The sequence below is a fragment of the Myotis daubentonii genome, chromosome 3 (assembly GCF_963259705.1).
Source record: "Myotis daubentonii chromosome 3, mMyoDau2.1, whole genome shotgun sequence".
In the NCBI taxonomy this organism is placed as follows: domain Eukaryota; kingdom Metazoa; phylum Chordata; class Mammalia; order Chiroptera; family Vespertilionidae; genus Myotis; species Myotis daubentonii.
In genome coordinates, this window is record NC_081842.1 from 205,821,646 (window position 1) to 205,893,734 (window position 72,089).

Here is a 72,089-nt window from a genome sequence, read left to right on the forward strand (position 1 = left end):
CTTGATTTCTCTCACATTCTGAGCTGCTCCCAACGATGTGTGGAGGGGAGCCAGCAAGACAGAGGGGAGGGGCGGTGTTCCGACCCGGCAACGGCACGGCGCGGCACGATTTTCTACCCTGAATTCCCCACACCAGCCAAAATCATCCCCAATCGGGTCTAACCGGAGTCTCAAAGAGGACCCAAAGCAGCGGTTCTCAACCTGTGGGTCGCAACCCCTTTGGGGGTCAAACGACCCTTTCACAGGGGTCACCTAAGACCATCGGAAAACACATATGTGATTACGTATTGTTTTTGTGATTAATCACTATGCTTTAACTATGTTCAATTTGTAACAATGAAAATACATCCTGCATATCAGATATTTACATGACGATTCATAACAGTAGCAACATTACAGTTATGAAGTAGCCACGAAAATAATGTTATGGTTGGGGGTCACCACAACATGAGGAACTGTATTAAAGGGTCGCGGCATTAGGAAGGTTGAGAACCACTGACCTAAAGGGAGGCCGGACCGCGTGGCGGTGGGCGTGTCTGGTGCGAGCGGCGGCGGTGGCGGTGGCGGCGCCGCTAGCGGGGATTCAGGACGCTGCAGCCCCGGCGAAGGGGCGGGAGGGCCGCGACGGAGCGGGCCGCGGGGACGGAGGGGGCGGGGTTCCGGAGATGGCCACGAGGCGAGAGGCCTAGGTTTTTGACCTCCGGTCAGCGGCAGGCCGGCTGGCAGGAGCCTCGGCCCTCAGGGCCTGGTGCCCCGCCGACTCGCCTCTAGCCCGGGCTTCACCACAGACCCCTTTGTGTTTCTGCCCCCGCCCCGGAGGCGCCACAGCCGGCGGCGCTGAGTTACCTCATTGGCTCAGCCGAGGGCTCTATCGATTGGCTCCCGAGCGGTCCAGCGGGATACTCCTCTTCCTGCTCCCATTGGTCGCCGGAGCTGCTTCTCAGGCCATTGAACGAGGTGATTGCCCGGCAACTCGGAGTCCCTGGAAGCAGTTCCGGGAAACCCCGCGTGCTGCCGGGATCGCATCTCTGTCCATGACGGGGGGAGGGGGTGGCGCGCGCGCCATTTCTAGTCGTTTTCAAAGCGCCTCGCGCTGATTCTCACGGGCCTGGCCGCCGGCCCCTGCTCTTCCCGGGTGAGTCTCGCCCAGGCCCGTGGGGGGAGGGGCCGGGAGCCCCGATTCGACCCGACCCGGGCTCGGCACCCGGTCCCCAGTTTTCGTTTTCGCACCGAGGCCCCGGGGTGGGGGTGGGGATGGGGATGGGTAGGGGGCGGCTTCTGTTTCGTCCCGCCGCACAGCTGAGGGCCTAGCCCCGCGAGGCGCGTCCTCGCCCTCCCTCATTCTCCCTCGGCCCCTCCGACCTCCGGCCCGCGGTCCGGCCCGCCGGTCGCCCTCCCGCGGCTTGTCGCGGTCGGCCGTGTTTTTCCCGCCTCCGCCCGCCGCTCCACGCGGCCGGGCCGCCTGGCCGGCGGCCTAAGGCGCTCGCAGCCCCGTCACCTCTCCCTGCCGGAGCCGCCCCGCTCCCTCACCAGCCGCCCTCGCCACGAGTGGGATGTGTTGATGGTCCGGACGGGCGTGAGGGGGTGGGGTGGGCAGAGGGCGGGATGCAAACCCCGGGCTATTTGAGCCGAGAAAAAACTTTCGTGGGAGTGGACGCCGAAGGCCGACGTGTGTAGGGAACCTCTTCCCCCTCCCCATGCTGCATGCGAGTCGAGATTTGAAGGAAAAAATGACTACTAGGGGCCGTGAAACAGGCGTCAAGCGGCGCCTGAAATATGTAATTCTAAGAATGTTTTAGGCGCCCTTCATAGGCATGGGGGTTCTCTCTCTGAGCATATTGCCAACATTTAAAACTTACAGCCACTGGGTTCTGGAAAGATCCGGTCCTCTCGCGCTGCCTGTTTGAGGTTCTGCCGTCTTCCAGAGTCTGAATGTATGTCTCATGAGTCAGTCGCAGGATCAGGGCTTGAGACTCTTAAACCCTGAGATAACCGTTAGTTTTCCTCTCGTTGGTTCTTTCACGACCCGTCTCTTCATGTGAAGAATTTGCACAGAGATGTTTAGCAAAAGCCAGGGAGGGGCTAGTGCTGACTTCCCAAATCTCCCAGCAGCCCTTTTAAATCTTAATGAAATTTTTGCTTTTTGCAAAAACGCTGAGATCAAATGACTACAGTTACATTAGTATATTTGCTGCATCAGAATTTGGCTGTGTGGCATTGTGTTGAATTGACATTAAGAGTTTTAGGTGTGGTCTCCTGTGACCTAAAAAAGTCTTTTTTTTTTTTTTTTTTTTTAATGAGCACATGGTATTTGGTTTGAAGAGAAAGGTGTTTCCGTGATCTGAAAGGTTTTATTTTCTAGAATCTACTTTACATTTTTTGGTTGAAGTTTACAATTTTTTATTGTCGGAAATTTCAACCATTTCTGGATCAACTTGCAGTGAGCCTTTGCAATAAAATAGTAGCCATAAATATTTCTGTCTTGTCCTTAATATGCAGCTTGTCTTTTTGCTTTACATATACTTTTAAAAACATGCCACCTTAACAGATGTTCATTGAACTTTTCTGTTAAAAATTTGCTTGCTTTCTGTGACTAATAGTATTTCCAGATGCAATACTGTAAGGGTCTTGTGATGCTGATGAGAACGTTTGAGTTCTGATCTTATTTTGGTCGTATTTGGGGGTCGGGGAGCATGGGAAAATAGAACTATATATTCACAAAGAGACTTTGGACTTTAGGATGCATCTTCATGGAAATAGGTTGTTACTAATCAGTAAACGTATTCATCTTACGCTGTAAGTCATTTTGTGCGGTCAAAAGTGTGCCAGTTTTGAGTGTTAACAAAAACATTTAAAAAAGTGTGCCAGTTCATCAGAATTTGAGGCTTGCCTTGAGAAACATTTATCAACCCAGAGTTTAACCACCAAGTCTGTGCCTGTATAAACATTAGTGGGCTCTCAAGTCTTAATAATGATCTGTAATCATAAGAAGTCATGATATTATCTCATTTCATTGTAACCCTTTCTTACTATCTATTACCTCCTTCCTCTCAATCTTCCTCCCTTTTTCTTTAACTTCAACTAAGTATTAGTGGACTTTGAAATGAAAAAGTTGCTTTAAGTCAGAAAACGGGCACCCGGTGCATTTGCATAGTCTTTGATAAGCAATCTGGAAGTGTGATTATCTTAGGAGTTTTAGTGCTTTTAGGAAAATTGTATTTTCTTTATAGATGACTAGGTATCTTGAGTTTCATCAGTAAAAGTAGGTTTTTTTTTCTTGAGATCCACCTTCATGCCCTTTATTTCAGTATTTGTTGCAATTTCTATATTCTGATGCTTATTATCTTCATCACATTGTAATTTCACCACAGACAAACTTTAATTTTCTGTCTTGAGGCAGTATAGAGGCTGGCTTTGTATGGTTTTATGATTTAATCTCTCTGTTTAGGGAGTTGGTTCATTTCAACATTACATACAGGTTGAATATGCAAAATGATTTGGGTAGGTTAATCTGAGACAGCTGACCTAAGTTTATCCTAGTGAAGTAATGTTTTTTGAAATTATTTGGAAGAAATTAGTTGTCCATTCTTTATTATGTTTTTGCAGCTTTATTTTACTGATGTGAAAAATTCAATATGTACTCATGATTTTTTTAATATGAAGCAACCTCAATTACAGCTCACTTTTATTTTATGTGGACTTAAACAATCTTTTAGCTTTTAAACTTGGTCATTTTTTCTTTTAAATCTGTGAATGGGAATAGCAAATTAATTTTAGAACAAAAAATAATGTCAAGTTGTGTGTTTTTTTGTTTTGTTTTATGTGAGGCGGAGAAACCAAACTACCAGTGTGTTGAATCAGAGACAGCAGGGCATTTATTTCATACTATCTTGGATTTGAGGTAGAGCTAGGAAAATTTGAATGTTCTTAAACCTTGCTAAAGTGGTGTGTGGGTGTTCATTATGTTTTTAAACCAAACTTTAAAAAACGGTATAAGAATTGAGTGCTGAGGGGCTTTTTAGGATTTTCTGGTGATTTGTTGATATACTCGTCAGGACACAACAGCTGCTTTTGTTAATCAGCGATTCTACCTAAGTAAATGTAAGCCTTTATTTAACTTAGTGTACATGAAGTTCCTTAAAGATCTAATGCTTCCATGTACATTTTCTATGGTTTTACAGGATTGTTATTGCAAATTTAGGTCAGATACATCACAAAAGGCATAAAATATTATTTTGATAGAGGTTATTAGCAGCATGTATACAAATTAGTTTAGATAAATCATGCATTGTCCTACAAACTAGTTATTTTTGGCTTAATGTAATATAGCTCCTGAATTTTTTCCAGCAGCATAATAAAATGGCTAATCAGGTGAATGGTAATGCGGTACAGTTAAAAGAAGAGGAAGAACCAATGGATACTTCCAGTGTAACTCACACAGAACACTACAAGACACTGATAGAGGCAGGCCTCCCACAGAAGGTGGCAGAAAGACTTGATGAAATATTTCAGACAGGTATAATATGCATTTCTTGTTTCTGACTGGTTATGAAAGTGAGGGCAACCACTTTGAATTTTATAGATTTTGTTAAGGTTAAATAATACTTATTGTTTCTGATCTATGTAGAGCTGAATGTTTGTTACTTTCCCTTCATTGAGGGCATATTGGGTTTGACTTTGATATTCTTATCTCATTATTTTGAAGCCTTCTTAGTGTTGAATATGCAGTCTTAGTTGTTTCAGAACAGTGCATCAATTTGTCTTAGATTTACCACCAAGTAAAATGTATGTTTCAGCATATCAAATTTTACTTTTTCCCTTAACTTAAATCAGTCATCATTTTGCTTTTACTTTTCTACTTTTAGCTTCTTAAAGCGATTGTTAAATCAGCTTAGGTCTGATTAGGTGGCATAATAAGAGGATTGGTTAGACTGTATTGTCTGAAATGATAATAAATGTCAGATTCCTTGAGAGTTTGTGCTTGTCTAGTTTCTATTAAATAGAAACACACATCTCTCAGTAATATGGAAGTGTTTGGTTTGTAACAGCTGCTTTTTTAAATCTAGAAGTCCCCTGGTTAAGTACTTAAGCAAATTTGAACATCTTAATATGGTTGGTTGTAAGTGGTTTGAAGTTCTAAAGAGGGAGAGAAATATTTACCCTTAGAGAGTGTTGGTCAAAATAAACGTATCTTCCCCCTTTGAGGCCATGGATGGAAACTTCCTTCCTCAGTGTTTTGTGTGCCTATCCAGATTTTGGGAGAGAGAATTGAATTGTCTCAATAATGTGTCTTAAGTACCATAGTAACTTGTAGTGGTGTGGGTTTTTTTTTCCTTAAAATTTATTTTAAATATGAAAAGCTAAGGATAATTTCAGACATTAAAATGACATCTAAAAATTATTCCTGAGTGATGGTCCCATTTGAAAATCAGTCCTCAGGAACTTTCTGTGACGTTCTGCCATAGAGAATTGGCAGTGGTCTGCTTAGAGATGCTCTCTTGGCAGAGTGCTTTGTTATTGATGAAAGGCTGATTGTTTTAAGTGTAGGGTTGGATTGATAGAATGGATTGCTGGGTGTCCTGAGGTGTGGCTCTGGGTGGTGATATGGAATATTTAAGTAAGGAAACTCCAATTATTTAGAGTTGCTCATTTTGAGCTTTTAAAATAAATCCTGGCAACATTTTTTAAAGGTACCTTTGCAAGTGGCATTACATTTATTTAAAATATATTTGCTGTATGGAATAAAGTTCTTTTTGGTTTTACCAAATGGAGTCACTTCTGATGTTAGTTCATATGGACTTAGGGTTTTAATCTGCCAAATATTTCTATTTTACATAGGATCAATTATGAAATATATTCCTTATACATATATGGAGAGGAAATATAACACTTAACAGGCTTAAGTGATTATATTTGAAACTTAGTGGATGTTCTGTGTGCAGTTAAATATACTACATATACAGAATGCAGTGTATATTTTCTGTATAGTTTACTTGTAAGTCCTTAATGCCATTTGAAAAAGATTGTCATTGTTGACAGTGTTGTGAATGCCACAGCATCTTTTAAATCTCAGCTTGACACTTCAGAAGAAAAAAAAAATGCCTTAAAATGCGACTTTCAGATTTGACTGATCAAGCTGCACTTGAATTCGTAGAAGAGTTTAAAATTATGCCTTTCCACATTCTGACTGCAGCAAAGTAGATGCTTAGATAAACGAATGTGTTTCATGTTATCTTTGGTGCTGAGGAGGAAAAGCCTTTGATACTTTTTGGAGAGCGGAATAAATTATTTAGTAAAAGTGGTTCTTTCTTATCCCCCTCCCCTCACCCCCCACCTCTTGTGTGGTTAGCAACAACTACAACAGTCCATATAAGTTGAAGATTGATCCTTGGGAAATACAGTATGTTGTTACCACTCTTAACATAAACCAGAATTTGTTATATTAATGCTTAATCTGTGTGTGTGTACATCAGATTTAACTTCCAAGACTTAAACCTCTGACCAGTGGGAAATGGGGTTAAGATTTTTATGTTTTTTATGGGATATATTTACACCCCTATATGCAAAGCTAAGGATAATTTCAGATGATTAAAATTCATGTTTGTAGTTACTGACATTTTATCTTTTATTTTCATATTTGAACTCTTGACCTTTCTATATAGTATTTGTATAGCTGCCCGTATGCATATAGTTAAATGAAAATGTAGTGTGTTAGTGATAGTATTGAATAGAACTGTTCTTGATTAAACATAGATAGCACAGATTAGAGTATCCCTTTTGTTGCAATAATGTTACCCCCTTTCAATTTGATTTATAGGATTGGTAGCTTATGTGGATCTTGATGAAAGAGCAATTGATGCTCTCAGGGAATTTAATGAAGAAGGAGCTCTGTCTGTACTACAACAGTTCAAGGAAAGCGACTTATCCCATGTTCAGGTAAGGCTATTACTCAGAAACGTCTTTGAATAACTAATGACCTGAAGTTATTTTACTATTACGTTTTTCCTGTGGAGTAGTAGTATTTTTTTGTTTGTGATTACCTTTGCTTTTTTCAATTTATTTATTTATTTATTTATTTATTTATTTATTTTAAATTGATTTCAGAGAAGAAGGGAGAGAGAGATAGAAACATCAGTGATGAGAGAGAATCATTTGATTGATTGGTTGCCGTCTGCACACTCCACAGTGGGGATGGAGCCTACAAACCGGACATGTCCCCTGACCCAGAATCAAACCGTGACCTCCTGGTTCATAGGTGATACTCCATCACTAAGCCATGCCAGTTAGGCTGCCTTTGCTTCTTTTAAAAAATCAGTTTAAGGGAGGAAAAATCTGTTTATGGTAAAGAGTTTTCAGAAACAGTATAAAGTAAAAAAATGTCCCTCCTCTCCTTTATTTGTAGTAAGTTACTTTAAAAACTTAAAATCAAAGTTTGCTAATTGTTACTGGTTTTTTATTGTTTACATTGCTCAGATTTTAAACATTTTGGATCATTTGATCCTGTTTTATTTTCTTCAAGGGAAGTAATGAAGGTGGGAGAAATAGTTTTCGAACATGTGGCAAAGATAGTCCAGATGCATTTAAATATCAACAAATGAAAGACTGTCTTGCTGTTTTCTGCACCATTCGCTGGCACATAATAACCACTCAGCAAATACTTATTGAGTGAATAAATGAGTAAATATTTTGTTTAAATTCTGGTCTTCTGAAATTAAATTTCATATGTATTTGACCCTTCAACGATTCCTGGTAATTCTTTTTCATTGAATTACTTGCCTGTTCTAGAACAAAAGTGCATTTTTATGTGGAGTTATGAAGACCTACAGGCAAAGGGAGAAACAAGGAAGCAAGGTGCAAGAGTCTACAAAGGGACCTGATGAAGCAAAGATCAAGGTAAAACTTGACTTGGTAATGAAATCAAATTAATGATGAGATTGAATACTTAAAAATATATATATATTCTACACTAATAAAAGAGAAAGATGCAAATTGACTGTCACTTCACAATGCCCACCAGCCAATCAGGAGTGAGCATGCAAATTAACCCGGCAAAGATGGTGGGTTAATTTGCATACACAGGCACTGAGCGGCTGACGGCGGGGCAGCTGCTTGCCGGCACACCGGCACCAAGTGGCCTGCATCCTGGGAACAGGTGTCCTCGGGAGCCAGGTTGCTCTGAGCCTGTAGGCCTGGAGCAACTGGGGTCCCAGAATGCCTCCAGCCACTCTGGGCCTACATGTGCAGGCGCTGAGCAGCCGGGGGCGTGGCAGGAACATCCCGGGGACTCAGGCACTTTGAGCCGGCGTGTGCGCGCAAGCAGCTGGGGGTGGGGTGGGAATGTCCTCCGCAGCGAGCAAGCAGACAACAGACTGCGGGGGAGCAGACAGCAGGGCCCTGCTTGCCCCTGGCCCCAGTGGCGAAGGGCAAGCAGGGCCCCCACAGAGAGCAGACACCAGGGCCTGCGGTGGCATCAAGCAGGCAGGTCTGCAGAGATCAGAGAACCACAGGGAGCAGGCCTAAGCTCTCAGTAGGACATCCCCTGAGGGCTCCCACATTGGAAAGGGTACAGGTCAGGTTGAGGGATCCACTCCTCCCCCTCTGTCCTCCCCACCCCCCATGCATGAATTTCATGCACCGGGCCCCTAGTATATATATTTTTATTGATTTCAGAGAGGGAGAGGGAGATAGAAACATCAGTGACGAGAGAGAATCATCCATCAGCTGCCTCTTGCTCACCCCCTATTGGGGATCGAGCTTGCAACCCAGGCATGTGCTTTGACTGGGAATCAAACCGTGACCTCCTGGTTCATAGGTCAGTGCTCAACCGCTGAGCCATGCTGGTTGACGTTACTGTTCCAGTTTTTAAAAATATTAGTGTTTAGAAATGAAATAACTTAGGGAAAATTACATAAGAATTTTGGAGGCGAAGATTAATCGTATGTTTGGTGAAGAACTCTGATTCAAGACTCTCCCTCATTCCTTGTTCTTTGGGCTATGAGTGATATATATTTATTGATGTTTCCTATAACAGTTTTTTGGATTGATCCAGTCATGTTTCTGGTTCATTTTATTTCCAAGCACTTTGTTTCTTTTAAAAAATATATATTTTTATTGATTTCAGAGAGGAAGGGAGAAGGAGAAAGAGATAAAAACACCATTGATGAGAGAGAATCACCGGTTGGCTGCCTCCTGCACGCCCCCTACTGGGGATCGAGACCGCAACCTGAGCATGTACGGTTGACCAGAATTGAACCCAGGACCCTTCAGTCAGCAGGCCGATGCTCTATCCACTGAGCCAAATCAGCTAGAGCCACTTTGTTTCTTTTCTCTTGGTAAAAGTGTTTTTATAACTGCTTTTCTCATTTTTGAGTTTTATTTACCTCAGTTTACTTATAAACTGGGAATAGTAATCATGCCTACCTCACAGAGTTGTAAGAATTAAAGGAATTAAGATATTGAAACTGCTTAGAATAATACCTGGAATGTAGCAAAAACATATAACTATGAGTCTTTTTTTTTAAAATATATTTTATTGATTTTTTACAGAGAGGAAGGGAGAGAGACAGAGAGTCAGAAACATCGATGAGAGAGAAACATCGATCAGCTGCCTCCTGCACATCCCCCACTGGGGAAGCGCCCGCAACCCAGGTACATGCCCCTGACCGGAATCGAACCCGGGACCCTTCAGTCCGCAGGCCGCCGCTCTATCCACTGAGCCAAACCAGCTCCAGCCATTTTTTTTTATATATATATATTTTATTGATTCTTCACAGAGAGGAAGAGAGAGGGATAAAGAGCTAGAAACATCGATGAGAGAGAAACATCGATCAGCCGCCTCCTGCACACTCCCCACTGGGGATGCGCCCGCAACCAAGACACATGCCCTTGACCGGAATCGAACCCGGGACCCTTGAGTCCGCAGGCCGACACTCCATCCACCGAGCCAAACTGGTCAGGGCTATGAGTCATTTTTTAAAAATATATTTTTATTGATTTCAGAGAGGAAGGGAGAGGGAGAGAGAGAGAGAAACATCGATGAGCGAGAATCATTGAACGATTGCCTCTTGCACGCCCTCTAATGGGAATCAAGCCCGAAACCTGGGCATGTGCCCTTGACCGGAATTGAACCCGGAACTTTTAGTCTGCAGGCCAACGCTCTATCCACTGAGCCAAACTTGCTATGGCTGTGTTATTACTATTATTTTATTTTTTAAATATTTTATTGATTTTTTACAGAGAGGAAAGGAGAGGGATAGAGAGTTAGAAACATCGATGAGAAATATTGATCAACTGCCTTCTGCACACCCCCAACTGGGGATGTGCCTGCAACCAAGGTACATGCCCTTGACTGGATTCGAACCTGGGACCTTTCAGTCCACAGGCCGACGCTCTATCCACTGAGCCAAACCAGTTAGGGCTATTACTATTATTTTATATACTAGTAGATGAACTGCTATGAAAGGTAAATATAGGGCATTTAGTGAAAGACCAGTGAACCTTAAACAAATGGATGTTGTTTAGTTATTTAATGTTAAAGTTGTTTATACAGTTTTAGGTAGGTAGGAAATATAAATTGTAGTTTCTGCCATATAATTAGCTTACCTAAGTGCTCCTTTGTACCTCTTTTCCCTCATCTGTAAAAGGGCATAACCCCATTTTTCTTTTTAAAAAAATATATTTTTATTAGTTGCAGAGAAGAAGGGAGGGGGGGGGGAGAGAGAGAGAGAGAGAGAGAATATCAATGATGAGAGAGAATCATTGATTGGCTGCCTCCTGCACACCCCTACGGGGGATTGAACTGGCATCCTTGGCATGAGTCCCAACCTGAATTTGAATCAGCACTTCTTGGTAGCTCAGCCAACTGAGCCACACCAGCCAAGCTTAATATTTTAAAAATAATTATGTGAAAACTAGAGGCCCAGTGCCTGGATTTGTGCAGTGGGGTCCCTCGGCCTGGCCTGCGGGGATCGGACCAAAATCTCCTGGTGCATGGATTCATCCAAGGCGTGTCCTGCCTGTCTCACCCAGTACCTATTCGCCAGACCACAGCAGCAAGCTAACCTACTAGTTGGAGCGTCTGACCCCTGGTGGTCAGTGCACATCATAGCTACTGGTCGGGTGGTTGCTTAGGCTTTTATATATATAGATTTGATGTAATAATTGTTTTTTTAAAACTTACTACTGTTCATTGAATAAACCTATATTATTTCCCTAAAGCTATTTGCTCTTGATAAGTTGTATGTTTTATATATATAACATGTGTATATTACATTATGCAAGTACCATCATGTGTAAATATGTAATATGCATATTATGCATGTATTATGTAATATATTTCATGTATTTCTATGTTTAAAAGTAGAGCAGCTCTATTTGAGTCAAAGGTAAAAGAATGGAAGGTCTAAGGAAACTGGTATCCTAGGGTTTTTCCAAAGATATTTTTGAAAACCACTGAACTTGTTGATGTCTAATATCTCTTATTGCCCTGACATTGTATAATTTTAAAACCATGAAGTGTAAAACTCCCCTTTCTAGATAGATTGCATTTCTTTTTTTCTCATTGTGTCTTGGTTCTGTAGGCCTTTCATATAAGCACAACCTTTAGGGCACGGACATTATTTTCTTTTTTTATGATTTCCCTTAAATACCTAATATAATGTTGTGAGAAAGGTTGGGAATTAGGAAACATGAGGTTTCCTTTGTTTTTTGAAACCTGAGTATATTCATTTGGTAATTGCCAAATATTTTGAATCTATGCTCTATGAGAAATTGCCTGGTTCTTCCTTTTTTTTTTTTTTTAAATATATTTGATTGATTTTTTACAGAGAGGAAGGGAGAGAGATAGAGAGTTAGAAACATTGATGAGAGAGAAACATCGACCAGCTACCTCCTGCACACCTCCTACTGGGGATGTGCCCGCAACCAGGATACATGCCCTTGACCGGAATCGAACCTGGGACCTTTCAGTCCGCAGGCCGACGCTCTATCCACTGAGCCAAACCGGTTTGGCACTTTTTTTTTTTTTTTGGTACAGTGAGCTTTATTGATGGTGCACAACAAGATAGGGCTACCTAAGCCCCTCCCCTTCTTCAGGGGGTCTGGGATGGAAACTCTGGTCAGGAGATTCTCAGTGTATTGGAGGATTGATCTGGGGCAAGGGCTCCCCAGCAGCTGAAGGCCTCTTCCTCTTGCTGGGGCTGGTAGTCCAGGGGGCTCTTATTCCTTGGAGACCATAAGGTCCACCATCCTGGAGAAATTGTCTGGTTCTTAAAGAGCTTGTGGTGTAACAGGAATACAAAACAAAAGACCAAATAAAACAGGTTAAATTATTTGAGTACAATAGAAAGAGTGAAGATGTCAGAAATAGTAAATGAGATAAGCTGTATGGTAGGACTTTTGATTTTCAATATATATATATTTATATTTATTGATTTTGGAGAGGAAGGGAGAGGGAGAGAGATATGGGATCATTGGTTGGCTGCCTCCTGCAGGTCCCCTACTGGGAATTGAGTCTGCAACCTGGCATGTGCCCTGACTGGGAATCGAACCGTGAGCTCCTGGTTCCTAGGTCGGCACTCATCCGCTGAGCCACACCAGTTGGACAGGACTTTTGATTTTTTTAAGGATAGAGAACACGTTATTTGAAAAGAATCACTGGTGGAGGGAACAAGTAAGGAAGTCTAATTGAAGTAGAGGGGGTGCAAAATGAGAAATACTGTGGTATGAAGTACGAATTGGTAGTCTCAGGTCAGCTTACATAGAATTTTTAATAATCCTTTCCCCCTATTTCTAGTCTCCTAACAAAAAAGTGGCGAGTCCTTAGAGCAGGGGTGGGCAAACTTTTTGACTGGGTTCTTAAACTGGACTGGAGGGCCAGAACAAAAACATGGATGGAGTGTTTGTGTGAACTAATATAAATTCAAAGTAAACATCATTACATAAAAGGGTACGGTCTTTTTTTTCAATAGTTTTATTCATTTCAAATGGGCCAGATCCAGCCCATGGGCCGTAGTTTGCCCACGGCTGCCTTAGAGACTTAATTTGCCTATAACTTTCCATAAATGTATGGAAAGGAGAAGTAAAATAAAGTGGGAGCAGCATGTATGAGAGGAACCAATGTGAATTTAGTCTCTTTTATTTTTATTTTTTCCTAATTATAAAATACATAGTCTAACAGGTTGGAGTACCTTTTGGGAATTAATATACTGATTTATGTGTGATATTTAATATTCAAGTATAAACAGATGTATAATTACCTTTAGGCCTTGCTTGAGAGGACTGGTTATACTCTGGATGTAACCACAGGACAGAGGAAGTATGGTGGTCCTCCACCAGACAGTGTGTACTCTGGCATGCAACCTGGAATTGGAACAGAAGTAAGTGTTCTTCAGCTGTTTGCCAAAATCTTTATAGTTTATAGATTATTCTATCTATTGTGCATGTAGGAAAAAATACTTGATTGTTTTCAAGGTTAGCTATTGTTTCTTCGGATATTCATCTGTATTTTGCTGCCATCATAAGCAAAATAATTGTAACTATTAGATACCCAAATACTTTGTAAAGGAATGTATAATTCTTGGATCCAGTTGCTAAAACTATGCAACTAGCAACACACCATTTTAGGTGCTTGGGTGAGGTTATTAAGGAGAAATAATTGCTATATTCTGTTTTTGGTTTTGCTTTATGTCTAATTTTGAACAGTGTTTGTCCTCCCTCCTTGACCCTTTTTCTCTCCATCACATAGACAGTATTTAATATTTACTGAGAGATTTATTGATGGGAATGGTTGCACAAGGGAAGGATGTGGAAAGGTTGAGCACATTGTTTATACTTGAACAAAGAAGTAATTTGTCCTCCATCTGTGCCTTGCTAAAAGTTTCTTCATATTGCTTTATGCTAATTCTTTAAAAGGAGAAAAAAATGGAAAAAATATCCTCTGGTGAGGATTAACAAAAACAAAAACCCCTAAATTACTCCCCTGGCTATGTAGTTCAGTTGATTGGAGTGTCATCCTGATGGAGCAAGGTTGCAGGCTTGATTCCTGATTGAGACCCATATAGGAATCAACCAATGAATGTATGAGGAGGTGGAACAAAGAATTGATGTCTCTCTCTCTCTCTCTCCCCCTCTCCCCCTTCCCTCCTTCCCTCCCTCTCTTCCCCCCTCTCTGCCTTCCCTCTCCCTCCTACTCTCTTTCTCTCTCAAAAGTCAATAATAAAATTTAAAAAAACTAAATAACTTAATGTTATATAATTATTGATAGAATTGGAATTGGTACTCAACCATCTACATTCCTTATAGGAGCAAGTGTCGTTGAAACATAGTGTACAAGTAAATAGTAATTTTGCCTTTTTTTCACTTTTGTACTCCCATAACCCCTTTGGTATCCTTTATCTTTAATGTGCTACTTATGTAGTAGACCCTTTCAAATTTAAATTTTATTTTTAAACAATATAGAAATATAGTTCAACTTTCTTACTTGGACTTCTGCATTGTATGTATTTTTTTCTAATGGTTTTTTAATTTTGTTCTTTTATCGGTATTTTTTTATTACCTTAGTCACTCATAAAATTGTTAAGTGGCTTCTTTGTCTTTTCTTTGTTCTTGAGGCAGCCTGGAACACCTCCAAGAGGGGAATATAGCTTGAAAAAGTTATCTATAGTATATGCCATTCAGCATGTGATACCTATGTTAGTATTTACCTACTACATTTTACATTGATCTTAGTCATATTTTTTAGGAATAAAATCCTTAGGAATAAAAATTAAGTCTATATAATACTGTTATGTTTTTCACAGCACACAATACAGCCTGATATAAATTTAATTGGTTGTATATATTTCATAATTATAGTAATGAACTTTTTTGCCCATTAGATTGGTTTCATTCATGGAGACTTGTTTTGTTTTTTTAATATATTTTATTGATTTTTTACAGAGAGGAAGGGAGAGAGATAGAGAGTTAGAAACATCGATGAGAGAGAAACATCGATCAGCCGCCTCCTGCACATCTCCTACTGGGGATGTGCCCGCAACCCAGGTACATGCCCTTGACCGGAATCGAACCTAGGACCTTTCAGTCCGCAGGCCGACGCTCTATCCACTGAGCCAAACTGGTTTCGGCCGTGGAGACTTCTTTTATCTTTGCTTTACATAGATAAGGATTTTACTAGTACTCTAAGATTTCACTCAAAGCATTTGAATAATTTAATAGGAAACTATTTTAAGTATCCAATTACAAACAAATAATTGTTGTGCTAATTGAAAACATGTTTCATTCTCTTATATAGGAGAAATGCATTTTCCTACATGTTAGATATCATTACATACAGCAGATATTGTAGCAAAATCCCTATATGAGATCACCAGCCTGAACCCTTCCTGTCAAGAAATTTGTTACAACAAAATGGCAGTGTAAAATTTTGGATTCCTCCCATAAATTTAGATTTCATGAGATCTGACCTATACTTGTTCAAAATTAAAGTTTTGGAAAATTAGGAAAAGTGGTTTGTTTGTTTTTTCAATTACAGTTGACAGTCAATATTTTATATTAGTTTAGGTGTGCAGCAAGAAAAGTAAGTTTTTTTAATATAGATTTAATACATTGGTTTCAATTGGTCTCCCTGACGGGGCCGGGATGGAACATGCAGCTGAGATGGAACCTGCAACTGGGATGGAGCCTATAACCTTGACCTTGACCAGAAATCAAATCCTCGACCCTTTAGTCCTCAAACCAATGCTCTAACCTGGCCAGGGCTAATTGGTCTCATTTTTGATGCTGTGAGGGTTTAGTGTTTTTGTTCTTTTATGTTTCATTTGAATCATATTTTTAGCTCTTGATTGAGGAAGTTGAAATTAGGGTCAGTGCCTGAGATCGACAATATTAAAATTAAGTTATTCAAAGACTGTGAGGTTTTATCTTTGGATAAAGTCTGTAAATTAATCCTATAAATGAGCACTCATTAACAGACATTGTTACTAAGCATTTCCTGCGTTGAGAAATATACAAGAATGATAGGTATTCATTTCATAATGTTTTTGTTTTTTTATTTTATTGATTTTTAACAGAGAGGAAGGGAGAGAGATAGAAAGTTAGAAACATCGATGAGAGAGAAACATCGATCAGCTGCCTCCTGCACATCTCCCACTGGGGATGTGCCTGCAACCCACGTACATGCCCCTGACCGGAATCGAACCTGGGACCTCTCAGTCCACAAGCCGACGCTCTATCCACTGAGCCAAACCGGTTTCGGCCGTAATGTATTTTTTAGTGTGCCTTGGCTCTCGGACCTAGTCTGGTTATATCTTTATATTCTTCAGTTGGTATTGTAAAACTTGGGAAGCAAGTTTTGTTTTAATTTGTTTCCATTGATAAAAATGTAATATCCATGGAGATTATGGCTATTTCTAATAATAAAAGCATAATATGCTAATTAGACCGGATGTCCTTCTGGATGAAGCCACTGCAGCGGGGAACAGAGCCCCTTGCACAAATTTTATGCATCAGGCCTCTAGTATATAATAAACCCTTACTTGTTTAAAGTGCATAAGCACTGATGTTCTATTTAGGAATTCAGAGGAAATGGCAGATTGAGATATAACTCTTTGATTTCTTACTAATGGAAATGTTACAGAACCAGTGACAGAGACCTAAAAGTATATGACTTTGTAGCACCTGAATTGAATTATATATGAAGAAAAGCTGCAGTGTTTGCAAAAGAGCAAATAGGAACTGGATAATGAATGAACTCCAGTAGATACTCAAAAGACTTTGTTGAGCTGCCTGTTTGCTTCTGTTGATTGTTTCCGGATCCTCAAAGGACTTCCTCTATTATTGTTGAAGTATTTGATGGATAGATAATAGACAGCCAGAGTTTTTTCCAAGCCTTGATGCCAAGTGAGTAAAGGAATAATTGTTATGGTGTTTGTCAGATTCTGTTGGTTCTGGATTGGGGTGGAGGATAACTTACACACAACTGAGTGATTACTCTGAACAGTTCATAGGGAGCCCAACCATTTAATAAAGGGAAAACATTTTTATTTCATTTTAGTTAATGAAAAATTGGAGTTTAAAAAACTTTAAAAGGTGTGATGCTTAATTTATTGTGTTTTTAAAAAATCCTCACCCAAGAGCCCTAGCCGGTTTGGCTCAGTGGTAGAATTTCCACTTGGGGACCAAAGGGTCCCGGGTTTGATTCCGGTCAAGGGCACTTATCTTGGTTGCGGGCTCCTTCCAGGCCCGGGCCCTGGTCAGGGCTCATGTGGGAGGCGACCAAGCAATGTGTTTCTCTCTCTTCTTTCCCCCTCTCTAAAAATCAATGGAAAAATATACTTGGGTGAGGAGTAACCAATAAATAAATGAATGAATGAATGAATGAATGAATGAATAAAATTATAATGAATTCTCACCCAAGTATACATTTTTATTGATTTTTAAAAGTGTTATTTTTTAAATATATTTTTGTTAATTTCAGAGAAGAAGGGAGAGCTAGAAACATCAATGATGAGAAAGAATCATTGATCAGCTGCCTTCTGCACGGCCCCTACTGGGGATTGAGCCCGCAACCTGGGTATGTGCTCTTGACCGGAATCGAACCCGGGACTCTTCAGTCCACAGGCCAGCCCTGCATCCACTGAGCCAAACCAGCTAGGGTTGTTTTTATTGATTTTAGAGAGGAAAGGAAAGAGAGAAAGAGAAAGATCAATGCATTGCCTCCTGTATGGGCCCTGATGGGATAGAACCCGAAACCTAGGTTTGTGCCCTGACCGGGAATCGAACCTGCAACCCTTTGTTGTACAAGATGACACTCCAACCAGCAGAGCCACCCAACCAGAGCATGTTTTTGAATACTGTTTAGTTTTAGACTTTTTAAGTTCTTTTAATGTTCTAAGCTAAACTGATCTCGAAATGAAGCTACCTCCTATTTCTAAGATAAATCAGTATTTTTGGCCCCCAGTGATTTATTATATTTATAATATTGGGTGCTTTGTTGATCACAGATTTGGAGATGTTTCTTCTAAAATAAATCAGTATTCTCTTGGAAAATCTAACGTTCAAATGATAGAGTACAATGAGCTCATTCTTTTGAATCTTTTCTGTAAAGTGATTAGATTACTTTTACTGAAAATACAGATTTTTCTTTTTAATATATCATTATTGATTTCAGAGAGGGAGGGAGAGAGATAGAAACATCATCCATGAGAGAGACTCATGGATCTGCCGCCTCCTGCACGCCCCCTAGTGAGGATCAAGCCTGCGACCCAGGCATGTGCCCTTGATCGGAATCGAACCCGGGACCCTTTGGTCCACAGGCCGACACTCTATCCACTGAGCCAAACTGGCCAGGGCTGAAAATACAGATTTTTCATTTTAGGTATGCTTAATGAGGCAAACGCGTCTGGTTCTAAAAATATAGGCACGTGTGTTACCTAAGTAGTAGTATAGTCTGACATTTAGCTTCCTTCCTTAGTTGTGTGTCAGATATATTTTCATAGTGCCACTCCATGTGCTCTTTCTTGTCCATGCATTTGTAATGGGTAGGTGAAAAATTGGGATGATGAACAATGTAATTATGAAGCACCATTGCATTATGTTAATAGAAATAATATAAAGTAGAATTTACTAAGGACAGTTTTAAAATATTCAAATACAAATATTCTGGAATATAAAAATACTCTAACCAGAGTAGGCTAGAGAGCCTAGCCACATTAAACAATTGCATTTCAGCCTAGGCCAGATGACTCGGTTGGTTTTTGTGTTGTCCCATACACTAAAAGGTTGCGGGTTTGATTCCTGGTCATGGCACATACCTAGGTTTCGGGTTCAATCCTCAGTTAACCGATATTTCTCTCACAAAAATGTTTCTCTTTCCCTTCCTCTCTCTCTAAAAATCAATAAAATAAGATGAGAACTTTGTCAGTATAAGTTTTTTAATGCAGTTCAAAATTAATATCAGTCATCCTTATGTATTTCTTTTTTCCTTAATCCTCACCTGAGGATGTTTTCCCATTGATTTTTAGAGAGAGTGGAAGAGAGAGAGAGAGAGAGGGAAAGACAGAGAAACACATTGATTGGTTGCTTCCTGAACTCCCCCCAACCAGGGCCCAGGCCGGGGAGGAGCCTACAACCAAGGTACATGTCCTTGAATGGAATTGAACCCGGGACCCTTCAGTCTGCAGGCCGACACTATCCACTTATCTTAGGACACCTTTTATCACTAGCTTTTTTTTTTTTTTTTTTTTTAATATATTTTATTGATTTTTTACAGAGAGAAAGGGAGAGAGATAGTTAGAAACATCGATGAGAGAGAAACATCGATCAGCTGCCTCCTGCACATCTCCCACTGGGGATATGCCCGCAACCCAGGTACATGCACTTGACCGGAATCGAACCTGGGACCTTTCAGTCTGTAGGCCGACGCTCTATCCACTCAGCCAAACCGGTTTCGGCATCACTAATTTTTTTTTAGTGCTGTGCCCTGTTAATATTTATAGAGTTGATAATGCAGGTTGGTATAGCTGAAGTGGTCAGATTCTGGATATTTTGAAGGCAGATCTAACATTATTTATTGATAGGATGGATATGGGGATAGAGAAAGCAGGCAAGAATGACTTCAAGGCTTCTTACCTGAGCACCTGGAAGGATGGAATTGCCATTATCGAAATGAGAGGAAGGATGTATTGAAAAGCAAATTAGTAGGAGTGAAAGGTAGTAGTTCAATTCTGGGTATGTCATGAGTTAGATATCTCTTAGACCTCCAAGTATAGCTGTTGTTTGATCTGTTGCTTATATGAGTCTGGTGTTCAGGGGAGAAGTTTGGTTGGAGATTGTAAATGTGGGGAGACATAAGCATCTGTATGGTATTTAGAAACCATAAGTTTGGATGCAGTCACCAAGGAAATCATGTGTAGGTTAGAAGGTCTAAGATCTGATCTATGCAGCCCTTCAACATGTAGAGTTTGAGGAGATGAGGGGGAACTAACAAGGGACTGAGAAGAGCGAGCCAATGAGGTAAGAAGAACCAAGAGAGTGGTGTCTCAGAAGTAAAGTTTTCACAGAAGGAAGGTTGGTTAATTATATCAAACTTTCCAGGTAAGGTGAGGACTGTGAATCGACACTTGATTGTAGCAACGTGGATGTCATTAGTTGACTTTGACAGGAATGGTTGTAAAAGCCAGATTAGGAGAAGATTCAAGAGAGTGGAAGATGAGGAATTTGAGATAGCAAGAACTTACAGGCTTTTGTTGTTGTTTTGTTTGTTTTAGCAATTTTGCTACAAAGGTAGCAAGAAATGGGACAATAACTGGAAGGTATTATAGTCAAGATATATTTTTGTTTAAATTTTAAGGGAGAAATTAAAATATATTTGTGTGCTGATGGAAATGATCCATTTATAAAAGGGGAAATTGATAAAGTTGTTTCTGATCCATGTGTCCTTGAGTAGGAAAGGGGATGGGATCTATCCAGTTAGTGCAGAAGTTAACAGTATGAGGTAGATGCTCATTCATATGTCTATTCAAAGATGAGCAGCCACTGTGTCCAATGCTGGGAATAAAATGAGGAACAAGTTGTGAACTCTCCACTCACATGGAAATTGAACCCTCTTACTGGTGTTACTCCCAGATGGGGAAATTGAGATTCACTAATTAAGAAACTTGCTCAAGGTAACAAAAATGTAGATTTGAATTCCATATAATTTGAAACTCACTATTTTTTACATTTTTTCTACCTTCATAGCTTTACTTTACTTTGCCAAGCCATATCATCCCTTTGTGGGATTGCCCTGTTAACCTGACCAGTTAGCCTGTGTCTCTGTACACTCCATTTTCAACCCAGTTACCCAAATACGCCTTTTAAAACTTAAGTCATACCTAGTCAGTTGTCTGTTCAAAGCTCTCTGATGTCTTCCCAGCACAATTGGAATAAAATTCAAACTCCTAACCATGATTTAACTTAACCTGTTGTCTCATTCTCAATACTGTCTCCTGTGTCGATGTTGTATTCTAGTAACTGGCCTATTTGCTGTTCTTCAACCATGTCAGTTGTACTTCCATCTTTTTGTACTTGTTCCCTCATTTTGGAATGTTCTTTCCTCAGATTATTTACGTAATTTTCTCTCTTAGGTCTCAATTCAGATTTAACCTCGCTAAGGAGGCCCTCTAATTAAAATAGTCTCTTCCTCATAATTTTTATTCCTTTCTTGCCTTTATTTTTGTTAGCCTTTAACACCTCCTAAAATAATACTGTTTATATTTATATCTTTATCAGTAATATAAGCTTCATGAATACCTAGACCTTGTCTAGTGTTCACTATATCCCTAGAACTTAAAAAAATACATGGCACATTAGTCCAAGGTATATGCATATGCATTTCCATGTCTCATGAAAGGTTTGTTTCATGAGAAGGAACCAGTTGTCTGGATAGGCTAGGCATTATGCATTGGAGCAACTTTAAGCTGATACTGAAAAGATTAATTGGACATGGATGAGAATGGGAGGGATTCAAAATATTTGAGTTTTTTTGTTTTGTTTATGGAGTAATATTTCCTCAGTCATCTTGTTGGAGGAGCAGCAGAAATTATGTTCTTCCAAGAGAAATGGTGAAAATTCAGAGGAGCTAGTTGGCAAGGGTGGGTTTTAGTCATTTTGACTTTTGAAAAAGGAAACATTTGTTACAAATGTATTCTATCTTTATTGTAGAATATTTAGAAATGTAATAAGGAAAAATACAATGCTGGGGTCCAACCCCAGCAGGTCCAGGGGTCCCCAAAGGCGTAGACGGAGTCGGCGAAGAAGGAAGGACACGGAGACAGTGTTCAGTTGATCAGCAGCCTAGCCAGGATCTCTAGCCAAGTTCTGGTCTGGATCTCCAGAGAGGTTCTGCTTAGGATCTCCAGCCAGGTTCTGTGTCCATGTTCTCTTGCTAGGTTCTCCAGCCAGCTTCTGTCCAGGTTCTCCAGCCAGGTTCAGTCACCAGGTTCTAGTCAGGTTCTCTTGCCATGTTCTATCCAGGTTCTGTAGCCAGGTTCTGTCTAGGTTCTTCAGCCAGGTTCTCTCGCTAGGTTCTGTCTCTAGGTTCTGTGGCCAGTTTCTGTCCAGGATCTTTTGCTATGTTCTCTCAGCAAAGTTCTTCTGTCTCTAGGTTCTGTGTAGGTTCTGTGTCTAGATTCTGTGTCTAGGTTTTGTGTCTAGGTTCTGTGTCCATGGTTCTGTCTTCTAAGTTCTGTCTCTTGCTGTCTTGTTACATCTGTATTTATACCAGTTGATTCAATCCTATCAATCTCTATTCCAAAGGTTAGGGTGTTTCTTATCTCCATTCCAGGGAGTAAAGATTATGTAGCTTAAGCATGATTGTTCGTAGTTAAAGTGATTAATTACCCGCCTGGCACTTAGTTGAGGGGTTTTATTCCCTCCCTAACTTCAGGGGAAAATCCTTACCTGGGGAAACAACCTTTCTCAGAGAGGAGACCTTGGTTAAAACACATAGTGCCAAGAAGGTGAGCAAACATATTAAGAACAGTATGCCATATATGCCAGGTCCTTTGAAACAGCAAGGATGGACCGGCTCCCGGCAATACAATTAGAAAAGTTTTTTATGTATTATAACTATTATTATTCTGATAGTCATTCTTATCTATACATACATCTATATTCAAAAAACAAGTTGGCACTGCTAGACTTATTGATGACAATCAAGAGGAAATGTTTAATAGGCATTTGGAGACACAGAATTAGGTCTTGGGATGGGGAACTGGAAGATGACTATATAGTTGTAGGCTTTGGGGATAGATCTTTATAAGTGAAGAAAATACAGTGAAGTATAGTAGAACCATAACTTTGGGAAAGGTAGGTAGATTGAAGGATCACCTTGGAAAGGATAGAGAAATAATTAAAGGTAAGAAGACCAGGTAAGTGTAGGATTCCGAAGATTTAAGAGGATTTTCAGAAAGTAGTATCGCCAGTGTTGATGCTTGTTGAAGAGGCAAGAATGGTGAGTCTGAGGAAAGAAAATTTGGTCATTAGAAGTTTATTAGTGACATTTGGGCATACAGTTTAGTGTTAGAGGAAGAAGTCAATTTTGGAGAGTTAAAGAGAGCATAGATGCCAAGTGCTTTTCAGACTGGATTTTTCATTAGAAAGATACTTCTGTAGGGATACCATTAAAATGATGCCTTAAATGTCTTTTTTTTTTTAAATTATTTCTCTGTAGCTGCACCATACTAAGCATATAGTAGATACATTGAAAAGAAAAACTGTATGAGTAAAATAAAACATGGGGGATGTGTTCTAAGCATATAAAAGTAAAAGGAAAGATATATAAGCTAAAGTATTATTTGTTTATATTTTGTTTAGCTGTGGGAGATTTAGCATGTTTAAAGACAGGAAAGAACCAGTTGACAGGAGAGGAGGCTGTATTAAGCAAAAAATAGGAGAGTTGAAGAAATAAAGGCTTGTAATTATTTCCACAAGATGGTGAAAAGAAATGTGCTGTTTTATTAAGGTTAAGAAGTTAACCTTTGAAAGGAAGTAAATCTCTTTCTCTGAGGTATAAAGGAAAGAAGTGAAAATAGATGCTGAGAAAAGTTTTTAAGGTTGAGAGGAAAGAATATGAGGAACTTTCCCAGAAGACCTTAAAGTGACCGTGAACACGGATTGGAGACTTTAAGAAGACAGAATTAGAATAGCTGTTGTATGAGAATCATGCTAGATTTTTCAGTAGAAGACCTCAGGTTTTACCCAACAGCAGTGAAGATGAATCCATTTTTTGGAAAGGATTGTGTTAGATTGCACAACTGTTATGGAGCTTAACATCAGAAATTTAATATCAAGTATAATTTTGACACCTTTTGGATTGCTATTATTCATTAATCAGGTTATTTTTCAGAATATGATATGTTGATGTAGAAGTTTCACTAGAAGATTTATCTCATGCAAACACTGATTTACTCGTTAAGACTGGATTGCAAATACTTTAACATAAAGGATTATTTTTGATGTTACTAACGTAGAAACTTGAAGACAATTGTGGTATGATTATTTAATTCTAATTTACCATTGTATATTTTAATTTAATCCTATATAATTTTTATTAAGATAGAATACTAAATCTTTATATGGTGAAGAATTTTTTATGGACCTTAAAATATAATATTCTGATAGAAAAAGGGATTGATTGAAGAAGCCCTGGAGCTTTAAATAATAAAAATTTTAGATTGAAAAAGCTTGAAGAAGACCACATTAATTTTTTATTCAATTTTGTTTTTATAAAAACACAGACATATTTCCATGAACATATGTGCTCTTTATTCATTTTTATGAGGAAAATAAATTATATTCAAATTTTAGTACTAATTTTGCACACTCTTATTAATCAGTTTCCATTTTTCAGTATAGAATACTGTTCTATGTTGATGACCCTAAAGTCATTATAATAAAAATTAGGGTCAGTATCACAAAATTCAAATTATCCCATTGCTCCTTAACCATCTTCCTGTCTCCACCCCCTTAAAGAAAAGGCAGTTAGGCTTTATAGATCTAAAATCAAATGCTTACATTGGGATTCTAATACAGAGATTTTATTTCAGGTCTTTGTAGGTAAAATACCAAGAGATTTATATGAGGATGAGTTGGTACCCCTTTTTGAAAAGGCTGGTCCTATTTGGGATCTACGTCTTATGATGGATCCACTGTCTGGTCAGAACAGAGGGTATGCATTTATCACCTTCTGTGGAAAGGAAGCTGCACAGGAAGCTGTTAAACTGGTATGTGATTACAAAACAGATACCTACTATCTAGCAAGTCATTATTTGAGAGAATTACCTCAGTTTAAAATGTTTGCAGTTAACATTATTTTACTTTCTTTAGTTTTTGCTTTGAATGTTTTTATGTTGACTGAGTTGGTATGTGGCCTTTGCTCTCTGTTTTCTGATTATAAAAGTAAAAAAGAAATGAGGATACCCAAGAATTAATGTGTTGGAGAAAGTGTCCCATAATTCTAAAAAGTTATTAATAGAGCACAGCTGGTGTGCCTCAATGGTTGAGTGTTGACCTGTGAACCAGGAGATCACAGTTCAATTCCCGGGCACATGCCCAGGTTGCAGGCTCAGTCCCCAGTGGGGAGCATGAAGGAAGCAGCCAATCAATGATTCTCTCTCATCATTGATTTTTCTGTCTCTCCCTCTCCCTTCCTCTCTGAAATCAATAAATATAAATATATTTTTAAAGTTATTAATTAGAGTGATTAGTATCTAAAATTCCATTTGAATATTGATAGAAAGGATGTCAATTCTTGCTGTTAAACTTTATGATAGGATTCTTAAAGTGTAATGAAGGCTTAGGACACTGTAGCCAATTCAGGAAATGGTTCTGAATCTGTTTTGTTTTATTTTTGTCACAGCCTAATCATGCAATTTATTTTCTAAGTATATTCTTCTTTTCTATATTTTCGTTTCCAGGTCGTTCAGTCTTCTCTGTCTTTAATCCAGCGGTTCTCAACCTGTAGGTCGCGACCCCTTTGGCGGTCGAACAACCCTTTCACAGGGGTCGCCTAAGACCATCCTGCATATCAGATATTGACATGACGATTCATAACAGTAGCAACATTACAGTTATGAAGTAGCAACGAAAATAATTTTATGGTTGGGTCACAACATGAGGAACTGTATTTAAAGGGCCAGAAGGTTGAGAACCACTGCTTTGATCCTTCTCTTTTTTGCTATTTTATAACCAGTCTTCTATTAATTCCTTTTTACAGGGCTTTTTACTCTTCGTACTTACTTATGAGTAGCAGTAGTAACTAAGTTTTGCAAATTAAGTATATCTTCACTCCTACTGTATTAAAATACAACCATCTCAGTTACTTAACAATGTCATTATATTTTGGCATAATCTTTTGCCAGATATCTAAAGCCCTCACCTAGTCTAGTCCTTCTAGAACAGTAACCTCTTTAACAAAGGCTTTTGTTTCATAAGTTGTCTCTAAATTGGTTCTACTTCTAGTTTGACCCAGATTTTAGTCTTTGTTATGGATTTTTTTTTTTACAGTTTGTTTATTTAATATTAAGTTTTTAAATCTTTATTTCCATGTTTTGGCAATATATGGATGATTTAATTTATAATAACATGTCTTTTAGTAAATAAATGGGTAAGTAATGTTAAAACAGAAGCTAAAGTTTATCAAGGAATAAACTTTATTGATTTAAATAAAACATTTTTTATATCTATCATTTTATATACTTTCGAAAATATTGTGTTTGATACACAGTTTAAAACTTTATATTTATATTTTTAGAATTCTGTGGTTTGTGTAGAATATGAAGTTCTTCTAAATTTCTCTTGCATTGATTAAACATAGTTGTTACTCTTTATATATTATTATCTTGCCAATGGCTTGTCTGTATCTGATTTCATCTCCAAAGTACTTTTTCTGAAAAATCCATGGAAAAAAGTTTTTAGATAGATAAAATCTTAAATATGAAATAAGATAGTTTTAAAAATGAAATGTTAGTAACTTTGAGTTATTTATAATATGGAGGAATAGTGAAAGTTAACAAAAGCAGATTAAATGAAAGACTGGCTGTAACAAGTTTAAAATACACATTTATATTATGGCAAGCCTGAGGGAACTTGGTGAGTTCATGAAGCAGGGAGTGTTTGACCTTAAATTAATGAATATTTTAGATTGAGATCGGTTGTCCTGAGTTTGGGGTGGTTGTGGGGTGTCTGGTTCTTTTCTTCCTTGCAGTGTGACAGCTATGAAATTCGCCCTGGTAAACACCTTGGAGTGTGCATTTCCGTGGCAAACAACAGGCTTTTTGTTGGATCAATTCCAAAGAATAAGACTAAAGAAAACATTCTGGAAGAATTCAGTAAAGTCACAGGTAAAACAAAAATGTATTTAGAAGTTAATTTTGGGAAATCTGTGGTACTGTTTATAAGTGCAAAAAAAAGGATGTGTGTATTAATCTAAGAGTTTAAATGTCTGTTCAGGTCTAAATTGCATCCCTTCTGCTTTTATTATTTTCTGGATTTTGCCAGTATCATTTGAGTTTTTTTATGTTTATAGTGGTTTGGACTAAGCACATTTCCTCATATCCTTAATATCTTGGAATGTCCCCTTCACTTTACCTTAATTGAACCTTGGCTTTTGCCAGAGCTTTTGCCCTGTGGTCTTCAAGTGAAGGCTTTCCCCTTCTGACATTCAGTGTATTTTAGGTCCAAAGGGATTAGTATTCTTGTCTTCTTCCTGTTAGCTCATCTAGATCATATTTTTCAAAATTTGCAATTCTAAATGCATGGAATTGATTGAGAAGTACATTTTATATTACAATGTGTATGTTTATACATTGGTCTGTATACATTTATATGTAACTGAAACAAAATTTAATGAAACCAAATACTTTTACTATTTTACATGACTTAGTCTGATATTTCCTTTTCCATTTCCATTTTTAAAATGCTAATAGAGAGCTACTAAATACTAGTTGTGGTTTAAAAACGCTTTTTTAGACGATTACCTTCCCTTTTAAAGAAAACCCAACTATTCCTTTACATTTTTGTCATCCAGATATACTATCCTTTCCCCTTCCTTCAAGCTGTCATCTATTGCTCTTCTGGTTTCAATTTGTCTTATTAATTGAAGGTTGCTTCTGGCTCACAGTCTTCCTCTTCTGTCCTAAATTGACTTACTCTTAGTACTTTTGCCATAGAGGCATCATCCAGTACCCTAGCCTCCTAGTTTTGTGACCATCTCATCTTCAGTCCTTTACTTCAGCTCCCCCACATGCAGATCACATTCTGGATCTTGTTGCCACAAAATCTAGCCACTTGCGAAATTTTTTACTTCTAACATCCCACATTGTAACCACTGCCACTATCCTCCTATGTAATAAAGGCCTAATATGCAAATCGACTGAACGGTGGAATGACTGGTCGCTATGATGTGCACTGACCACCAGGGGGCAGATGCTCAACACAGGAGCTGTGGTCAGTGTGCTCCCATGGGGAGTGCCGCTCAGCCAGAAGCCGGGCTCTCAGCTGGTGAGCGCAGCAGAGGTGGCAGGAGTGTCTCCCGCCTCTATGGTGGAACTAAGGATGTCCGACTGATGGCTTAGGCCCCCTTCCCAAGAGCTCCCGGATAGCAAGATAGTACAGGCCAGGCTGAAGGACACACACACAGACACACACTGCATGATTTTCATGCACTGGGCCTCTAGTTTATCATAATTGTGTGGGTCAAATACCTCTAACTGTTGACACAGTTCTTTAACCTCATTAGTTTATATTAGTTTATTACCTACCAAGTCCTTTCTGGCTTTATGTCCATGTATTCATTTTTTTTCAGCAAGTGTTTATTCAGTGCCTATTAAGTGCTGGTATTGTATTATCTGCTGGGATACAGTGGTGAATAAGAGAGATCTAGTCTCTGCCCTGTAGAGCTTACATTCTGGGAAAGGAGAGAAGATTCCCCCCCCCCCCCCCCCCATTAAGGAAATATTTACACATTGTGGTAAGCACTGTAAAGAAGGAAATAAGGGATATTTAGGTAGAGAATAGCTACTATTGGGGATTTTATGGTTATGGAAGTCTTTTCTGATAAGGTGACATTTCATCCAAGACATGAAGAATGAGAAGAATGTAGCATACAAAGAGGCATTCCAAGAGAGCAACACATGTCTGTGTTCTAAGGCAAGAAAGAACTTGGTATATTAAAGTTAATAGAAGGCCAGTGTTTTTAAAAGGTAGAATTATATAAAATGAAGTAGGTAGGACTTTTGAAGACCACGTAAGGAGTTTGGATTTTAGTGTATGTATAATGAGATGGTATTTGAAGGTCTTAAACAGGGAATGACATCTGTTTTATGTTTTCAGAATATTATTTTTATTGCTATATAGATAATGGCTTAGAAAGGGGTAAAGAGTAGAAGCTTTCATAATGTTCAAATAGAAGATTGAGCAGTGGAGATGCAAAAAGTAGATTGGCTTGGAATTGGATAGGGAAGATGAAGTAAAGGAGGAAATCAAGAATGAGTCTTTAATTTCTGGCTTGAGAAACCCAGGAGATAATACTGTTTATTAAGTAGGAAAGTCTAGAGAAGACAGATTTGGGGAGTGGTGGTGCAGTTTTGGACTGTTAAATTTGAAATGTCTAAGTCTGGGGTAGAAATAAAATCTAAGCATTCTTAAGGATATAGATAGTATTTAAGAGTAGGAACTAGCTGGTTTTTACCTAGAAAGAAGAATTATGGAAAGATGAGGGCACAGGACCGACCAGAGAGACACCAGTATTTAGCAATTATTTTTATTCTTAGTAAAAACTAACTTTTTTAAAAAATATATTTTATTGATTTTTTACAGAGAGGAAGGGAGAGGGATAGAGAGTCAGAAACATCGATGAGAGAGAAACATCGATCAGCTGCCTCCTGCACACCTCCTACTGGGGATGTGCCCGCAACTAAGGTACATGCCCTTGACTGGAATCAAACCTGGGACCCTTCAGTCCTCAGGCCGACGCTCTATCCACTGAGCCAAACCGGTTAGGGCAAAACTAACTTTTAAGTTAGACCTGAGGATGGTTAGTTGTTGAATCTTAGTTCTCTTTGATTTATATCAATAATTTGATGTTTAAGTTCTTTGGTGTAGTATTTTTATAAATTGTAAGGTCATGTTACATCAAATCTTTAAAACATTGTAGAATGTTATATGTCAAAATGCAGTAGTTGTACCTGTTGTTTATGGCTGTATCTTTATGACCCCTAAAATTAAAAGGGCACATAAAAATATTGTCCCAAACCTCATATCTAATAATGCTGATTAAATTGTCTATTAGGTAATTAGTGAATCATTTTGAGGCTTCTTCAGTTATTTTTTGCTTTTAGGCAAGTGGATTTAGGTCTGCCTAATCAGTAGATGTGTGGTGGATGCTTTTGGCTTATATATCTGGCTGTTGGTTTAACAGAGGGTTTGGTGGACGTTATTCTCTATCATCAACCCGATGACAAAAAGAAGAATCGGGGGTTCTGCTTCCTTGAATATGAGGATCACAAGTCAGCAGCACAAGCCAGACGCCGGCTGATGAGTGGAAAAGTAAAAGTATGGGGAAATGTAGTTACAGTTGAATGGGCTGACCCTGTGGAAGAACCAGATCCAGAAGTCATGGCTAAGGTAAATGCAATTTCTTGGGATGGAGGTGTGGTCATCATTTAAATTTTATACTCAGAATGAAACTCAAAATTTTTTGAGTTTAATATTATAGCTCTTGATTTTAACTATTTAGGCAAGAACCTGTTTTAACACCAAACTTCGCCTTTCTTTATATTCAGGAATTTCCAGTAACCATTCCTTTTCCTGCTGATTAAACGTGTAAAAGGAACTGAAATGAAATCCCTTCCATTAAGTATTTTTATACACCCTGAGAATTTGTTTAGTGCTAGGCATTATAAGGAATACAGAGGTTTAAAAAGAAAAAAAGACAAGGTCTTACTCAGTAAAGAAAGAGGTAAAGTTTGAATTATAATCTTCATTGACCATATTATGACTTTTATTAAATGGCCAGGAATAATTTTGTTTATATTTATATCTAATTTTTTTCTCTTATTTTAAAAAGTTTTTCTTTTTTTTAATTATCAAGCTTCATTTAGGGTATTGTCCCTGTGAAGAAAGGCAGAAGGTTTTCATGTTTGCTGTTATATGGTAGTGGCAAAATATGCATGGCAAGTCCTGTAGAGGGACCTCGTTTTTCTCTGTCCTATCCTTGCCTTGCCAAGATCTTTGTCTGGTAACAGATGGTACCATGAATCCTCATTCTCAGGCTTTCTTTTGGGTGAGTCCTGGGATTGAAGGGACACATTAGAGTTGCATCTCTGTCCCTTTTAGTGACTTTTTGAGTATTTTGGTAAATGTCTTTTTCCTTCTCAGGAAGGCAGCAACTTTATGGATGGTCATAAATTAGTGATTAGATTCTTCTGTATGAGAAGTCTGCCTCTAGATTCTGAGAAGGCAGTCCTCACTCTGATTAGTTAAGAGAGCCCCAGTTTATATTAACATGATAAAATTTTTGTAGGCAAAAACATCTTTGTGTTAAACAGAAGATCCACTGAGAATGAACCAGAGGCTCTCAGATGTGCTGTTCAGTATCTTTTTAACATATTCCTTGAATAGATAATGTCAAGGAAAGGGACTGAGAATTTAAATGGCCCTGCTTTCTTTCCCTTTCCTTCCTTCCTTCCTTCCTTCCTTCCTTCCTTCCTTCCTTCCTTCCTTCCTTCCTTCCTTCCTTCCTTCCTTCCTTCCTTCCTTCCTTCTTTTTTTTCTAGTTTGATTTCAATTTCACTTGTTCTCCCAATTGTGACTTGGGGCAAACTTACTGAATTTGGATGTGACCTACTTTATTAGCATTGGATAAATATCTTCAAATCTCTGATAACTTTGAATCTACCTTGTAGAAGCTAAGTGTAGCCTGTATTGCTTATCCTATAAAAACATTTTAAAAATAGTATTATAGGTATATTATATGAAGGGAATCAAATCCCCCAAAATTCTAAAGTATAGCTACTAATTTTCTCATCAATCACTTTTCATATACTTCTTATAACCTTTCAGATTGAAATTTACCCTAAATCTTTTTATAGGGTTAGAAAACTTCAAATTTTATTATAGTAACTGTTCTTTCTGCATCTGAAACAATTTTGGAATGAATAGGTGGCCTCTATAAACTTGAATAATACTGGTTGAATAAACTTGAATATTACTGACTCTGTTTTCTAATGAGGGGGAATTCACACAGTAGAGTAAAGCTTTTGCTGTTACTTCACTCTATCAGTGTTACAATTTATTGAAGATCTTTTGCCAAGTTGGGTCAGTTTTAAAATCAAACAGTACCTAAGCACCTAAATAAATGTATCTTTCTTAATACAGTTTTAACAAGTAATTTTTTAAAAAAATATTTTTATTGATTTCAGAGAAGGAAAGAGAGAAACATCAGTGTTGAGAGAGAATCATTGATCGGCTGCCTCCTTCACACCCCCCACCGGGGACTGAGCATGCAACCCGGGCGTGTGCCCTTGTCTGGAATCGAACCCGGGACCCTTCAGTCTGCAGGCCGACGCTCTATCCACTGAGCCAAACCAGTTAGGGCAACAAGTAATTTTTATATAGTATGTAATGGTTTCATTTCAGAAAAAAGATAAGGGATCCATGTTTAGTTAAAAAGGAAATCAGTGGCCCTAACCGGTTTGGCTCAGTGGATAGAGCGTCGGTCTGCGGACTGAAGGGTCCCAGGTTCGATTCAGGTCAAGGGCATGTACCTTGGTTGTGGGCACATCCCCAGTGGGGGGTGTGCAAGAGGCAGCTGATAGATGTTTCTCTCTCATCAATGTTTCTGACTCTCTGGCCCTCTCCCTTCCTCTCTGTAAAAGATCAATAAAATATTTTTTTAAAAAAAGGAAATCAGTGGAGGCCTGTCTGATGTAGTTATACTTCAGTATTACAACATTTAGAAAAATAAAGGAGATAGAGAGAGGTGGGAACTGTTCCATTTTTTTCACCCATTGAATTAAGATTTTTCTCCCCCATCCTTTCTATTCATAGAGCAACACTTTCTTCAGTGGATATGTTTGGGTTTTTTTGTTTGAATAGTTAATATATTTCCTTAGCTTAGAAATCAAAATTTTATAGAAAGAGAAGTCCCAATTCCACCCTTATCCCCATCTACCATATCTGTATCATACCCCTTGGTTCCCTATAGGCATTCAGTTTTAGTATTCTCTTATTATCTTTTCGTGTTTTCTTGAGCAAGTACAAATATTGAGGATGTATTATTTCCCTGCTTCTTATACAAGTGGTTGCTGGTAACTTACTGTTTTCACTGATTCATATTTGTTTTATTTGCCACTCTATTTCATCAGCTCCAAGGAAGGTATACCATTATTATAAGTACCACTAAGAAATTATAAACATTGCCAATTAAACTATGACACAGTGCTTATCTGTCACATTGACTATAAGTTGGATCCCTGTTTCAGAAATGGGGGGGGAAAGTCTTACCAACAATGTATCCTAGCAATCTCTCCATGTCAGCTCTTAGAGCTCTTCCTAATTTTTTTGGTGTGTGTGTTTTTGAAATATAATTTTATTGATTTCAGAGATGGAAGGAGAGGGAGAGAGAGATAGAAACATCAATGATGAGAGAGAATCATTGATTGGCTGCCTCCTGCACACCCCCTACTAAGGTTCAAGCCTGCAACCCAGGCATGTACCCTTGACTGAAATCAAACCCAGGACCCGTCAGTCCACAGGCCAATGCTCTATCCACTGACCCAAACCAGCTAGAACTCTTCCTCTTTTTTTTTTTCTTTTTCATTTTTTGTATGGTTACATAGTGTTCCATTCGGTGGATGTACCACGGTATATTCAACGTTCTTGGGTTGTTCAAGTCTTTTAGGTTGTTTCTGTAGTGAATAAGCTTTTGTCATGTCAGTTGATACAAATATGGATATATCTGTAGGATAGATTCTCAGGGGTAGAATTGTGGGCCAACAGGTAAATGCATCTGTTATTACTAAGATTACTATATTCCCCTCTTTGGGAAGTGGACCAGATCGTTTTACCCTCCTACCAGTGTAATACAAGAGGCCTATTCTCATCCTTGTCAAAATTAGTGTATGGTTAAACTTTTGGATTTTGCCAGTTTGATAACAAATGGTATTTCAAAGCCATTAAGAGTTTTCTTTTCTTACTATGAATGAGTTTAAGTTTTTACTATGTTTTCCGGTCATTTGTGTGTTGCTGGTTGTTTTTTTGTTGTTGTTGTTTTGTATGAACCATATAATCATGAATTTTTGCCTATTTTTCTATTCAGTTTTTCTGTTGAGTTTTTTTTATTATTATTATTTTCTGGATCTCTGATATAAAAGAAAGATTAACTCTTTGTTATATAAGTCATTTGGTTTTTTACTTTGCTTGTATTTTTGCTATGTAGAAGCCATTTATTTATTTATTTTTACACATATTTTTATTGATTTCAGAGAGGAAGGGAGAGGGAGAGAGAGATAGAAATATCAATGATGAGAGAGAATCACTGATCGGCTTCCTTCTGCACGTCCCACACTGGGGAATTGAGCCTGCAACCCAGGCATGTGCCCTGATGGGGAATGGAACCGTGGCCTCCTGATTCATAGGTTGACGCTCAACCACTGAGCCACGCCGGCCAGGTGAAGCCATTTATTTTTAGTAGTTGAATCCATCACTCTTTTATAGTTTATAGACTTATAGTTAATAAATTTTGAGTCGCAAAGCCTTCCCCAATGTGTGTTATAAAAACATTTTCTTTTAGCACTTCCATTTCCTCCCTTCCCCATCATCCTTGTGTGTGTGTGTGTGTGTGTGTGTGTGTGTGTGTGTGTGTGTGTATGTGTGTATTTGGAGTTTATCCTGGCATACAGTGTGAAGATATGGATCTGACTTTTATTTTTATCCAGATTAACACTACACTGATCGAATGATTTAAGCATTATGGTTGTTATATCTGGTAAGGTTAGTCTCTAAATTTTTTTCTTTTCTTTTTCCTGGCTATATTTGCTTATTTTTTCCAATGAACTTTAGAATCAGCTTATCCAGTTCTAATAGGGGGAAAAAACCCTGGAAAAACTTGTTTAAGGGAGACTTAGGGACCATGTAAAATTTGTAAGTTAACTTAGTAATAATTATGTGTTGTTGTTTTTTGAAGGTCCTATTTACAATGTTAGGCACTTTAATTATAGGACATGAGAAGGAACCAATATTTATATAAATCGGTAAAATCTGAATTATTTTGGCAATTTTTATACCTTCTATCATAGCACTTAATGTTTTAGAGAAAAAAAGCCTATGCCATGAAGATAGGAAGAAATACTTTAATATAAGACCAGCTAAAATTAAGTAGCCAATGCCAATTTTTTTCTATTTGTTGTATTAGGTGAAAGTTTTATTTGTGAGAAACTTGGCTACTACAGTGACGGAAGAAATACTGGAAAAGTCATTTTCTGAATTTGGAAAACTCGAAAGGGTGAAGAAGTTGAAAGATTATGCATTTGTTCATTTTGAAGACAGAGGAGCAGCTGTTAAGGTAGAAATTTTGTTTCTTGATATTTGAATTCTACTATTGAAACTTGTTAAACATATGTAGTGCCTTTAAAAATTAAAATAAAATTGGTTTTCAACTTCGCCGAACTCTGGAACTTTTTTTTTTTTTTTAACATATTTTTATTGATTTCAGAGAGGAAGGGAGAGGGAGATAGAAACATCAGTGATGAGGACAGTATTACCGATGTCTCCCATTTTTCCCTCCTTTGCCCCCCTCCACCCAGCTTTTCTCCACCCCAGGCCTTAGCCCAGGGTACTGATTTTAACCCTTTGAATGCCAACCAATATCCTAGGAACTATGCTAAAATTGCCAAGGCATTTTTGCTGATTTTACAGCAGTTTAGGAAAAAAATTATGAATCGCAAGTAAATGAAGTTACATATTCAAAAACTTAAGGAAACCTTTACTACATTTGTTTTTATCTTTGACATATATTGTTTGCTGATTGTATTATAAAATACTAGTAGGAAAAAAAATTGAACAAAACATAATGTTAAAATAGAGGGACACCCTTCTCCAATATCTTCCACAAAGTCGTCATCTTTACAGCAAGAATTGACATATTTAGCAATATCATCATCACTAATAAAAGCAGACTTAGAACTGGATGCCATTTCGAAGCTTTAGGGCTACAAAATCTGAGTAAACTTCATAAAATCGTAGTACCTGTAAAAAAAATAGGCAGATAAATGCCAGTGGTCAATTTTAGAACTACAAACATTCGGCATCATAAGGAATCTGCACTTAGGTGCCATCTGTCAATAAAGAGTGAACTACTAGCATCTAATAGTGACACTGCAGGAGGAGCGTGATAGCGCTCCTGGCACTTTTGGCGAAAGACAGGAAGAGTGCGATCGCGCTCCCTGGCACTCTAGGGGTTAAATGTGCCTTGTAGAAAATCTTTGACTAGTTAGAATTGATTGGTTTGCTTTTTCATGGCAGCTAATTAATTAGACCTTATTGCTTATAAAATTCACAACTCGGTACAGAATTTAATGTATGCCTTAAATTGCCAATGGTATGAAACACTGATAACTAGTAAGTTTATACCTTCTAAATAGCCCTTTGATTCAATTGGTATTAAATAATGCCGGGGTCCAGCCCCAGCGGGTCCAGGGGTCCCCAAAGGTGTGGACGGAGTCGGCGAAGAAGGAAGGACACGGAGACAGTGTTCAGTTGATCAGCAGCCTAGCCAGGATCTCTAGCCAGGATCTCCAGCCAAGTTCTGGTCTGGATCTCCAGAGAGGTTCTGCCTAGGATCTCCAGCCAGGTTCTGTCCAGGTTCTCCAGGCAGGTCCAGTCACCAGGTTGTAGTCAGGCTCTCCTGTCAATCTCCACAGTCAGGTTCAGTCCAGGATCTCCTGCCATGCTCTCTCGCCAGGCTCCGCCTCCAGGCTCCGAGGCCAGTCCCTGTCCAGGATCCTCCGGCATGCTCTCTCCAGCGAAGTTCTTCTGTCTCTAGAGAACGTTCTGTGTAGGTTCTGTGCCTAGGCTCTGTCTCTCTTGGTCCTGTCTTCCAAGCCCTGTGTTCTAAGTTCTGTGTTCTGAGTTCTGTGTGTTTCTGTCTTGTTACAACTGTATTTATACCAGTTGATTCAATCCTATCAATCTCTATTACAAAGGTTAGGGCGTTTCTTATCTCCATTCCAGGGAGAAAAGATTATGTAGTTTAAGCATGATTGTTCATAGTTAAAGGGATTAATTACCCGCCTGGCACTTAGTTGAGGGGTTTTATTCCCTCCCTAACTTCAGGGGAAAATCCCTACCTGGGGATTCAACCTTTCTCGGAGAGGTGACCTTGGTTAAAACACAGCGCCAAGAAGGTGAGCAAACATATTAAGAGCCGTATGCCATATATGCCAGGTCCCTTGAAACAGCAAGGATGGACCGGCTCCCGGCAAAATAACAGGTGCATAAAAACTGGCAGGGTGGTTTGCCAAAGAAGTCTGTAAAATTACAAAATTTTTACCTCAGCGACTGGGAATCACATTCATCGATATGGCCACGTGAGCGAGTAGATGCTCTTTTCCAGCGGTTGCCAACCTTTCAGACCTCATGGACCACCAGTGGTCTGTGGGTCACTATTGGCGACCGCTGCTCTATTCTGTTGTTTAGACCAGAAAGCTACAGCCTCATTTAGTTTTAGCTGAAATAGCCAAAACCTAAGGTGGTAAAGGTGCTAATTAGTATCTAGAGAAAGATGGATTTGAATGGATATTTGTAAATCACTAAATGCTCTTTATGGATAGAGCATTTATGTATATCTGAAGAAGAAATGGTTGTATAGGGAAATAGAAAAACTGTGGTGAGGTGATATTTTGTTAGTCACCTGAACCTTGAAGCATGCAGAGGCTATTAGGTGGAACAACATGAATAAAGGACTAGAGCATAGAATGCTTTTGATTATTGTCCTCCAGGTGAGTACTTCATTAGGTCGGGCTTTTTCTGGGCTCTGTGCTTTTGTTTAGTCAAAGTATGTTCCAGGTTAAGTGTTGTGAGGGAAACCTAGACTGTGTTTGTGTCAATTTCTTGTTGAATTCCACTGCTGATCTTATCAGTGACCTCATTTGTGTTTCACATTCTTAAAATTTTTTTCTTTTCTTAAAATCTTTAAAAAAAAATTCTTTATTGTTTAAAGTATTACATGTAGGATTACATATGTCTCCTTTTCCCCCCATTGACCTCTCCCTAGTCACCCCCACCCCCCAGCACATGCCCTCACCCCCCTAGTGTCTGAGACCATTGGTTATGCATATATGCATGCATACAAGTCCTTTGGTTGATCTCTTATCTTCTCCCCCCTTAAAATTTTTATGGAAGAACAATGTAAGACCACATACATATTGAATGCTATTATATTTATTTAAAACTGAATCTTGAAAAGTTTGTGATACTGGCATCTTCCCCATGTGTGGATTTGCCTCTTTGGTATGGTTAAACATTGAAGAGTTAGTTATTTGGAATTAAGGAACAGCAATAGGTAACCCGTTTACTTTTTTAAATATAAGAGTAGGGCATCAGTTTTGTGCTCAATATTGTTTACATATAAGAGGGTGAGATTGAGGGAAACAGGTACTTTCGTTGTTTTTTTATTTTGTGGCTGGATTCATCTTTTGCAAATTAAAATCTTTAAATTGTTTATTAGTGTATTAACTGGCACAGTTATGCTTATGTCGTTATGTTTTAAAGTATTACTTCTAAAATAAATTTATTTTTCTAATTCTGTATAGGCCATGGATGAAATGAATGGCAAAGAAATAGAAGGGGAAGAAATTGAAATAGTCTTAGCCAAGCCACCAGACAAGAAAAGGAAAGAACGCCAAGCTGCTAGACAGGCCTCCAGAAGCACTGCGTGAGTCTGCATTTTAGTAAATACATCTTTGAACAGAGAATAACTTGATAGCGGAGATCAGGTTAATAAAACAAAATCAGGAAGAGTCTTGAAGTAAGCTAATTTGTTTTTTCTTTTCTCCCTTCCCTCCATTGTTAGGTATGAAGATTATTACTATCACCCTCCTCCTCGCATGCCACCTCCAATTAGAGGTCGGGGTCGTGGTGGGGGGAGAGGTGGATATGGCTACCCTCCAGATTACTATGGCTATGAAGATTACTATGATGATTACTATGGTTATGATTATCACGACTATCGTGGAGGCTATGAAGATCCCTACTACGGCTATGATGATGGCTATGCAGTAAGAGGAAGAGGAGGAGGAAGGGGAGGGCGAGGTGCTCCACCACCACCAAGGGGGCGGGGAGCACCACCTCCAAGAGGTAGAGCTGGCTATTCACAGAGGGGGGCACCTTTGGGACCACCAAGAGGCTCTAGGGGTGGCAGAGGGGGTCCTGCCCAACAGCAGAGAGGCCGTGGTTCCCGTGGCTCTCGGGGCAATCGTGGGGGCAATGTAGGTGGCAAGAGAAAGGCTGATGGGTACAACCAACCTGATTCCAAGCGCCGTCAGACCAACAACCAACAGAACTGGGGTTCCCAGCCCATCGCTCAGCAGCCGCTTCAACAAGGTGGTGACTATTCTGGTAACTATGGTTACAATAATGACAACCAGGAATTTTATCAGGATACTTATGGGCAACAGTGGAAATAGACAAATGAGGGCTTGAAAATGATATTGGCAAGACACGATTGGCTCTAGATCTACTACATTCTTCAAAAAAACAAAAATTGGCTTAACTGTTTCATCTTTAAGTAGCAATTTGCTGCCATTTGTATTGGGCTGAAGAAATCATTATTGTGTATATACTCAAGTCTTTTTATTTTTTCCTCTTTTCATAAATGCTCTTGGACATTATTGGGCTTGCAGAGTTCCCTTATTCCGGAGATTACAATGCTTTTATTGTTTCAGGCTTCATTTTTAGCTTCAAAACAAGCTGAGCACACTGTTAAATCATGATTTTGCAGAACCTTTGGTTTTGGACAGTTTCTTTTTTTTTTTTGCATTTGAGATAGATTACATAGGAGTATGGAGTATGCTGTAAATAAAAATACAAGCTAGTACTTTGTCTTAGTAGTTTTAAGAAATTAAAGCAGACAAAAATTTAAGTTTTCTTGTATTGAAAATAACCTATGATTGTATGTTTTGCATTCCTAGAAGTAGGTTAACTGTGTTTTTAAATTGTTATTACTTCACACCTTTTTGAAATCTGCCCTACAAAATTTGTTTGGCTTAAACGTCAAAGCCGTGACAATTTGTTCTTTGATGTGATTGTATTTCCAATTTCTTGTTCATGTAAGATTTCAATAAAACTCAAAAATCTATTCAAAACATTACCTATTTCAAATTCAATTGTGTCCTAAAACATTATTTTATTCGTAATCCTTGCAAGGAATATTGTTTTCAAACTATAACTGCCTATGTGAGTGATCAAATTCATGCAAAATTTCTTATCTATTTCAATATGTATCGTGGCTATCAGACTGAGGATTAGTCTAAATTCTAGTACTTATTCCAAATAGCACTACATTGATTGGTGTTCTCTCATAGTCTCTTAAATTTTGAAATTTTATCCTTATTTTTATAAAACAGGTTCAATGACTTTTGAACATTCTTGCAGGCATTGTATAATTTATGTTAAATAAAGTGGGATTAGGGAAGCAGACTGCAATTTATTTTGACCCACATTATTTCTATAAAGGATAATTTGTTGTCTGAAGACCTTATTTGCTGAATAAGTGAATATATGTAACAGGAAAAAATGTTAGTATTGTGGTGTCAATTGCACTACGGATGAAACTCAGTTTTAGTATACATGATTGGGACTGCCACTTCAGTTCAGGAATATGATTTTCTATTGCTATGTAAATTTATTTTGAGAAACACAAGCCTCACAAGAGAGGCTTAAAAATACCTAGTAAACATACTGCTGACTCTCGGTTAACACCTTTTTTTTTTTTAACTATCCCTCATGGCCAAAGTTTTTGTTGGCCAAGTCATAACGTCTCTTTCCCTGTTTCCTTTAGAAATTCTGATTTATTGTAATGGCCTTTTTGCTTGAGAATAAGAGGAACAAAAAAGTCCAAACTTTACAGTGCAGGAAAGGCTGGATCACTTTCCAATTACTGCAAAATTTTCCCTTCCGTTTTGTTCTTAGGTGGATCTGTTTTTAAATTATAAAAACAAGCCATTGGGGAATAATTAAAAAAACAACACACCTTAGTTTGTATTTTGTTTCTATTTGGTGTCTATTATAACAGTAGCACTAGATTTCAAAATTATAAGCCACTTAATTTTTTACAAGTTTGATTAGATTATATTTTGGGTTTCAAATAAAATATTTCTTGATGAAAGTTAGTATATCTTATTTCTCTTTAAACGTGTACTTATTACATAGTACAGTAAGTAAACTGGCCTTATTAATGTTCCTTTTTTTTTTAATAAACTGATAAAGGAATTATATATGTGGTCTGTTTTAGAGTAGTTTCAGGTCAACATGGGTATGTATTTGGTAAAGCTATGTAGAGATCCAGTTGTGTTGATGTATTTTAATGCCCATGTATAAAAGTAAAGACACCGAAAATCCTTTAACTACTGCTTTTAAACTTTGAAAAATACAACTTGAAGCTCATTATAAATCTAAATTAGACTTGAATAAAACCCTGATTTTCCTAAAGAAGAAAGGGTCTAAAAGTAAAATTTGAGTTGTTTGTATTTCTTAAAAATTAGATGGTACCAGCCACAAAGTTACCATGAAGGGAATTAGGATTTGGAATAAAGTGATGCTTCCCCCACCCATCCTAAAATATAAAGCCCCAGCAAAAACATAAGAACAAAACTTGGGTTCTATACAAATCCTTTCTTTGATTGCAAATTACATTTTATTCTCACCAATTAAAATATATATCTATAGAAATGTTCCTCTAATACTGTTTTATAGGATTTTTATGTCCGTTTATTTAGCAGTAAAATGAAACTTTATAAACATTCAGTCTCACTTTAGAGCTTTTACCTTGTCTTTGTAAACTATAGCTGTAGCAGCATTCAGAAAAAGAGATTCAGAGCTTAACTTTTCACAGAAATCTAATAATCTAATATCTAAATCTGAAAAATATCCATTGAGGAAGGTCTTTATTCTAGATTTGCTTTCATTGTTGTTTTTAATAGGCACAAATGATGAGTTCTGGGAAATTTGATTTTCTATACTCCTGTCATCTTTTTGTTCCCCAACCTAATTCATTTGGTTTTATTTATGAGCCTGCTGTATTAATGTGTGTTAGGAAGTTTTTACTTTATAATGAGATAGACGTCTTTGTAGTTACCCTCTTGAGATTGGCATAAATATACCCCTTCCCCATAATGGAATGCTAATTTTTATTTGATCACTCATTTATAGCAGTTGCTTAAATGTATGTATATGACATTGTTTTAATTTTTTAAAAGCAAAAATGTTCTAATAAGTTGCCAGATTTTTAATAAATCCACATTTGGTCAATTAATATGGAAATTAAGTTACTGTGGTTCTGAAGTTAGTTTTTTTAAACAAAAGAGTTCATAATTTTTCAGTTTTTTTTAGTTTCTGTGGTTATTCTGCATAAGAAAGCCCAATGCTTTCTATTAATAAATAATTTTTCTCTCACTTGACTTTGAAATCTGACTTAGGTGAACCCTCTTTTTTAAAAAGGTCAGAATGCATCAACATAAATTATATATTTTAAATTCCAAAAGAGAAGGGATATAAAATTCTATTCCTAGCGAAAAGCCATATAATATTCTTGAAACTCATTACATCATTTGCCTCCTGCCCATTTGGATAATCATACCTATGTTTTATTAATTGTGTATTATTTGTAAAACCAAACCCTTCCAGTAAATACTTGCTATAAGGCTATTGTCAATTTTAAAGACTCCTAATTATGTTAAAATTTGCTGTTTTGATTTTCCAAAGATAATTTTATTATACTGAGCTATCCATTAGAATCAATCAAAGTAATGTGGAAGAAATAGTAATACTAGTGATGTCGTTTATTATGTGGATCTCTTAACTGAGGAGCTATGAAAAAGCCTTATAGAAAGAGTGCACTGGATTTATAAGTGTGTTTATGTTCCTCTAAGAATGAGAGCTTCTGTTAACTTAGTTGTTCAGAGTAAGCAAGTGGAGTGGATAACTGACTAGAGAATCCAGATTGACAAATCCGTTAACCAGTCATGTTTACTTTTGCATAGAAGTTTGTTGATTAGTTCTTATCTTTGAGATGCAAACACGAAGTTTTAAAAATATTGCATACCTAAAGTATGGGCCGGTAATTTAAATATAATTTTTAATTTGAAGTAGTTACTGTTAATCTTTATAGAAAAGTTTTCTTTTAAAATGTGTATACATATACATATTTTTTATTTAGAGGTTACCAGAAGCTCTGGGCTTTTTGTTTTGTTTTTGTTTTTTAATCATTTTCAGATGTTATCCAGAAATCTGCAAGTATACTTTTCCTGTTTTAACTCCTTCCTTTTATCACCTGACTATCAGGGAAGCGAGGTTGAGGCTGCCCTGACCTGACATGTCATGATGTCGACTTGCTAGGTGGGGTTCGCTGGGGACGATAACCAGTGGAATTATTGGTAAGAACTTTTTTTTTCCTATTTTTTTTTATTAGTAGTGGGGCATTAAGTGTGGGAGAATGCCCATATCCTATAAGTGGGCATTTATGTTGGCCTTATAGAAAAATAAGACTTTAAATAATTTTGTTCTTAATAGGAACATATAATAAGTACTTCATTATGGGCCGGTAATTTATCAATCTCAAATTGGTAGATGAGCAGGAAAGGCCTACAGTATGAATAAATGAAATACTCAGGGTATTATTTTAAGTAATCAGAATAGACACTTTGTAAGATGGATTCTAAATAATGTCTCTTGGTGAGACAATAAATTTGCTTTATTTTACTGTGATTTCAAACAATCCAATATCTTCATTACATTTACATTTTTATTTGGTATATTAGCATATGCATCTTAAGGGATGTTTATTGCAAACTAATATTAGTAAATATAGGACGATGTTGATAGAATGGAGGTGTTAAACACTAACAGAAATATTTTTTTTTAAATCCTCCAGAAGAAACCTTAATATTGTCAAATGAAACTTAAAAGTTTTAGCAATTTGAAAAACAGTAGTTGATTCAGTATAAAGATACATTTGATATAATAACTTTTTGTCAAGAGGAAAATACATAGGTAAATTATTAGGTCATTGAACATAGCGAAACACAAATTAATCAGCAACTTGTGTTTCATCTGAAACTCAGGAAAGCTGGTAGGATTAGTAGGTATTGGTAGAATTAAGAGTCAATTTTTAGATTAGTGCTAAAGATTAAAATCTTTCATACTCATTAGAGGATTTCATGAAGGTAAAGTATAAATTGAGGAAATTAAATTGAATAGGCATTTCTGACCATACCATCTAAAAATGTAATATAACATAAGCACTGATTGAAAATAATTTTGGATTTTCATGCCTGAAGAACCTCCTCACTATTCTTACACCTTCTTTGTTGGTTTGGTGTATCAGTCCAGGAAGAATCTCCTAGGTGTTAAACATGTGCTAGTTGGTGTCATGAATGTAAACCCCTATCTCTAAGCTTGTTGTAGACTAGCTGAACATCACTACAGTGGAATACTTGAAGAATTTTAGTGATTGTGTCATTATGTTAAGGTACTTGTTCTCTTCTGACACATTTTATACATGTATCAGTGGTAGAAAAGATCAGAGTATAAAACTTTAAGATTGCACTTAATGTGCTCTTGGGAAGTTTTATAGTAAGTAGTAGGAACACTCAAGTAGTTCTGAGCAGTTCATAGAAGTTAACGAAAATGCAGTGCAAATTTTTGGGCTTTATACACTAACAACAAAATACATTTCATAGGACCAGAAAAGAAGGAAGCATTATGGGGGAAAACATACATTCCTCAAATATAAATAAGGGCTTTCATTTTATGTAGTAACTTTGTCAGGATCCCATGAACATCCCATCTTGATTTGTCATTTGGACGAAAGGGACTTCTATAGCCTGTTCATCTGTACTTGAATGATGCCTATTACGATGTTTAGCACTATATTACAAGGCTATTTCTATAATTGAGCTGAAAGCTCCTGCAAACATTACAGTACCACAAGAATATTAAAATAGAAACATTTATAAGAACATTTAATCAGCAGCTTAATAAAAATTATGCTTTTGGTACAGCGTTCAGGTACCATAACTGTATTGGAATATTTGTACAATGTTAAATATTTTTAATAAAATTTAACATGTTCAAAATGTTGTGTTGGTGATTTTGGGTGGTGTGTGATGGGTTTCATTATACAAATCAAATTCAGTAGTTCTGTAATTGAGACATTTGAAGTCAAATGGATTTCCTCTCTTCAGATTTAGTACTCATTTGGGCACCTGTTCCATGAAAGGCAGTAAAGAAATAGGTCTAAAAGGACTGACATCAAGTGGGTTTATTAAAGCGTCAGGAAATAGCTTTATTGGAGTTTAGAGCTGGGTCTACCGATAGGGATGTTGGCTTTGGCATGACAGGCTGCCAATAACATTTTTCTGATAAAATTGTGGCATTTCCACATTAGAAATGAGCCTAGAAAACATACAGAGGTGGGCAGAGGGAAACATTTGTATGATGCTTTCAGTAAGCATTTTATTGCCCCAGTGTTCTTGACCAATTGACATGACATGCCAGCAAGTGAAGGAGGTGATAAAGGAATATTTGAGGAAGGCTGTGTTTGAATGCACTAGGCAGTAATAACTTCAATGTATAAGAAGTACCATATAGAGAGAGCCCCCTCTTTGTTTCTTAGAGTAAATTTTATGAAGGTTTCTTTTTTCATTCTGATTCCCATTCTCCTGAAGATAGACCTAATACAGTAGCTTTTGTTTTTACTTCTTTTCCTTGGGGTGTTCTTAGTTCTTTTAGTCCTGTGGTCAGCAAACCGCGGCTCACAAGCCACGTGTGGCTCTCAGGCCCCTTGAGTGTGGCTCTTCTGCCGGGGTCCAACCCCAGCAGGTCCAGGGGTTCCCAAAGGCGTAGACGGAGTCGGTGAAGAAGGAAGGACACGGAGACAGCGTTCAGTTGATCAGCAGCCTAGCCAGGATCTCCAGCCAGGATCTCCAGATAAGTTCTGGTCTGGATCTCCAGAGAGGTTCTGCTCTGGATCTCCAGCCAGGTTCTGTGTCCATGTTCTCTTGCTAGGTTCTCCAGGTTCTCCAGCCAGGTTCTGTAGCCATGTTCCCTCGCTAGGTTCTTCAGCCAGGTTCTCCAGCCAGGTTCAGTCACCAGGTTCTAGTCAGGTTCTCTTGCCAATTTCTGTAGTCAGGTTCAGTCCAGGATCTTTTGCCATGTTCTCTCCAGCGAAGTTCTTCTGTCTGTAGGTTCTGTGTAGGTTCTGTCTGTAGGTTCTCTCTTCTAAGTTCCGTGTCTTGCTGTCTTGTTACATCTATATTTATACCAGTTGATTCAATCCTATCAATCTCTATTCCAAAGGTTAGGGCGTTTCTTATCTCCATTCCAGGGAGTAAAGATTATGTAGCTTAAGCATGATTGTTCGTAGTTAAAGTGATTAATTACCCGCCTGGCACTTAGTTGAGGGGTTTTATTCCCTCCCTAACTTCAGGGGAAAATCCCTACCTGGGGAAGCAACCTTTCTCAGAGAGGAGACCTTGGTTAAAACACATAGTGCCAAGAAGGTGAGCAAACATATTAAGAACAGTATGCCATATATGCCAGGTCCTTTGAAATAGCAAGGATGGACCGGCTCCCGGCAAATGATGCCGGGGTCCAACCCCAGCAGGTCCAGGGATTCCCAAAGGTGTGGACGGAGTCGGCGAAGACTATCCACCTTCTTCCTACGGTGGAGTCCGATCCGTCCCAAGTGCGGGGCGCTTACCTAGGGGTCCCTGTTCGGGCGCCAGATGCCGGGGTCCAACCCCAGCAGGTCCAGGGGTCCCCAAAGGTGTAGACGGAGTTGGCGAAGAAGGAATGACACGGAGACAGCGTTCAGTTGATCAGCAGCCTAGCCAGGATCTCCAGCCAAGTTCTGGTCTGGATCTCCAGCGAAGTTCTGGTTAGGATCTCCAGCCAGGTTCTGTCCAGGTTCTCCAGCCAATTTCTGTAGCCATGTTCCCTCGCTAGGTTCTCCAGCCAGGTTCTGTCTGAGATCTCTTGCCAGGTTCGGTCACCAGGTTCTAGTCAGGTTCTCTTGCCATATTTCTGTAGTCAGGTTCAGTCCAGGATCTTTTGCCATGTTCTCTCCAGCGAAGTTCTTCTGTCTGTAGGTTCTGTGTAGGTTCTGTCTTCTGAGTTCTGACTTCTAAGTTCTGTGTTCTAAGTTCTGTCTCTTGCTGTCTTGTTACATCTGTATTTATACCAGTTGATTCAATCCTATCAATCTCTATTACAAAGGTTAGAGCGTTTCTTATCTCCATTCCAGGGAGTAAAGATTATGTAGCTTAAGCATGATTGTTTGTAGTTAAAGTGATTAATTACCCGCCTGGCACTTAGTTGAGGGGTTTTATCCCCTCCCTGACTTCAGGGAAAAATCCCTACCTGGGGAAACAACCTTTCTCGGAGAGGTGACCTTGGTTAAAACACACAGCGCTAAGGAGAGCAAACATATTAAGAACAGTATTCCATATATGCCAGGTCCCTTGAAACAGCAAGGATGGACCGGCTCCCGGCACTCTTCCACAAAATACCACGTGCGGGCGCGCACGTACAGTGCGATTGAAACTTCGTGGCCCATGTGCAGAAGTCGGTATTTTGTGGAAGAGCCGGTATTTTGTGGAAGAGCCACACTCAAGGGCCCTTGCCAGCGAGCCGCATGTGGCTCGCGAGCCGCAGTTTGCTGACCACTGCTTACTCTAAAGAGTAGAAGTCCTGCAATTTAGAATGGAAATCTACTTGAAGTAATGCGCTCATTTCTTTGCAGACTGTACCAAATAACAACAAAGATTAAGGAGGAAAGTAATAGGAACCTAATGATTTATAAGCAAATTAAAGGAACTCTTCATAAGGGGTAATAACATAGTCTGCTTGTTTTTTTGAATGAAGACTGTTAAATAAAAGAGAGCTATGGAGAAGAAAAAGTGATTATTGTTTTAAAATAAGAGTAGACAAAATACTTGCATAGGCCAGTATTTTCCAGAAAGAGTTTACTGTTTTTGTTATTTTCCTGTTGTCCCCAAATCAAAGGTCACTCACTGAGACAGGGAGAAATATTCTAACAGAAATCTAAACTTGGGCATCTTTAGGTGTTGGTAGAGCTGGAGATGCAGCAGCTCAGATTTGTGGTGTATTTTTTCCAAAAATAAAGGGGGCTTGCTTCTGACAAAGATTTTAAACTTGGGCTCTATTGGTGTGTTTTTGCTCTACCTAAAGCCCTGAATTTACTTAGTTAATTTTTAGAAGTAAGATTTTATTAGGTATTTTCCTGTGAGGTGCATTATATTCACATAAGGGAATATCTTTTGCCTATAGCTATGAAAATCACATTTCTATTAATTTAGACTTGAAATTTATGACTGAAATCATGATCATGTATAGACATTTTCTTAAAAAACTAATATAAACAAGAAGAGTGGGGGGGGGGGTTGTTTGTTTCTTTAATCTTCACCTGAGGATATTTTTTCCATTGATCTTTAGAGAGAGTGGAAGGGGTGGGGTGGAGCTGGGGTGGGGGGTGGAGAGAAACATCAATGTGTCTACACATGGACTGGTTGCCTCCCGGATACTCTCAACCCAGGCCGGGATCGAACCTGCAACCGAGGTATGTGCCCTTTACTGATAAGCGAACCCCCGACCCTTGGGTCCACATTCCAAATTGGCCAGGGCAAGAACAGTTTTTTATTCAACTACATGGTTAATATTGTCTTGTCATACTGAAACTTTTCATGCTTCCTGTTAAGTATAACCTTACCAGATTAATCGTATTTGACTATAAGTTACATACAATTTGATCTACAACCAACAATAAATATTGTTATTGAACGTCTTAAATCATGAAGAGTAATGTAGGTATTATGTTTGTTAGTTATAATGTCATTTCTATTTGACTTTCCAAAATAGGGGTGGCGGATCCAAAATAATTTTGAAATAACTTCTGGGAGATTCTGTTTTAAAAAAAAGATTCTGATTCAAATAATTTGAGGTGAGGCAAGAGCCTGCATTTCCCACAAGCTCCTAGTGATACCAATGTTCATGACTAGGTTATAGGTTGATTATTTCATGTTTGGGGGGAATTTCAGAAAGTAGACCTTGGGTAGAAAAGGTACAGATCAAGGTAGTCTAGTTGGATCTAGAAGGTTTTTAAAATTTTGGTAAAGGCCACCTCAAAGGTTACTAGTGTTTAGGATCCCAAGGAAAGGGTAGGAGCATAATCTGCAAGAAAATGAAATTTAGAAAAACAGGCTTTAACAGTTTCAGGGAATTGGTGGAAAATAACAGTAGGAAGGAAAAAGCCCAAAATCAGGTCACTGAGGAAACGTCACGGCATGTTTACTTAGGCATTGGATCAGAAAACAAATTACAACAAAAGTCATAAAAGATAAAAATAGCTACTGCAAGCCCAAAAAGTTAATAGATTACTAAAAATACCCATGTGGGTTTTTTGAAATCTCTTTGCAAAAAAAAGTTAATATTCATTAATTAGAGCACATTAAGGAAGAATATCATTAAATAACTTAAAAATAACAGATAAAAAGATGGGAAATGTTGAAGAATAGAAATAGCATGTATATCCATTTTTATATAAAAGAACTAGAAGGTAGTCCCTGATAACTGATAAACTATCTGATTTCCCAGTCTAAAACTTTAAATTTGAAAAGTAAAAATATAGATGAAGTATGGAAAACATATACTCTGCTGTTTGCCAATGGTAGGTTAATACATACACTAACTATGCTGTGAGTCCTCTGTACCAGGCACTGTGATAAGGAACTGCTTTACATTCTGTGTATTGTGTAATCATCAACCCTGTAAGGTAGGTGGTATTGTCCCTATTTCACATATGAAGAACTCAGAAATTGAGTTAAGTCATTTGTTATATAATATCTATAAAGTGGCAAAACCAGACTTTAAAACCTGTTCTGCCTCAAGTATATGTACACTCTCAATTATTGGATTAGAAATAGGCCTAATTAATATGAGGTTAGAATTAAATGTTAAATTTTATGTTTACTTTAAAGCTCTTTGTTATGCCTGACATAAAGCCAACCTAATTTGAATTTAGAGTAGAATAGTTTTGTTCTAAATTAAAGTGTTTTTGTGTGTGTTACATTGATAGTTCAATTGTCATTTGTTTTTCTTTCATTGTTCGTTTATAAAAATGTAGGCCCAAATATTGAATTTTGGTCTCTTAAGACAGCCTTTTTTTTTTTTTTTTTTTTTTAACCAAGTAAACCTATACTTGATTTGGAAAGGGGTGCCACGTCCAAATGACTTAAAAATTTAAAAATTTTAATTCCACATATTTTATTCACAAAACTCAAATTTATCTTCATTTCTGAGTTCTGTCTATATTAGTGTTGAAGCATTTTTTAAAGTGTTGGTTTGTTAAGCCTTCTCATTTAATATTTGATTTCAGCTCTTCTACATGTTTCAAGGATATAGTAGAAGAGTTTCACTTATCAGACCTGAGTGAGTGAGTGTGTGTGTGTGTGTGTGTGTGTGTGTGTGTGTGTACGTGCGCAAGATGCAGAATTACACATAAAGAAGCCATTATCTTTAGCCATAAACTTGGGGGTGTGAAGAACCCACTCTCCTTATGCACTCTTAGAGAAAGTGTTATTTTCCCTGAGACAGAAAGAAAGGTGGTCTTGAGACATTCTTTAAAAATAAAATAATGCTTTAGATTACTCAAGGTATTTTCAATAGTGGGCATTTCAAAGTAGAGTCAGGAATTCTCATTACTCACCAGTTCTGAATTTAAGGTCACTGTGACAATAATGTGACACATATTAGGGAGAAGCTGAAGGCTTACTATTTACCATGCCTAAGCTCTCAAGTCATTTCTTTGGTTCTATAACTGATGAGTTAGTCTGGCTCTAAGAAAACTAGGCTATCTCCTTAATAAACTTTTCACAAGGTTGGTTTTGTTCTGTGTGGACTAAATGTTTGTCAGATAGAGATTATTTTTTAAGGAAACCACATATTTTAAAATACATTTTTATTGGTTTCAGAGAGGAAAGGAGAGGGAGAAAGAGAGAAACATCAATGATGAGACAGAATCATTGATTAGCTGCCTCCCACACGCCCCACACTGGAGATCAAGCCCACAGTCCCGGCATATGCCATGACCGGGAATTGAACCTTGACCTCATGGTTCATAGGTTGACGCTCAATCACGCTGGCCAGGCTAAAAATATACTTTTATTTATTTCAGAGAGTAAGGGGGAGAGAGATAGAAACATCAGTGATGAGAGAAAATCATTGATCAGCTGCCTCCTGTGTGACCCCTACTGGGGATTGAGCCCGCAACCCAGGCATTTGCCCTTAGCGGGAATCAAACCGTGACCTAATTAGAGATTATTAATGATGTGAAATATTACATTAATATGACTAGCCAATACTTCCTAAAAAGTCACTATTGCTCTTTTAAACAACATTTCTATAGCAGTTTTAGTATTTATATTGTAATTTGGAAAAGCAGTGATAAATGTTTATGACAGTTGCTAGTTGATTTGTCCAGTGTGAGCTTTCAGTATGATAGTAGGAATTACAGAAAACTCCCATCCTGGGTTTTGTCCTTGAGAAGTGTTATAAAAGCAGTTAACTTTGTTTCTTTTCAGAAAGTACAGTAATATCTTGATCAACCTGTTAATACTTAGGAAGGAATATCATTAAAATGATTGATCTTGTACATCATTAACCAAATGTAGATAGCTAAAAGCCAGCTACTTATTTTTTTAATATTTTTTATTGATTTTTTACAGAGAGGAAGGGAGAGAGATAGAGAGTTAGAAACATCGATGAGAGAGAAACATCGATCAGCTGCCTCCTGCACATCTCCTACTGGGGATATGCCCGCAACCCAGGTACATGCCCTTGACCGGAATCGAACCTGGGACCTTTCAGTCCGCAGGCCGACGCTCTATCCACTGAGCCAAACCGGTTTTGGCAACCAGCTACTTATTGAAAAGGTTACATTTAGTCCATACCTAACACCAAGGATTTATATGTCATTTCTTAATTTCACAACCATGGAGTGATTTATGTTTCAGGAGTTAGAAATACAAAATTAGTAAATTATGATCATTATCCTTAAAGATTTATAAATAGTAATGATAAGCACCAAAACCAACTTCTAGAAACACCATTGGGAGTTTGAAAAGTGTTCTGGCTCCTAATAAAATACTGTTATAATCAGAATACATGACTAGTACGTATGATTTAGATTACTTCTAGAGAGCAAACGAGTTTATAAAATATAAACTTTATGATTTTCTTAACTAAAATTAAGTTTAGTGTACACTGGATGGGTATATATGTATATATATCTTGATTTTGATAATTTTCACCTATGCAGTTCAGATTTAAGTTAAAGAAAATATTTAAAAATGAAGGTTGAGTGACTATGCATCTAAAAGAACAAATGTCAAGGTAGGTTTCCTTATATTTTTGTCTATTTTTTCATTACTGAAAACTTTAAGCCTTTACTGAGAAACCCCCAGGCAAGGTTGGATTAATGAGCAGTTTTTTAAAACATTTTTTCCCTCCCTGACATACACATGTTGCTTTATTCAAATGGAATAGGTTTACTAAACATAACTTTTTTCTCCATTCCCCATACCTCAAAAATTTCTTATGAGTCCAAGCCATTTCATTTTCCATTATGTCTTAGAAAACTGGTTAGTGTCTGATACTACATTTTTTGTCAGCAGTGTCATAGGACATTAATATTTTTGATAGGAGTAAACTGCCGGTATAATTTAGAAAGGAAAGATGGATGGTAATAGCTCTTCAAAAAAAACCCCACAAATCCCAGGACTATGTGTCTCACAAGAATACATGTTTTGCCGTAACCAGTTTGGCTTTGTGGATAGAGCGTCGGCCTGAGGACTGAAAGGTCCCAGGTTCGATTCCGGTCAAGGGCATGTACCTTGGTTGCGGGCACATCCCCAGAGGGGGTGTGCAGGAGGCAACTGGTCGATGTTTCTAACTCTATACCTCTCCCTTCCTCTCTGTAAAAAATCAATAAAATATATTTTTTTAAAAAGAATACATGTTTTAACCAAGTGGCTAGCCTTTCATGCCTTCATCTGTATTGTTTTATATCCATGAACATTTTCTTTTTAAAAAAGTTTTTAGATGTGAGGGCCATCTAGCTGCAGCATCTGTCACCCCATTGATCGCCAGGGTTGATTTGGCTGATCCGGCTGGCTAGGCGTGTGTCCCCTTACCAATCCAGATGCCTCTCTCCCAAAGCTGTGCTCTCAGTCAAAGAGGACAGCCTTCCCTCCAGAGGATAGGTCTTTGATCAAGGGTATACGAGTAGCTGCGCTCCTCTGCTAGAACCTCCAAACAAGCTCTCATGGTCCATTTGTAGGAGAATGTAGTCAAGCTTCCAAGACCAGGTACATCCAAATGAGGTGCTGCACCTGGCAGTCTGCTTTCCTAAAAAAAAGTTCGAAGGCCTATAACTGCCAGCTGGAACTTTTGGTCAGCAAGAGAAGAACTGAGGTTAACATATTGAGCTGGTTTTAATTTCAGTCTAATTTGATGGGAGGGCTAATAGTATTTCCAATGGGATGTCATTGCCTTAAGTTATTTAAACGTATTTACTAACTCCGTGGAATACATGCAAATGTGGAAACCAAGATAGAGATACTTTGGTTCAAGGCCTCCTAACTAGAAGTGGCAAATCTGGTATTAAACCTGGGTGGGTGTGATACCAGAGCTCATATTTAGCCACCCCTCTACTGCCTTCTGGATTTTACTTGCTCTATGCCGTCTTATCACGTACATGACATTAGGCATCTTTGAAATACTGGATAACTGGTTTATTACTAACTGTTTGGTTAGACTAGTAGTTTCCGAGCTTACAACTATTGGTGGGGCTAAGAACTAGTTTTAGAGAAATAAGAGCAGAAGGATCGTTTGTAATAGGAAGATTAATGATAGCCTCTGAATAGCTTAGACTTCCCTTTTGTATAGAAATGTGCTATCAGCCGAAACCGGTTTGGCTCAGCGGATAGAGCGTCGGCCTGCGGACTGAAAGGTCCCAGGTTCGATTCCGGTCAAGGGCATGTACCTGGGTTGCGGGCATATCCCCAGTAGGAGATGTGCAGGAGGCAGCTGATCGATGTTTCTCTCTCATCGATGTTTCTAACTATCTCTCTCCCTTCCTCTCTGTAAAAAATCAATAAAATATATTTTTAAAAAAAAAGAAATGTGCTATCAGTGTAGCCTCTGTTAATTGAACAATGTCCTTCTTAAACCTGTTTACACTTCTTCAAATAACTCTTTTTTGTACTTGTGATATTTGTCACAAATTTACATGTTGTGATTTGAGATTTCCTTTTACTGGTCTTAAAACATCTAGTTAGTGTGTTTTAGGAATTCTTTTAAATGACTTAATAAAATGGAGCCAGGCTGTGGTAGTTTACCTGCAACCATTATGATTTTACATGGAATTCAGTTTTATTGTCTAATTTTCTTTCCAGATTGGAGTTCTTACTCTTTAAAGGTAAAATCCAATTTATTTTTGTAAATACTTCTTAGTTGCCTTGTTTTGTACCTTCACTGGCTTTGTTTTATGTCTTTGAAGTAGCTAATGGAAGGTCTTGAAATATGCTGGATGCATATATAACCCTGGCTTTGTGTAGTGTTGATTTATCTCTTTTTCACACTTTTATGATTACTCTTTATTATCTTTGTATATGTTTTAGAAGTGGAGTGTTGCTGTTTCTATCTTATTTCATTACTCACATGTTTTACATAGGCTAGGGTCATAGAATAAAGATAGAGCAGAACCAGAACTTATTAGTATTTCCTGATAGTTTTTCACTCAACTTGAATTCCTGGAGAAAGAAACATAGTATGCATAAGCAAACCTGAATGGCATACTGATTGCCTGTTAACTCTGTGTGCACACACGCATACACACACACAGTTGGTGAATGAACAGTTGGACAATATCAGAACTGGGCCTGCCTTAGTGGCCTGGAAGGTATTAATCAAAGTCAGGCTGGCTCTGGTTATACTCAGCACCAAGACCAATTTCAGAATTCCAAACCAAGATGTCCTCAGTAGCTTTGGGGTTCCACCTAACTGTTTTTCTGCCTAGAAGATTCTTAATTGGAAAGCATTTTAATTGTTGTTCAGTATGCTAGTGGTTGCAATGATCTTCAAGTCATTTGATTGCCTTTTTTCTCCTGATGTCCTTGATCTTTTTGTTATTTTTGACACAATTGAGTAAACCTTCAAAACTTCTAGCTTTTCTGGCTCTGTTTGATTTACAATTCTGTGTATTTCCTAGTCCCCTGTGACACCCCTTTCCCAAGTCTTTTATCCCTCTAGGAATTTCAACCACTATTAGGGTTACTGGGTTTTATATCCTCCCAAATCATATTTCTGACTCTAGTATTTTGCTCTAATTTTATGGGCCTCCAGATCACATGAAACTTCATAATATTAAAAATCAGTTACCAGCATGTGTTCATTTAACAAAGGTTTAGTGCATACATCTATTCCTGGCACTGGGGAGAAATAGGGGGAACATCTGGCAAAGGGAACAAAACCTTATAGACATAGCTATGAAAAAATTAGGTGTTTTGGGAGCATCTCTTAATCCTACAGGTTGCAGTCTTAGTATTTCTGTTGGATTTTCTGTTAATTAAGTCATACGATTTTTTTCTATGTCGTTTCCTCCTTAATTTCTCTAGTCATTAATCTGTTTTAGGGTGGCAATTCCTATTCTTAATGAATGACTTGGAACCAGTATAAAACTGCTGAACTTTAGTACTTTAATTGATTGAAAAACTTACATTAAAAGATGTTAGAAATTCAACGATACTTTTTAAGTGAATTATATCTTATTACAATAGCATTAACATTCAGATTTAGACAGTTTTAGCCACCTTTATGCTAGATGATGTTCTAGGTACTGAAATTAGCTTGATGTGTCTCCTAATCCAAGATGTACAGGTTAGGAAATGTTGCTGTATGCCTTACAAGTCAACTCTTAGATTATTACAACTCTTTCCAATTTTCCTACTTAATCTCTTTTATATTTGTCCTACACAATTGCTATAATAATTATCACACAGACACCAACGTTATTACATCTTTTTTTAAAAAAATATATATTTTATTGATTTTTTTACAGAGAGGAAGGGAGAGGGATAGCGAGTTAGAAACATCAATGAGAGAGAAACATCGATTCAGCTGCCTCTTGCACGCTCCCCACTGGGGATGTGCCCGCAACCCAGGTACATGCCCTTGACCGGAATCGAACCTGGGACCCTTGAGTCCACAGGCCGATGCTCTACCCGCTGAGCCAAACCAGCTAGGGCACGTTATTACATCTTAATGTCAAATCTAGATTCTTGAAATTTGAGATTTCATATACCTGCCTGGTATCTTCCACACCTTTTCTTTCTTTTCCCAGTCTGACTGTGATTGTATTTAAACCTTAATTGTGAGGCTTTGGAAAGTTATACTGCCTTTATTCACCTTGCTTTAACCCATTACTTCCTAGCTGTTACTTTGGAAGGTTAGTCCATTTTCCTAATAGACATGATTGGAATGTGACATCATGAAATAACAGGAATGTATGCATGGTAAAATTGCTATGTATAAAATGATTTCTAGACTTTAATCAGTGGCCCACCTCAAGGAGTGTTTGGAATTACTTAAGTGGCAGTTTGACACAAAATTGTACTGAACTATATTTCAGATGCTGTGGCTAATAAAATCTGTAAGTAGAAAATGCAGGAGGGTCAGAATTACTCATTTGGATATGAGAGTTTGTAGTCAGATTTTGAGGCTGCAGCTAGTGACACAAAGGGAACTTGAGAAGATTCTCTGCTTTGGACTGTTGCAGAGCAGTCTCTTGTTTCACAGTTGTCAAAAGCCCACTTTGAGTACACAAATTAAACAGAAAAAAACAACCTACTTGGCCAGTTCTGGCCTAAAAATTACACAGGTGGATACATGCTGTCCTAGTTTTGAAAACAAAGGTACCACTATAATGTTTGTGTGGTGTATGTCTGTCCATGTTACTGATATGAAAGTCCAATTCCTACTGTGGGTGAAATTGTTTCAAAAGTTCTTTTACTGTAATTATGGTGGTAAACTCCCTTAGTCAGAGCCTGTTAGACCTGCCTTGTGAATTCTGTGTTCTAGCTTTCTCTTCCAGGGGAAGTTAAAATACAAAAGAAAGGCTTCTTGATACATATTTTTAAATTGATTTTTTTTGGGGGGGAGGAGGGAGAAACATCATACTACATGTCCCCTACCCAGGATTGATCCCGAAACCTGGAATTGAACTGGCAACCTTTCAGTGTACAGGATGATTCCCAGCCAACTGAGCCACACTGGCCAGGGCAAAAGGCTTGATTTGACTTGATGTAGTCCAAGCCCCCATGTATTGAGCTTCTACTGTGTGTCAGCCACATGAAGCTAGGTGTTTTATATTCTTTAATATTCATAGTAACCACTTAGGTAGTAGAAATCCTATTTTACCAAAGGAAAAACAGACCCAGAAAGGTTGAGTGACAGCCAAGGTTATACAACAGGTTTGTAATAAAACAGACATTAGAACTAACTACTTTTCTCCATTTTTATCCTTATCTAGGAATACATATTTAGCTTTTTGAGCTAGAGTCAAAGCATTTTCTTAAGGGGAATTCTGGGTTATAAGCTAAACACGACAAAAGGTTGATTTTAGAATATGAGGCTTAAATTTGTATATATAATTTGCTATTGTATGCTTCTTTTGCTCTGCTCTCAGCATCATAGACTATTTTTCACATTTTTTGGTTATGTTTGCTTCTTTAGGTATATAAAAGCTTTAGTTTTGTGGGTGAAAGGGATAAAAGAAGTTGGTTTTATACTTGTTAAGCATAACCTGGTCACTTTTTAAAATGTTTTTATTGATTTTAGAGAGAAGGAAGGGGGAAAGAGAGAAAGAAACATTGCTAGGAGAAACCAATTGGTTGCCTCCCAAATGGGATCAAACCCATAACCTAGGCATGTGCCTTGACCGGGAATCCAACCAGCAGCCTTCTGGTGCAACAGGACGATACTCCAACCATCTGAGCCACACCAGCCAGAGCTAACCTGGTCATTTTGTATAGCAAACTCGAGTCACCCATCATTTAGCATGCAGATGCACTTTATACAGGGTGGGACAAAAGTAGGTTTACAGTTGTGTGTATGCAAAACACAGAGTTCATTCTTGCATTGTTGTATTAGTTTCCATTCAAACAACTGTAAACCTACTTTTGTCCCTCCCTGTATATAATGGCATACATACTGCTTTCCATCTCTTTCTAATATTAATAGTAATATTTCTGCCCTGGCCAGCATCACTCAGTAGTTAGAGCATTGGCCTGCACAATCAAGGGTTAGTGGGTTTGATTTCCGGTCAAGTGCACCTACCTAGGTTGCAGTTCGCTCTCCACCTGTAGTCTGGGCACATGCCAGAGGCAACCAGTAGATGCGTCTCTCACATTGATGTTTTGTTTTGTTTTTTTCTCTCTCTGCCTCCCTTCCAATGGGGAAAAATATCCTCTGGTGAAGATTAACCAAAAAACAAGTAATATTCTAGGCATGCAGAGAAGTACCACCTTACATTTGGGTCAGTTACTTCTATGTAAAGACAGCATATCAAAGAATTTACCTTAAGCTGTTCTGAAAGTTAAGTATCATTAGATGTAATGTCGTAATCTGGACTCAAATTTCAGCCATTCAGCTTGCCCTTGAGAAAGATCCCTGCTTTTGCCCTTGCAAAAGTAAAAGTAATAGCCAATAAAAAATATTTAACTCAAGATATGCTCTGTGTTTAATGCTTATAGCATTTGTTAAGTGTTTACTATGTCGAGTGCTGTTTAAAATGCTACAGCTTCATTGTATAGATGAAGAGACAGATGCAGGAATGCTTTATAAATCCTATTAAAAAATAGAGCCCGAGTATTGTAGAAAAGAGATTTTTGTTTTGTTTTTGTTTTTGTGTTTTCCCTCTTCCCTCAACCTCCCGCTATGCCATGTTATGTGTTGAATTTCTCCTCCCATACTTTTGTGTGTGTTTCTTTCTTGTCTTTTTGTTTTTCGTTTTTTTACTATTCCTTTGTTGTTGTTTTGTTAACCCTCATCTGAGGATATTTTTCCCATTGCTTCTCAGAGAGAGAAAAACATCAATGTGAGAGAGACACATCAACTGGTTGCCTCCTGTATGCACTCCGACCTGGGGCATGGAGCCAGGAATCTAATCCCCAACCTTTCCTTAGTGTTGGCCCTCAATGGTAAGGGCCAACACTAACTACCGAGAACACTGGCCTGAGCTCGACTCTTCCTTTTTAAAGGATTTTCGTATCCTTAGGAGCAGAAAACGGGAGATTTAGTCATCAGTTTAGAAATTTTATAAAAGATGTCAAAATAATTATACTTCATTGACCTACATATATCATGTCAAAATTTGATTTTGAATTACATCAATAAGGCAGAGGGCTATTAAAGTGTTCTGTCTCTGCTCATTTATGATACATTTTAGATCGCCCACGTTTTTTTTCTGGATATTTATTAGGAGATGGTGTAGAGGTTTGGTAAGTAATACAGTTTGGTTTTGTATGTCTCAAGGGTTTCTCATTCAGTCACATTTTTGAGGTTTTTTGTTCTGGCCTTTTTTCCTGGTGGTTCTATTAGTAGTATTAACTAAAAATCCTTGTGCTAATGCTAATTTTGATTTTTTTTCTCTCACTAGCATATATTGGAGTATTCAGACTTGAAGAAGGATATAGGTAAAAAAAAATATAATATGAAACATTTTCTAACGTTAAGTTTATCAAATCTCTTTAGTTGCATACTTGCCATATTCACTCTGAAAATTATTTACAAAACAAATTAAGTGGTATAGGTTTTGCCAAAACAATTATGAATATTTTGCTCCTATTTAAGTTTATAAGCATAGCATTAATTCTCTTAATCCTTAAAGTCAAAAAACTTGGTTTTATGTTATTGTTTTAGGAAATACTGAGGACTTGTAAGTATTTTCCCTCTGTGTGAAATTTTATGTAGGATTTGAATTACTTAATTGTAAAGTGAATTGCAAATACTAACCTAAAGCACACTTTACTTATTTAAAATTGATTTATTTTAAAATATTTTTATTGATTTTTTTTTTTTATATATATATAGAGGAAAGGAGAGGGAGAGAAACATTGATGTGATAGGAAACATTGATTGGCTGCCTCCTATATACGCCCTCTACTGGTGGTTGAGCCCACAGCTGGAAACCAAACTGGCAGCCTTTTGGTGTACAGGATGATGCCCAACCAACTGAACCACTGGCCAGGGCTAAAACACATTTTACATTTATCAGAATCAGGCCTTACTACTGCTTTGTCCCAAATGTTTTCTCACCCTCATTGGATATAAACCCCATATCATGTCTATCACATATCTGAGTCTGCCACGTATCAGCTTGGTGTGCCAAGTTAAGTATTGCTTGTCCTTATAAATTCTTTTCTATGACTAGAAGCTGTAGAAGACCAGAAAACCTTGGAGGTGATGTATTCCTTTATTTGCTTCATAAAGTTGCTTTAAAAAGTCTTCATTTTAATAGAGAAGCAAGATATGCCACTCATTTTTAATTTTTAAAGTTAATTTAGTGACATCAAAAATGTTAACACTAATTTTTCTGTCAAACATTCTCTGCAAACTAGATTTTGCAGTGTTTTTTTTTTACTTGGAGCTAAAGTTTGCTTAAACTTCACAAAAACAATATGTTATTATATACTATATATTATATATGTGTTTTCCGATGGACTTAGGTGACCCCTGTGAAAGGGTCGTTCGACCCCCAAAGGGGTCGCGACCCACAGGTTGAGAACCGCTGCTTTAGATGATCATTTATATGAAAAGTAATATTTACTTTTACTTTTACTTGGAGTAGAACTTGGTAGTGAATGACTGGAAAAGACTAGGTTCTTTTCTGCAGAGTGAGTGAGAACACACGGTTCTGCATATACATAATATATGTTCTCTCTTTTTACTTTGTTTTGATAGTCTTTAAAAACGGGCTCTGATGGCAATTTAGAAAAAGAATATATTTTTAAAAATTCTACTTTCACGTCTCCTTTGTAGTAAACTAATTTAGCCAAGATCAGATTGATAATTTACCCAAGGTATCAGGTAGAACCATTAATCCACTGAATAATTTAATAATGAAAAAATCTCATGGTACATTTGGGATATATTTTTTCTTTGATGTTGAGTTAGAAGTTTATCTCCTTTGGCTCATGAAACCACAGCAGCTCTCGTTACTGTGCCACGTCTACCTAAGAGGAAGGTGGAGTCACCTTCTCAAAAGTAAACTCCATTCATTGTCCCTCACAACCTGCCAGCGACCATGGCTTCTAAGGTTCACTCTTGGAACCAAAGGCAAGAAGGTAAGGAAGAGGATGCTAATCAAATAAACTGTTTGCAGCCTCTCTAATAACACCCTTTAGATCAGTGGTTCTCAACCTTCCTAACGCCGCGACCCTTTCATACAGTTCCTCATGTTGTGGTGACCCCCAACCATAATGTTAATTTCGTTGCTACTTCATAACTGTAATGTTGCTACTGTTATGAATCGTCATGTAAATATCTGATATGCAGGATGTATTTTCATTGTTACAAATTGAACATAATAAAGCATAGTGATTAATCACAAAAACAATATGTTATTATATACTATATATTATATATGTGTTTTCCGATGGACTTAGGTGACCCCTGTGAAAGGGTCGTTCGACCCCCAAAGGGGTCGCGACCCACAGGTTGAGAACCGCTGCTTTAGATGATCATTTATATGAAAAGTAATATTTACTTTTACTACATATCTGCCTCTAGATACTGATTTTTCCCAAAAGAATTTCCAGGAGCTTTGCTCAATGTCTTTTCCTAAGGAAGTGAGCCGGCCCAGTTGGTGTTGCTCAGTGTTTGAGTGTCAACCCATGAACCAAGAGTTCCCCGATTTAATTCCCTTTAGGGCACATGCCCAGGTTGCAGGCTCGATCCCAGTGGAGGGTGTACAGGAGGCAGCTGATCAATGTGTCTTTCTCATTGATGTTTTTATCCCTCTCCCTTTCTCCCCCTCTAAAATCATATATATGAGCAGGGAAAGCTCACAAATACTGGGAGAAGAGAATTAATTATACAGGGAAGGTACTTTTCTCAAAAAAAAAAAAAAAAAAAGAAAGAAAGAAAATAGAGAAGAGGTTGCAGGGAATTTAGTGGGGTTGGCATTAGGGAGGCAGGAGGTGATGTAAAGAAGTAATTTGTGGTGTGATTTGTTTCCTTTGTGGTTCGGTTACAACTAACATGAAATAAGCATTTCATTTCTTAGCATGAAGTTGGAGAAGAATGGGAAGCCAGCCTGGAGGGAGGTGCAAATTTGCAGCAGATGCTCTGTATCCAGGTGGCAGAAATGGCATTCAGTCTGAGGGCAAGAGCATCTTCAAAAGAAAAAAAAATCTATAAATAAAAATGAATCTTATCACCTTCACCATCTTCAGCCAATGGAGAGGATAACGCTTCAAGACGGGCATTTGAATGGCTTTTAGGTTGTCATGAAAGTATATGTTAAAAAACAAAAATTGGAATTATATACTCAAGAATTTTTTTCTGGCTCCTTATTCTCCTGATACACATTTCACAACTAAAATACTCCTAACACTTTATTATAATCTTTTAAATGCATTAGCACAGTGGTTCTCAACCGTCTGGCCCTTTAAATACAGTTCCTCGTGTTGTGACCAAACCATAAAATTATTTTCGTTGCTACATCATAACTGTAATGTTGCTACTGTTATGAATTGTAATGTAAATATCTGATATGCAGATGGTCTTACGCGACCCCTGTGAAAGGGTCATTCGACCACCAAAGGGGTCGCGACCCTTAGGCTGAGAACCACTGCATTAGCATGAGCTGAGGCTGCAGGCTTGGCCTACAGGTTCAGGTTTTCTTTTGGCTTTGTCCCTAAGTTCCGAACTGAGCAGAAGTATTGGGACAAAGCCAGGGGCTGCACTCAAAATGTGAGTCAAGTGTGAATTTTTTTTTTTTCAAAGGTGGGTTATTGAGCCCACCTCAGTCAGGGACCCTGAATATTGGGTTTAAATAATGTGACACTCACTTTATACACTTGAAATTATATTTTAGAAAACCTTGCAAATACTTTTAAATGTATCTGAATTTGTTGTAGGCCAGAGGAATATCACTATTATCATGTTGTCCTTGATTATTTTTACACCATGAGAGAACACATGAATAGCTCAAAGTAATTTAACTTTGGAATGAGAGATTATATATGGGATAGCTGATACTCTTCAAGTTTACTTCAAATGAATGATGAAAATAGCTATGAGAACTAGCTCTAAGACCATCGCTTTTTCTCATTTTCAGTAGTCAACTTTTTATAAACCAGGTATAAAAAGAAGCAAAAAGTAATTCTCCAGATCATGAGGTTAGTCTCTTCAACTGGTATAATAGAACAGGTATAATGATTACATTTCTCAGAATTTCGTCGCTACAACCCCTTCCCCCCATCCACTTTGAGCCCATAGGGGCAGTTGAGATAGCAGTGAAGCTGTGATTAGATTAGATTAGATTAGATTAGATTAGATTAGATTAGATTAGATTAGATTAGATTAGATTACAGGATTTGAAGTACCAACATTAAAAGTACAAGAGTCACAACTGACCTTGAAGGTAAGATTTACCATGAAAATTCATAACAAGACTGGAGAACGATCAGTTTCAAAATACAAACCTTGAAACTTAAGAATTGTTGGCTGTTAAAACAACAAAATGCTAAGAACCAGGATATCTATTGGCAAAAGTCTGTTGTTGGAAACCCCTGTCTCAGTTTAGCAAATCTAATCCATAATGCATATCAACTCAATGACAAATTATTTTATTTTTGCCTGATTTACAGATACCAGTTTAACACAAGTGCTCTTGCTACATTGATTAAGCTTTAAGCAGTGTCTGTTTGAAAAGAAACTTAACATGTTGTCTTCCCTTTCGATGTTGTTTTTTTCTTTTTACTGCAAACTACAGCACTGAGCACAATATTCACACAGCTTGTTCTCAGTCTCAGTTTACTTAATTTCTCAGGTGTGGTGGTATTTTGTTTTGTTTTTCCAGGTCATCCTAAAAAGTAATTTTGTTTCTTTCTTAAACTGAATTTTGCTTTGATTTCCTTTATAAAGTAAAGAGTAGGGAACATAAGCCCCTTTTACCTTTTGCTATTAGAATCGAATTAGGAGCAGTTGCTTTGTCTGATTTTCATCCGTGGATTTTCCTGGAATGGAAGGCATATCTAGCTCAATGTTATTTATTTGGGCTGTATAAGTAGGGTCACTGCCTCCTTCCTCTTTACTGAACACCTGATTTTATTTTGTATTCCTTACACTTATGGAATGTCTGTCAATCAAAAAAATACAAGTTTTGGAGAGGAAAGAGGGTACTTTGACCATACTTTGAAAAACAGACATTTTGAGATTTTTTAAAAATATATATTTTATTGATTTTTTACAGAAAGGAAGGGAGAGGAATAGAGTGTTAGAAACATCGACGAGAGAGAAACATCGATCAGCTGCCTCCTGCACACTCCCTACTGGGTATGTGCCCACAACCAAGGTACATGCCCTTGACCGGTATCGAACCTGGGACCCTTGAGTCCGCAGGCCGACTGAGTTATGAGTCCACCGAGCCAAACCAGTTAGGGCGACATTTTGAGATTTAAAAAATTTTTAATTTATTGATGTTACGGGGAGAGAGAAACATTGATTTGCTGTTCTACTTATTTATGCATTCATTAGTTGGTTCTTGTATGTGCCCTGATTGGGGATTGAACCTGCAATCTTGGTGTACCAGGATGATGCTCTAACCAACTGAGCTAGGGTGAGAGGTGTGTGTGTGTGTGTGTGTGTGTGTGTGTGTGTTTAAAAACACCTCAGGACTGGATGTGTTCATTATACTTTCTAAAAACTTGTGTATAGTCATTGGGTTCATCATTCATAAATTAGTATTCTTCCCTAGTTCCTAAAGGTAGTTTTATACGCTAACTTTTGTTTTGCCTTTCTAGCTGCTAAAAATAGATAATGATTATTGCAAAGAGCACATTTTTAAATGGTCTCCAGTGTGGACTGCTGAGCCCAGTGATTGGAGTGGGTACATTGAGGAAGAATGTGTCATTTGGAATCCAGGACAATTCAACAAAGATAATTGCTTGATAACATGGTCAGAATGCTCAAACTCTTATGGCATACTGATGGTTTTTTCTTCTATTCCCCTAAAAAGAAAATTTTCACAGCCTCAGAGTTCCCCTCATCTAGCTACTTTCATTTCCATTCTCAAAGTTGTACTCTGCTTCTGTCACATTTGGGTGTCAAAAGGTGTTGAAGTGTCAGTGTCTGAGCACAGCAAACCTATTTAATGATTTATAGGAAGCAAATAATTTTGTTTGCTAACTATTTGAAATGTAGGAAACTGGCTTTAAGTGTATGATTTTGCAAAGCATAAAGACATTTCCTGGTTCTTAATTTCATCTGAATCCATATTTTTCTTCTCTCTTACTAAGTTAATTTTAATGCTGATTTCCTATAAGAAAGCAATTGAATGGAATAAGCCCTATTTTTTTTTAACTTTTTTTCCCCAAGGATATATTTTTATTGTGTGTTTGTTTTTGTTTTTAGAGAGAGAAACATCAATTGGTTGCCTCCTGAATGTGCCCTGACTGGGGTTTGAAACCCAAACCTAGGCATGTGCCCTGACCAGGAATCGGACCTGCAACCTTTTTGGTGTGAGACAATGCTCCAACCATTTGGCCAGGGCAAGCCTTATCTTTTAATTTATAGTTTATACTAATGCTAGTCAGACCAGTTCACTTCCTTTTTTCTTGATTTAAGTAATATGTATTTCAAATTTGACTGACAAATTAGAAAATCACTTTTTTAAATTTGCCATTATATTGTATTTCCTTTATTAGAATTGTTTTTTCTTTTACACTACTGCAAATAAATCAAAGATGCAGACTCATATTTTATTTATCAACCTCTGCCTGGCTTTTATGTGAATTACATTATTTTTCACTCAACATTTATTAAAGAAACAAAATTTTAGGCTATAGCAAACTAATACCTTTAGCCTTAACTAAGCTAAATTTCACTAAGGGACAGAACATGCACTTTCCACATACTTTAAGGTATGACTCATCCCTATTAAAGTTATGAGACTCAAAGCTACACCCATATCACTTAATTTTATGTCCTTCCCTGTTTACTGTGTCTGACCTTCAAGATTTCGTGACTGATGCTGAAATGGAAGCCAACCATTGCAGAAATTTTGGGGAAAATGAATATGAAGAATGCAAGGGCAAGTAGGAATTCATTTCTAGCATTCCTAAACCTGCTTTGTCGTGTCAACTCCACTACAGTCAGAGGAAAAGAACTGAGTTCATGGAAATTACCAGCTAAGCCTTACATCTGTCTTTAATGTTTTTAGGAAATTTCAGGTAAGTGAGATGTCTTTTTTGAAGAAAGACTATTATGTATATTAAAACGAATTGTTCCATATTAGTAATGGTGGGAAGCTTGTTTATTTTGCACTTCAGAAAGTCTTGCCCCCATTAGGTGTGGTTTTCAATATTGTGGAGTTCCAACCAACATGGAGCTTTCCCTCTATTCAGAAGCATTCAGAACCTTCATTGCAGTGTATGAAGTGCCAATTTTTGTTGGTTTGTGCTCAACTCCTTTGTTAAAAAATACTTTAGTTAAGTTTTAATTTTGTCCCTCATTATATCCATAGAAAAACTTTTAAAAAGCTTCAAAGTTTCTGCCAGGTTACATTTGCATTCTACACAGTCAAATAAGAGTAAAATTATGAGATCTATAGGTCTCAATATCACCTTGATTGGGTTGATAGGTAATTTTTAAGTTACAGGATTAAGTTGTTTTATGTTTATTACATACTGATGTAATAAATATTGTGCCAGACCCTGGAATACAAAGATGGACTAGCATACAATACAGATGAGATTCTAGGTGTGGGAATGAAAATGGAATAAAACGAGGCTATTTCATTTCTCCATCACAAATGGAGAATTAGCATGTTAATTTGAACATGACATTCTATTTCAAAGATCTCTGCGCATGTGTACTTGTGTGTGAGAGACAATTACAAAACACTTCCTATGTGGCAGCTACTGTTGTAAGCTCTTTTACACACATTTTTTAAAAATCCTTATAACTGTTCTATAAGTGCTAGCCCATTTTTTTTACGTCATTGAAGCAGAGAAGCTAATTATCTTGCCTAGATTTGTGCAACCATGGTCTAGGACCAGTATTTGAACCAAGACAAGCTGATTGCAGAGCCTGCACTCTTAATTTGGATACTTATATGTAGTACCTGGCTGAGTACCCATAAAACATCCCAAATTCTCAATAAAATTTGCCTACTTTTTAAAACGGAAAGTTTAAATAGCACAGAAAGATTAAAGGTGTAATAATAAATTTTTTAGAGAATCAAAAATTCCCTTTCTCACACTGGCTCTAAGCCAGTCATTTTGTGTCTTGACTTCCCCTCCCACATTCCACACTCCTAACCCCCAGCAGAATACATGCACAGAAAAATTAAAAAACCAGAACAGAAGCAGAGCTTATTGGTTATATTTTATACTCGGAACCTATTGTGCCTTTGGTTCACCCCTCTTTCTTTTTGGAATGTGTACATTTTCTTTATCTTCTAAATGATGAGAAAATATGACTGCTGAAAGTGTTTCTAGGATTCTTTAAAAAAAAATAGGTAAGACTACAGAAGTAAAAAAAAAAAACCTGCTCTGAGAACCTCAGGTAGGTAATTTGATTTCTGTTGTATGTGTAGTTTAAGGCTCCTGCCACCCTATCCTGTTATGTACTGTAAACCCATTTGGCCTTTAATAAACTGTTTTATGAATTGAGTGGTTTTGTTGGTCTCATTTCCCATCTGGTTGTGTATCTTCTTTGTTCATCTTCTATATGTTATTACTGCCCCTTCAAAACTGGTTTAATTAAAATAACATCTATTATATATCTAATACTATTGAGGATTAAAAATATATATGTACACACACACACACACACACATACATACATATTAGAGGCCTGGTGCACGAATTTGCATGAGTGGGGTCCGGCCAGCCCGCCCTGATGGGGGCTGGCCAGGAGGAGGGGCCGCGGATAGTTGGCTGGCCGGTCCTATCCCCTGATCGAACTCCAGGTCAAGGGGAAAATTTGCATATTAGCCCTTTATTATATAGGATATTATATGCATGCCATGGCTTTGCTCTTAAGCTTAATGAAGGTGCCACCCAGTACTAAAACTGCAAATTTTTAAAGGAAAAATCAGATGTTATAAAATCAATATGAACAGTGGTTGATTGTATATCTTAAGCAATTGTGATGAAAAATCTGGTGAAATAAAGGTATTCTATGAATAATGAAATTAATGGGAGAAACAATTTTGACCATATTCTAGATCAGTGCTTCTCAATGTTTCTGAATCGCCTGATGATTTTGTTATAATGCAGATTTTCATTCATTAGGTCTGGGGTCACCCTGAGAATCTGCATTTCCTTTTTAAAAAATAAATTTTATTGCCAGCCAGGCTCAGTTGTTGAGCATCCATCTGTGAACCAGGAAGTCATGGTTTGATTCCCAGTCAGGGCACATGCCCAGGTTGTGGGCTCAATCCCCAGTGTGGGACATGCAGGAGACAGCCAATCAATGATTCTTATTAATGTTTCTATCTCCCTCTCCCTTCTTTTCTCTGAAACCAATAAAATGATCTATTATTTAAAAAGTTTTATTGAAATATAATTCACATAAAATACACAACTTAAAAGTGTACAATTAGATGGGGGTTTTTTGTTTTGTTTTTTTAAGCATGCTGCTGTCATTACTTTCTTAATCAGGAAATTTTCATCTTGCTGAAAAACCCTGTACCCATAAACAATCCCCCCCATTCATTACCACCACCACTATCCTCAAAGTCTCTGGCAACCACGAATCTATTTTTTGACTCTAGATTTACCTAATCTGGATATTAACATATAAATGAAATCATACATTATGTGGGTTCCTGTAGCTGGCTTACTATATTTTCAGGGTTCATTCATGTAACATGTATCGGGTACTTCATTCCTTTTTATGGCTGAATAATATTTTTTAGTATTGCATGGACATGCCACATTTTATTTCTTCATCAGTTGATGGACATTTGGGTTTTTTACCTTTTGACCATCATGAATACTGCTGCTATGAACATTTGTGTACAAGATTTTGTGTGGGCATGTTTTTGTTTCTATAATGAATATACTTAAGAGTAGAATTGTTATAGCTCTTTTAAAAAAATTGTGGTAAGAACAACATGAGATCTACCTTCTTAAAATTTTAAGTGCACAGCACAGTATTGGTTATCAGCATAATGTTGTACAATGGATCTAGGTCATGTGTTAACATGAACATTTTGAGGAACTGCTAAACTTCTAAAGAGGCTGTACTGTTTGAAAGTCTGCATTTCTAATATTCTCCCAGGTAATGCTGAGTATTACATTTGGGTACCTATAAAGTAAACAATTAAGAACATGAACTTTAACTTAGTTCAAAGGGTAATGTCTGGCCAACAACAAAGAAGGTGTTTTGGCTTTCGCAGGCCTTGGTGCCTCGTTTCTTCTAACATTAGTCTTACTGTACATTAGTTGAAAAGCATTTCTGCTTTGAGAATGCCCATATAATTGGCAGGATATTAATAAAGATCTTTGATAGTGTACAAAATTCTGGGTGGCTCTTCAATTTGCTGATGATAGCATCTGGAGGGGAATAGATGAATGAATGAACAGCAGAATCCAAAGATGTGTGCATTCCCTGCCAATTGAGTTCAACAGATGTCTTGAACACATGAATGGAAGTATACACACAAATGATTTAATACATTGTGAACATTAGATTAGAGGAAGGCAGATTCCAGAAAGACTCTCAGAAGACAGGGACTCCTAAACCCAAATTCTGTTTATTAAGATCTGACTTATGGGAGATTCAGATGCTGGGCTTTGGTTCACAGTTCGATAGGAATGTCTAGATAGATAAGAAGTATAATGCCAGAAAGTGAGAGGAGAGAAGTATAGCTTAAAGATCTGTGGTGATTCAGAAGTGGTGATTTCGGTACTTCCATTTTGTATGAGGTTGGGGTGACAGTTGTGGGTAGTAGATGATAGAAATTAGGAAAGATTTCTTGGAGATGACATTTGAAGTAAGCAAGAATTTTAGAAATATGGGTATAAGAAGGAAATATTCTAAGATGATGAACCAAAATATTGAGGTCATAAATAGTGGCATATATGCCAACTATCTTTTACTGAACAGCTACCATGTGTCCAGGTTCTATGCTTTGGGTATGTATGCAAAAAGGCACAAAACAAGACCTCTGCTCATGATTAGTAATGGAGAAAGAGTTCTGCATAAAAATATAGTAAGAGGTGCAGAAGTCGTTTTAGGAAAGCACAATTCTATGGACTGACCATTGGTTCTGTTTAGCTTGACTCAATAGGACCCAAAAATGGAAGGAGTCGAAAATATGGATAAAGGTAAATTGGGGTGTTATTTATTGCCCTCTACTTTGGCAGAAATGGTCTAAACACCTACGCGAATGGCTGGTAGTCAGGAAAGAGCAGGAGTCTGAATTTTTACTTCTTCCTTTAGTGTCTGTCTGGCTCACCTGTTACTATAAATTGATGCCTTTAGTAGAGGTGCAGGGTACTTGGTCTGGTCCTCAGTTTTTACAAAATGTATTACCTAATGTACTCTAGGGCCTAACTTGTGCATCGCATAGTTGGAAATTGTCAAATGCCTGGGTATTCTCATGACATGCAGCTACCTCCCCAACCCCAACCTGAGTAGCAAACTTCCATTTCCACATTATCCCATTGATCACACAGGTCAACCCCATTCAGTGTGGGAGGAGAACTACAACAAAAGCAAAAACACCAGGAGGTAGGAGTGAGTCATTGGGACCATTTTGGGATCTGGCTCCCACAATGTAGGGTGAATTTAAGGCCATTTGCTATTCTATTAAGCCAGGTTTGTAAAGTTGGTCCTTTATATGCAAACCTAAGAATGCTTATGATTCCTAGTCCATTTCAATACTCTGATTTCTCTCAAAGTATTTTGACCTAAGTGTAAATAGTATGTGTATAACATTTTTGACAATGGGGTTGGTAGACATTTTTCTAAGATTCATAGGCTGCTTAATGTCTACCCTGAGGTGAGTTCGAATATGTTTTAAATGTGCATAAGGTGCTAATATTTGCTCAATAAGTGAATTCTCTCCCTCTTTTGGGTTTATTTGATAAGGTAATGGCAGGAATTGGGGATTGATTTAGAGGCAGGGGAAAGCTCAGGCATGACCACTAGGTTTCTAGTTAGATTATCTGTTAGATGGTATCTGTTTACTGAGATAAGGAAGGCAGGAGTAGGCTTGGGATCAAGAGGGTGATAAATCACAATTAGTTTGATGTGTCGCTGGAGATGCCAAAAACTTAAATTCAGCTCTCTCTCTACATGTAGTCTGAAGCCCAAGCCTATAATGGATAAGCCTCTAGGAGAATCAGGAAGCAAGAGCAACGCTAAACCCAAGAGAGGAGTTTCATGAAGGGGAATAATCAACAGTGTCAAATACAGCAGAGTGTGAGAAAGATGATTAAGATGTGTCCACAGAAATTAGTAATGTATGCCTGGCCGGTGTGGCTCAGTGGTTGACCTATGAACCAGGAGGTCATGGTTTTTTTTGTGTTGTTTTTTTTAATTTATTGATTTTTTACAGAGAGGAAGGGAGAGGGATAGAGCGTTAGAAACATCGATCAGCTGCCTCCTGCACACTCCCCACTGGGGATGTGCTCATAACCAAGGTACATGTCCTTGACCGGAATCGAACCTGGGACCCTTGAGTCCGCAGGCTGATGCTCTATCCGCTGAGCCAAACCAGTTAGGGCAAGGAGGTCATGGTTTAATTCCCGGTCTGCACATGTCCAGGTTGTGGGCTCCAACCCCAGTAGGGGGTATGCCAGAGGCAGCCGATCAATGTTAGAAACATCTTCCTTCCTCCCCCTTCCTTCCTCTCTGAAATCAATAAAAATATTTTTTAAAAGAAAAATTGGTAATGTGATCTCAGAGGAACAATGAAGGAAAAATAAATTATGTGTTGAGTAAGTGGAAAGTGAAAATGT

At 37.8% G+C, this 72,089-nt stretch overlaps 1 protein-coding gene across 4 annotated transcripts; it reads left to right on the plus strand.

Annotated features, from left to right (window-relative positions):
• Positions 1-978: 978 nt before the first annotated feature.
• On the plus strand, positions 979-39,904 carry HNRNPR (heterogeneous nuclear ribonucleoprotein R). 4 transcript variants are annotated; one of them, XM_059690860.1, is made up of 11 exons: positions 980-1,135; positions 4,351-4,516; positions 6,818-6,936; positions 7,786-7,893; positions 13,263-13,376; positions 24,585-24,761; positions 26,744-26,879; positions 29,957-30,162; positions 34,952-35,101; positions 38,349-38,470; positions 38,609-39,904. In XM_059690860.1, exons 2-11 carry the CDS (start codon positions 4,360-4,362, stop codon positions 39,219-39,221), a joined length of 1,902 nt encoding a protein of 633 aa, XP_059546843.1. In that variant the 5' UTR covers positions 980-1,135; positions 4,351-4,359; the 3' UTR covers positions 39,222-39,904. The 4 variants fall into 4 exon arrangements, with proteins under 4 accessions (XP_059546845.1, XP_059546846.1, XP_059546843.1 ...); XM_059690861.1 differs by having other exon boundaries at positions 982-1,135; positions 4,348-4,516; XM_059690862.1 differs by lacking the exon at positions 4,351-4,516 and having other exon boundaries at positions 979-1,135.
• The last annotated feature ends 32,185 nt before the right edge of the window (positions 39,905-72,089 follow it).

Coding starts and splice junctions, on each gene's coding strand:
- HNRNPR (XM_059690860.1), top strand. CDS start 4,360: ATGGCTAATCAGGTGAATGGTAATGCGGTACAGTTAAAAGAAGAGGAA. Junction 30,163..34,951: donor ATCCAGAAGTCATGGCTAAG/GTAAATGCAATT, acceptor TTGTTGTATTAG/GTGAAAGTTTTATTTGTGAG. Junction 35,102..38,348: donor ACAGAGGAGCAGCTGTTAAG/GTAGAAATTTTG, acceptor AATTCTGTATAG/GCCATGGATGAAATGAATGG.